Source organism: Beta vulgaris, chromosome 8 (genome assembly GCF_026745355.1).
Source record: "Beta vulgaris subsp. vulgaris cultivar EL10 chromosome 8, EL10.2, whole genome shotgun sequence".
In the NCBI taxonomy this organism is placed as follows: Eukaryota; Viridiplantae; Streptophyta; class Magnoliopsida; order Caryophyllales; family Amaranthaceae; genus Beta; species Beta vulgaris.
Window position 1 is genome coordinate 36,890,248 of NC_079209.1, and position 72,089 is coordinate 36,962,336.

The window sequence follows — 72,089 nt, forward strand, 5'->3', positions numbered from 1 at the left end:
GTTGGTCATATGGCAAGTGGCTTAGGGAAAAGAATAGGGAACGAAAACTCTACAACTATACTAAATACAATATGGGCTGGAGGGAGAAGTATACATTTCAAAGAGAACTCAATGTGCTCAACTATGACAAAGCCATTATGGGTTAGTGATCTAATATTGGAAAACCGCACATGGAATACGACCCTCTTAAGGAAGTAGTTTGAAGAGGAGGATGTAAGAACCATTAAAACAGTGCACCTCTTATCAATTGATAAGGAAGATGAATTTAGCTGGGAAAAATCAAGACAGGGGGAGTACCTAACCAAATCAGGTTACTGGTTAATCAAGGGAGAAGAAACTGCAATTGTTGAAATCTTAAAATTCTGGAAACAAATATTCTAGCCAAAATGGAAGATATTGTATTGAAAGCTAGCTAATGGTGCCCTAGCCACCGGAGTACACCTTAGAAGTAGGAAAATTCTAAGCGACATTCCTTGCCCTTTTGTGGGAAAGATGAGGAATCGGATACTCACTTATTTAAGAACTCCGAAGTAACTATGAGAATCTGGAAGAGCTCAAATCTAGGAATAAACTCGGAGACTCGAGTTAACTCCACCATCATGGTATGGTCAAGAAATTGGCTATGGTACCTAAGGCAGGATGAAGGAAATTTGGGGGGAAAAGCTCTAGACTTTTTAGGGATTTTATGGAGTATTTGGTTACTAAGGAACAAAATCATTTTCAATGCAAACTACCGCTTGAATCCCCTAGATACTTTTAAGATCTTCAATCTCTGGCAAAAGAGATGGTGGGAGTGCTTTAACATTAATTACAAGGAAGTGAGGCCAAAATAAAGCATAGCAGGAGATCTGCGAGGAAAACTCTCTTAGGAGAAAAACTGGAAAGTTATCATAACCCATAGTACTCTGATAATTGATGGAGCTTGGAAAGAAAACAAGAACAATAAACATGATCCGAGGGATGCTGCGTATGGATGGGTAATTATGGAAGAAAATATGGAAAAAGCAAAAGGAGGATGCTTAATAGAGGCAAATTCAGCAACACAAATTGAGGCTTATGCTCTCCTTTTTGGACTAAAGGAGTGTCGAAGTCGCAACGTAAGAAATGTGGAGATTTGCACTGACACTAAACAAGTGGTGGAAGGTATCCGGGACGGCACAAAGGCGATCTCTTCAATACGCAACATAATACTCCAGACGTTTTTATTGTTGAAAGAGTTTGACTCGGTTTGTTTAATCAAAGTAGAAAAAACAAAAGTGCAAAAAACTCACTTCCTGGCTAACAAAAAAGTAAGATGATATTGTTGACCATATTTCGGTTGCTGACCATCTGTTTTTAGCGTTAACCTTCTCGTCTTGTGCTTCATTTCTCTTCATTAATTTCCACCGAAATTCGCCAAACAATCACAATTTAATACTACCTCGTTTTTTTTTTTTTTTTTTGCAGATGCAACAATTTTCTTTTATGGTAAGTGGATTAAAATAATGAAATGGTGCATCTAAAAAAATAGAGATTGTATTATTTTTCTCAAAGGAGAACTTAATTTTGGGTGAAAATGGACGAAAAAGGAAAGAAAGGAAAAAGGTCAACATTGGAGAGATAGTCAACGGCCGAAATTCGGTCAAAGATAACTTCTTACAATATTGTTGTTTTGAAAGATACTTTTCTACAACCTTCTTTTATAAGATAGTTTAGTCAAAATAAAAATGTTTTTATAAGTTAGTTCCGGACATTTTGTTTTGTTTTTATCATTATAATACTCGATTGTATTATTGATTTTTTTTTCCAGATAATTTACTGAAAATCAAACTCTATTTTCTCTTAATAATTGTAAAGCTCTTATTCGTACCATAATTCATGTTTTTACTTCTGATTATATTAAATTCATACTATTCTTGCATTTTCTTTTTTGGTACATGATCCAACACACCAACTAAAAATAAATTTGTTTTTGTTTATAAGTTGTAAGCACTCTCATATGGTGTAAAAATCACCATTTCGAATTATGTAACATAAATTATACTTAATTTATATTTTATAATATTTTAAGGTTGTTAGTCCTTTTCATGAGAACTACTCTACAATTTCTTTTCCCTAAGCTCTCCAGCTTCATAACACCACATCACCTATTGCCAAAAAACTTGCAACTATTACTTTTCCAGAGAGAGCGATACCCCTGCGAAACCCTAGCGAAAATATTCATTGCCTCCACCGCGTTATATCCCCTCCCACTACTGGCTCGTCGACGGCCTGAGCATCTCCTGCTCTATACAGGTCGTCGGCGAGCCCAGTCTCTTTTCCCCCACAGTTGCCAGTTGATCGGTGCCGTCGAGTTTGCTTTCCGGAATCGCGAGGAACGCCACCACTGAAATCAGCCGCCACAGCACCGAAAACCAGTGGCTTCTCTTTTCTGGGTGCCGGCGAATCAACACCACCACCTCATGTTAGTAACAGCGTTCTTCTGCTACAGCTCTACCAACTACTGTGAGGTTATCACTAAGTTTTACTTTTTTCGTTGCTTAAATTTCACTAGGCAGTAGTTTCTCCAATTAGTTTAGGCTGTTGTTGGTGCCTGTTTATCTTCTAGTGGTTTTATCGTTGCAGTCTTTTAGTGTTATCTCGTTATCTTAGATTTCATGAACAGAATGGATGAGTTAAAGGGGGATTTGTGCCTTTATCACTTTGACGGACTTGATTATTCTTCATCTGATTGGGGTTAGAGGCTTGATTTTCTTATTAATCCGTTTGGTATCTTCGAGTATGCTCGAAGTTTGAAAGTTGAGGGTAATACCTTTTACAGAAACAATGATATTAAGTCAGCCATTGCACACTACATTCAAGCCATCAAGTTCTTGTTTTTTGCGGACATTACTAATGAGGAAGAAAAGTCTGTGTTTTTAAGTCTAGCTTTATCTATCAATTTGAATTTGGCTGCGTGTTTTACCAAGGAAAAGGATTTTCAGCAAGTGGATGAGTTATGCTCTCTTGTTTTAATGTATGACGCTACCAATGCCAAAGCTTATTTTAGGCGAGCTGTTGCAGCTTTGGAGCTTAGCCAATCTCACATAGCGTTACTAAATCTTGTTCAAGCCCTTAAACTTCACCCGAATAATGGAGAGTTTCAAAAAAAATTTTAATGAAGTATCGTCCATGTTAGGCCTGTCTTCAACTTGTGTTGATATTAATGCTCAAATAGTCCGTGAGGATGAAGTCTTGAGTACATCTTCACTCCTTGGGAAGGAGGAGAAAAGGAGAAAGGTAGGAGAAAGGAAATCCTACCAGGGTACCACCACTATCTCAGTGGAAAAGAATCAAACCTTCTCCGAGAAGGTGACCATGAATGTCGTTGGAACAGCTAACGACATTAAAGTTTCTACTTCAGTCCTCGAGTCTACTTCAGGAAAAAAACGAAATCTACAGGGTCCCAATTTCGATTTTCAAATCGGAAAGCGCAGGATACCTATTTGCATATCACCCCTTCAATGTACAGGGTGATGTCAGCGGGGAGAACCTTGCATTACCATTGCTCTTCCCAAAACCAAATCATCAGCATACGAACTTTAAATCCATCACAAGGGATGGATTGCAGCACGACTATAAATTACCATACACCTATGGAGACCAGACACTCCCATGTGGAAGGGTACGAGCAGTGTAAACAAACTCCAATTTTCGGCCCCGATGTAGCGGCTACAAGTATGGATTCCAAAAAGTCGTCTTGTGTCTCTTTGTTACTACCTCCAAGCTCCTCCTTTTGTTCGCCGACAAAGTCTACTTTACGGGTCAACAATCAGTCTACCAGCAAGATGAAAATCTCCTCTCGTTTGCACTCCAGTATCAAAAGCCAACAGAATACGGTAAAGCGTCGAGGTATCTCTTTCTCTAACCCTTTGTTTTGCAGGGTGCGCATTGGATCCAAGAGAAGTCCATCTTGCTTTACTGAGGACGTCTGCTATCCTTGTCGGAAGAAATGTTATGCCCCATCCCCCCTGTTTTAGTAACTAATTCTGTTCAAGATGATTTTCTTATGTTTGGTTAGTATGTTCCCTAGGTTGTAATTCAGTTTTTATTAAATGCAAGTTTATCTGATGTCAAAAAAAAAAAAAAAAAAGGCTCTCCAGCTTCATTTCTCCCATTGCATTTTATCACGAGTAAAGGGTCTAAACTCTAAATTGAGAATTTAAACAAGAGCTCCATAATGGTATCCCGCCCCTACACGTTGTAGATTTCATAACAAAAGTCTGTTAAAAGTCGAGCTACATTTAGAACTCTTAGTATAATGCGTGCATTGTGCTCCCATGAGCCCAATGAGAATTCTGCTCCCACATATAAAATAGAACATTTACGAATACGAAAACGAACATTTTACAGTAGAAAGTATAACATAATAATTCATTTACAAAATAGAACATTTTACTGTTGAAGTAGAACATTACCAGAATCCAATTACGAAAATGAACATCTAATTACTGAAGTGAAATATTACTAGAATTCAATTAGTTAAATAGGGATGTATGCTTATCAAATATAGAACAAATTTTCAATGGAAAATCTCTTCCTCCATTTCTTTTTAATTTATTTACTTCACTTTGAGGGAGAACCAAGGAAGAAGTACAAAAGTATGAGAGAGAAACTCAAAAAGCTCGGAGACAGACAAAAGGGTGGGTTAAATCTCTATTATATAAGGGAAGGAGGGAGCAACGGTGTTCTCTTTTGAAACGCCTATTTCGGCCCCCCTTCCTTTTCTAAATTACAAAAGCAATGTCAATATCAAAATTGGCACTCAAAGAAAACTACCAAAAATTAATTTACAACACTCACTCACAAATCACTCACAAATTACTTAAAAGAAGAAACTTTACAAATCGCTCATACAATTGAGAAAACCATTTTATAAAAATCACGCAAATCACTCAAATAATTAGGAAACTTTATTAAAACTTAAATTAGCATACAAACTAAAACTAATAACCTAGAACGTCAATACATACAAAAACATTTACAAAAATTTACTTACCAATCACTATTCTCAAGAACCATTCACAATTAATGGTGGGTCATGATAAAAAAAATAGAGGTGTATTTGTAGTGAAATCAGAATTTAGAAGTTAGACAAGGAAAAAAATTATTTACTTTTTTATAGTGTTTCCTATGTATAATGAAATTTTAACATATATTTGGACCTATCTTTTTATATTATATAATAGTAATTAATTAACAAGGTAAAAAGGTTTATGTAAACTATCATTCAAGAATTAAAGTACAACATATCTCTATTATATAAGGGAAGGGGGGAGCTATGGTGTCCCCGAATGAAGAGACTATGGTACCCCCTTCCCATTCTAAATTACAAATTCACGTACGAATCAAAGGGGACTTTAAACAAAAATACCAAAAATATAATTATAACAATCACTCACAAGTCAACTAAAATCATAAAATTGCATAATTTACGTTATGTAAATCACTAAAATGAGAACTTTACAAAAACTTAAAAATTCACTTACAAACTACAACCTATGAAAAAATTGACTTGAAATCAAAGTGTCCACTTTCTTTACAATTTATGAAGTATTGTACATAATTCAAAAATCAACTAAAAAATTATAATATTAGAAATCATAAATAAATCAATAAAATTTCAATTTTGTTCATAGAGTTTAACTTTGAAAAGTAAAAAAAAAAGAAACAAAAAGAATGGTGAGAGACTTAAGTGACATAAACTAAACCAATCAAATTTTGCAACTAAAAACAATTATATTTCGTATGTCTAATGTTCAAATCTTGACTCTTACGCCGAACAAAATCGAGTTTTTGTTTTGAAAAAAATTCACAAAAAATTCTAGTATTAAAAAGTGAATGACATGGATGGAAAAAGAGGAGAAAGTAAATGTAATATGTTACCAAAAATAGAAAAAACAACAATGTGTAGATTAAAAAGAAACAAACTAAAAAAGAAAGTGTATGGATCCATTACCCATTAAAAAGTGGGGAGTTCAAGCTACTGTTCCTTAGTAACAGTGCATTGCCATTTCTGCCCTTTACCCTCCCTTTGCCACGTGTTTTCTTTTCTTCCGGTTTTCCTCTGAACCCGCCATTCTCTCTCAATCTTCATTTCCTTTTCTCTCTCCTCTCTTCATTTCCTATCAGCGCCTCCTATATTGCGCTACAAAATCGCCAATTGCATTCACAAAACAAAAATTCCAATTCAATCTCATCTTGAAGGAGCTCAAATTAGTAGAGATTCAACTAGCTCTCCTTCTTCTACAGAAACTGCTGAAGAAACAGATGATATTCAAAAGCCCTTTTGAACATTTGCTACGCTTTTGATTCCCTTGAGTCCCAGCTCGCTTCTTTGCAGGTAATTCTACAATTTTTCACCCTTAATTTTCATTTTCTTGGTGTTTTGTCTTTTGGGTTTTCTAGGGTTTGGTGATTTTGTTTATGGATGGTTGTTATTTTTTAATAAAGTCTTAATTTTGGTGTAAATTATTTAGTTATTTGAAGAGTTGTTGCAGATTTATTTTTTTTAGTGTAGATTAATGTTTCTCTTAACGCACTTCTCCTTCTCTCTAACTCAGCGACTAAACAGTGGTTCTTCCTGAACTTTACTCTAAAATTCAATTGGGTATTTCAATTTTCAGTTTATTTTAATCAATTTTTAGAAAATTACCAGTGATTCGATATTTTCAATCATCCAAGTGTTCGTGGAATTCATTGGCTCAGGTATTACTCAAATTTATTCCCATTTTTTTTTCAATTTTGCTCTAATTTTTCCTTTTTTGCTGTTGTTTGCTATCTTGTGTTGTATGGCTATCTCATGTTTTTTTGATGTAAAAAAAATCTGCTTTAATTAAACTGATTTGTTTTGTATTGCTGTTTTGGTTTGCTATCTCATTCAATAAAAAAAATCTTATGATGTACAGCTGTTTGCTATCTCGTGTTGTATTGCTATCCAAGTGTTGTATCTCGTGTTTTGGTTGATGTCCATGTTTTGGTAAATTTGAACTCCCTTTATTAGGAATTACCCATGATGCTATAGGTAACTTTTAGTCTTTTTTTTGGATTTGTTATGATCTTAGATACACCTTGAATCGATTTAATTGAATCAGATTTTTTTTTTATGTCTATCATATTTTATAATTTGGGTGAAAATAGATAATCAAATCTTATAGTCAGTAAATGGTAAGCATAAACCATTAGGCTTGAAATGATCAATTTCCTCATTAACAATAGTATCATTATAGCTGTGCATCTCGAGAGAATCATCTTGTTGACTTTAAATTATCTATTCGATTTTAAGTTTGTAGAGCTGTAATATATCATTGATGTCCAAGTGTGTTAAGCATGAATCTTCTTGCTTAACATTGTTGGTTGGGCGTAAGATTAGCTACTTGAACTTTCGCCCTCGACAACTACTACATTATGGTAGAACTCGATTTCTTTGTCTTTAAAAAGTCTTTGACAGATGGATGATTGAATCCCAAGGAGGGACTTTTCGATAGGAGATTTCGATCGTGGAAAAATGTTACGGAAATCACCTAAAAGTTCCAACTACATGTTCATCATTGACATTCCCTTGATAATACGAGATGACACATGTTCATCAGTAACTTATATGTGATTTCTCCAAAAAGGAGTCAATAGATGAGGAGAGAAAATGGATGGAGTTTGCCAATTTGTTAGAGATGGGCAAAGAATATACGATTTCCACGACATGCTACGTCTACAGGAATGCCAAATTATGAATGAGGAAGTGGGTGGGATTCGCTAATTTGTTACAGGTTAGGAGAATTCGCTTCAAAATGGCATGACTAGGAGAATTGTGTGTTTGTTTTTCAGATCTTCTGATTCAATTTTTATGCCAATAAAGCATTTCTTGCCTGGATTTGAGTTGGGCCTTGAAGAAAGCACATGGCACACATATGTATTCACAACTATACTATGGGTAAGATTAGATTTTGTTCTGGTAATGTAAAGAGATTTTTTTCCCTAGGAAATAAGATGTTTTAATTTTAGTAAACATGATAAATGAGTTTTCTTTTTATATACTTCTAGAGTTTCTCTTCTGCATACTAAAAATGAAAGACATATTAGGTAACCTGCTATTTTAGGGTTTTCGTTGTTCCACTCTTGAGTTTTGAGGTTTCGATGTCATCAATTCGACTACGAATTTGTCGATCTTGTTATAGTCTTGGTTGATTTCGTCAATTGAACACTTTATTTCTTTAGTTAAAATTCAAGGTGGGATGCTAAACTCAGACAATCCCATGTCTCTTGTGGATCTGCTATTGTTTGTTCCCTTGATTTATGTCGCCTTCAACCTTTCTTGCTTTATCCTAACCAGATTCTTTTGTGTATGGCTTGTATGATCTCTTTACGCATTCATATCTGGGGTTGACAATGATGAGATGATGAAATTACCCCCGTTTCAAGATATTGTAGTTTTCTTATTGTGAAAACAATGATGTAGATTGTGATACATTAAGCTTATGACCTTTAGCTCTTTGGTTTGATCATCAATTAGAAGATAGAGCCTATACACTTAATAATGAAAAAAAAGTATGATTAAGGACCTTAGAGAATTGATTGCATGCTTTTTGCTCATAACTCTCACTAGAAAAGGAGGTTTTTGCTGTTTTAGCAACTAATGAACCAATAATTAGAAAGCAACAGAACCTGTTCTCGTTGAAGAGAAAGCATTATGTATCTGAACAAGAAAGAGAAGAAGTCGCCAAGAAACTAACAGTAACAGGGACCTTCTACCATTAACTATAACCATGCATTGAGTGATGTTTATGTTATTGCGGTGTCTCTAGAATTTTGCTTTATTATTCCCCTCAAATTTTGAATTGCCATCTTGTATCAGATCCGGAACCCAACAGGGACCTCGTAGCTTTGACTTTTGAAGTGAAACCAAGTTTAAAGCTTGGAGTGCTTCGGTTTATTTGAGCAAAAAAAGGTTTTCGTCTAGAAAATGAAGTAGGAATAATTTCTTAAAATGAAACAGAGTGCATAAATAAATCAACTCGAACACTATGTTTAAAAAATGAAGGTCAACATCCACTTTTTATGTTTGTACTGCATCGGTTATTTTCTGTGGAGGCATGGTGCTCAGATTCAAGACTCAAAAGACTGATTGTTGACATTGCAGGATAGAAAAACTTTAGATAGTTTCCCAACTGTATACATGATACATGATAACTAAGGGAGAACGTCTGCTACGTAATAGAAAGGGCTAATAGTAATGGAATGCTATTACATGTGGACTCCTTTTCTTACTGGAATCTTGTTCCACAATTGCTTTGCTTAATTTTATATCATTTTGTTTCTTAGCTGATTTATGCTATTAATTACTTTATGTATTTGGCTTCTAGGGTGAGCAACTGCAGTCCATAAAATGGCTGCCTTATCAGTCTGCCTTCTCGGACATGGTTCATCAGCCTCGACCTCGTAAATTGTTGGTTAGTCTTATAAGTAGTTTGTATTTTTGTAAGCCTTAAATTGTAAGCCTTAAATGTTCATTGGTTAGTCTTATAAGTACTTTACCCCTCCACGTTTCCACTGATAAGGCAGCCATAAAATGGCTGCCTTATCAGTCTGCCTTCTCGGACATGGTTCATCAGCCTCGACCTCGTAAATTGTTGGTTAGTCTTATAAGTAGTTTGTATTTTTGTAAGCCTTAAAATTGTAAGCCTTAAATGTTCATTGGTTAGTCTTATAAGTACTTTGCCCCTCCACGTTTCCACTGCTTCTTTTCTTTCTCTTTCCTTCCAGTTTCCTTTGAACCCTCCATCTTCATCCTCCTCCTTTCACTTTCTCTCTTACTAGGTGATATTATTCTATGGACAGAGAAAAATCCACACCAAATTTCCGCCGCAATACTTGTCTACCTCTTGATGTTATTCTCTCTTCCTAATTCTTTAATTACATGTGACTTAATTAATGGCTTTTGGGGTTTCATTTTCTGAGTTCACCTACCTAGGCTTCAAGTATCTAAATTTTCAGTTTCCGAATATTCAGTTTTGATAATTGGTGGCTGAATTTTTTTATTTCATAAATGTATTGGAATGTTCTTGCTTGAATTCATGTATACCATATATGTGTTCATGGATGTGTCCTGGAATTTATTTGTTTAGCTAATTTTGGTGGTTTAGTTGATATTATAGTGATTTATTGGTTGCTTTTCTTTCGAACTTTTGTAGGGTCATTTGTTGCTATTATTTTGGGATGGGTTTGGGTTGTGTGTTACTGTTGTAGTTTTTGTTGCAAATTTGATTATTGTTGATGTGTTGTTGTTGCTGCGTTTTTAACTATGTTGTTGATGGTTGATGTTTTTCATTGGTAAGTTGTCACTAAATACATTGAGAAATTTGATAATAGAACTCTTCCTAATTTTCTATGACAAGGATTACAATTCTCATAATCAGCCAAAATTGAAACAATATATGAATTCAGATTCAATTCAAATGAATCAAAGCTATACCTGGAACAAAGTTACCAAACTCCATAATCTAAGGCAAGAATTTTAATTTCCAGTTATTGTGATTAAAACTAGGCTATTCCATTTCTGGCTTGAATTAATTATTTTAGACCTTTTGTTATTGTTTTATGTACTATTAGTAGTAATCTTGTGGTGTTTTAAAATTGCTTTTTCGCCCTGGCTTTGTATGTGTTGCTTTATCTTCTAAAAATACAATTAATTCGTGACTTTTTTTTACAGACATAATTTACAGATTTTTCTCTTCACTTGGATGGAACCTCTTTAATTTTGTGAGAACAAGCTTCCAAGATATCTGATGGCGGACGATGAATACGACGCTTTGGAGATGGGGTAAGTTTTAATTTCGAATAATATGGAAGAAACTGATGTCCCTCTTTCCATAGATCTACAAGTGAGTCCTATCTGTAGATACTCGCTTCGTTCCGAATTAATTGTCACGTTGATAATGTAATTTGGACCCGATAACTTGACAACTAAATCCAAATCCATACCCATTAAAAAGTGAGGAATGCTTCTACTGTAGCTTTTATATAGCAGATCTTAATGTTTGATTTAGAGTGTCTAAAAGTCATACTTCCAACAGCTCATACATCACATGTTGCTTTGTCTTGTTGAGATAAGATTGGAATTTGGTTACATTTGAGGAATTAATTGAGGTGACGATAATATATAAGTCTCAATTAATGTAAAATTTGTTTTTGCAATGTGGTTGATAATATGAACCAAATTTTGTTCTTTTCCACTAATGTACTTGTATAGAGAATGTCAATATTAGGAATTGTGTAGTTGCATTCTTTTCCAGCCATGAAGTCATAACAACCACTATGTAAGAAAAATTACATGTTGTGACATTGATTAGCCAAAAATATGGCATTTGTGGCAGATTTCCCTTAAGTCTCATTGTTTGTTAAAGTAGCCCCCCTTAACTTTAAGGGTAGCAATTTGGTCCCATTAATTGTATCCATTGTAAAATTCACCACTAATTTGACAAATTTAGTCAAAATCTCACCCGTAGGCCGTGGATCATGACGTGACACATAAGATATTAGAAAAGAATATTTTTGTTCAAACATTTTCTATTAATTTAGTTTTTAATACTCCATACGTACAATGTAGTATACTATGCATTAATGTTATGGTAGAATATTAATGTGGTCAATGTTATAAGGAAACAAAAAAATTCTGTGTGTGCTGGGGTGAGAATAGGGGAGGCGGGGGGGGGGGGGGGGGTAAAATGATGGTTATTTGCAGGTAAAATGATGGCCTTTGTGAGCTTGTAGCTGTGCTCTCCAAGCTTGACCATAGTAGGAAAGGATCAGAAATGAACTTTTCATCAAATGCACGAGGAATTACGGGGTTTGTTGTAGGGAGAAGTCTAGACTAGCATTCAATTCTAGAATGCAGCCCACGCCTTTTCATTCAACCCAATACCAAGCTGGTGTTTGTTTGCTATAGAAGAGGTTGCGAATGTCACGGTGCAACTCATACCAGGACAGGGGCCCTCTTTAATTGTGTATCACCAATAACCCACAGTAATACCCTGCTCAAACCTTTTACTAGCATCATCATTTCCATTCCTCATCAATGAACTTGGAGATAATGAGCCACAAGACATGACTAGGCATACTGACTAAAGCAAGAACACACTATTTCAGCAACCTGGCGCAAAACAAAACTCTGGTAGTCTAATCTAAGCATCTCTCCGTAGTATAGCAAACATCAATTAAGATCCTGGAAGAGTAGATAAAAACAGCTGGTGGTCAGAGGTAAGGAAACAAGAAACATACCATATTGAAGCACATCAACAGTCAGCACAAGACCTATTTTAAAAGAATTTGAGCGATTGTATAATGGGTATGAATCAGAATTCAGAACACGATAACTTCTTACCTCATCATATACTAAGAGCAATCCAGCTTCATCACAAGCAGCACGCAGTGACTGCAGGAATTCCTTGGTGGCACTATATATGTCGGCTTCACCTTGAACAGGTTCAACAAAAACAGCAGCCACTTTACCACTCAGTTCAGTTCTCTGGCAGCTTACGAATTTCCATATTCAATAAAAGTAACTCCAGGCATGAGTGGCTCGAAAGGCGACCAAATTTTGTTCTTCTCCTTTCGTGTAGTTGGATTTTTTTTATGCAAGAGCAACCTTAAGAGAACACCTTTTCAAGTGACATGTGATCTTTAGGGGAAAGCATAATTCCGTGCTAAGCCAGCCGGCAGCCAGCATAATTGCACTCTCTTTATAAAAATTAAAGTCCTTGGCCATTTAGCCCTGAAAGGACATAATAGACGCCATTAATACACTACGTATACCATTATATGCTGTGTGCATTTTTCGTAAGCAGTTATTGACAAAGTTGACATGCATCTCTATTGTGAACTTGATTTGTGATCTAAACTGGATTTGGCACTATTGCAGGATTGATGAGAACATGGAGGATACTCTTGCAAATGTTGAAGGGGCGCAGAACCAGTTGACCAGGTATCTTAGCAGTATATCCTCAAACAGATGGCTGATGATCAAGATATTCTTTGTATTGATTGTATTTCAGATGTTCTTCCTATTTTTCGTTGCGTAAATGTCATTCAAGAACCTTTTTTTGCTATTGTATATACATTGAGAAAAAATTTATATGAAAAATAAAGTAAATTGCTATTGTAGATTCGGCTCAATCGAACTTCATTTTAGATTGCTTTTTTTTTTCATTTTTTTCCCCTGGTGGAAGAGGAGAGTGGCAGCTAAGTTTAAGTGTTGGATTGAAATAGGTTAATTTTTTTGGCAAAACAATATGTAATATCTCTTGATTGTTGTAAGCATTACTAGATGGTACTTCTAGATGACAGATTCTGTTAGCTCTTCTTTTCTCTTGGTTTTCGCCATCACGTTATTCATTATTTGATTTATGAGAATGTAAAATTGATTCAGTGGGTAATATACCTACAAGAATTAGAGAAAATATATTTTATTTATGAGCTCGATTTCATTATTTATTTGTATCTATTTCAAGTGGGTAGATCATCGATTATGTATGAAAAGCTTTTTTCAACATAGGGGGGTGAGATGGGATGGATTTTACCCCCTTGAGGGACCGCACTTATCACCGAAGATGTTATGAAGCCGAGCAATGATGCTACGAAGCCTAGCAATGATGCTACTACATCACCCAACCAAGAGACCCTTTGCTTATTATTTTGCTGTAAAGTCTAATGGTACATGTCAACAGTATGGCCCTTATAGTTAATCATCACATAATATGAACTAATCTCTTTTGCTAATAGGCGTAATTGAGTTTTTGCAACAGATATAACAATGACTCAAGGACATTTTAGATGATGCGAACAATCCTGCACGTGTTTTGTAACCAAAAAATAGCTTGCACTGACAAGAGTTATATGAATTTATGCTATGCTATCTAATTATTTATCTTCCGAATTACCAAGTCACATGCTTTGGTTTGCTTAAATCAATTTTGCTAATACTTGCATTTAGTTATTCACCACCATTTTTGCTACCTTAGGGGGTTGCACTAACAAGGCTTATATGCATATGTGCTATGCGCAATCGCTACATGTTGCAATTATTAAAGAACGAGGGAAATATTACATTAACTAATATAATTAAGATATTCTGTCCAAAATAATAACACTATACATTTTAGGGAATTCCCATTTGTAACCTTGTAGTTTTTCGGTTTTCCAATGGTGATCCTGTGATTTTCAGATTCCCAAAAATGACCTTGTACTCTTGTTGAATTCTCAATTATGACTTTTTCCGATAAATCTAACTGTTAAACCAATGCATGCAAATTGAGATATTTATTGGTTGCAAATTGAGGCGAATCTGATCATTTTTTTGCAAATCCCGACCTCAAATTTGACCCAAAAAGAGCTCAAATGACCCCCCTAAACCTTGACAGAGCCATTTTTTCAAAATAATTTGCGTTTCACAAATTTTTCGCTTTACGTGCATTATTTTGTGAGCAAAAAAAATAGCCCGATCAAGATTTGGGGGTCAATTTAGCCCTTTATGAGTCAAATTTGAGATCGAAATTTGCAAAAGAATTAGATGTCCCTCAATTTGAATTCCACAAACATTTCGATATGCGTTTATTGAATTAACGATTAGATATAACGGAAATTTAACGGAAAAGGTCACGTTTGGGAACTCAACAAGAATACAAAGTCATGTTTGGGAATTTGAAAACTACAGGGGTTATCATTGGGAAACCGAAAAATTATATTATAAAGTTACCAATTGAAATTTCCTTAAATTTTAATAATTAAATTTTGCTACCTTGGGGGACCGTGCGCGCTAGCGCACGGGACAACAACTAGTTAAAAGAAACGCAGGGAGTAAGTTTTAAAAGAATATTTTTTTTAAAAGAACAATTTTTTAAAAAGAACATTTTTTAAAAATAGAAAATTTGCTTATTGAAAATAGAACAATTTTCACAAAAATTAGAACATAATTTTTTGTTGAAAAATAAGATTAAAACGGACATTTGTTGAAATAGAACATTTACTTATTGAAAGTAGAACATTTTTTACAGCAAATAAAACACATTTTACTAAAAAATATTATCAAAATGAATATTTATTAAAATAGAACATTTACTACTCGAAAATGAAACAAATACAATGAGTGCATGGTATGCATTATGCTCCTAAGAGCACAATAAAATTTTCACTCTCATTACCCAGAAGATAGCTTTTGGTAATAAAACTTGATATTATTCCTCTACGCGTTCTCGTTCTCTGTCCTATTTTCTCTATCCTTATCTATTAACCATGTAACTCAAATTTCTCCTATTTTCTCTATCTTTTTTCACTTAAGAGTACTCTTCTATTGTTCCAGAGTTTCTTCCAAATTATTCTGATTTATCATGATATTTATCCTCCGTGTCAAAACAATTAAAGTCCTCAGCTAATCTGAAATTACTCTTATTTCATTTTTTGTTCCAATTTCCAATCATTTTAGCAGTTGAAGTCCTTTCTCTTTTTTTTTTTTCCACCGTAATCATTCTCACCCAAAATATATATAAAAAAACAAAACCAGTGATTAGTATTTAGTAATGTGACAGTTTTCTTAACAAGACAAATTTTAGGACCTATCTATTGAAAACAATCCTTTGTCTTCTTGGGGGTACTAAATCGGGAGATTGAATGCGCAATTTCTTCCAGCTGATTTTGCTTCCTCCTCTTGGTTGCATTCCTAAGAATGAAATAATTCATCTAGATAAAAGAGGGTAATTCTGTAGATGTAGGTACAGAGACAGAGTGCCAAATTAAGCAGAATCTATGAAGTTGCACCGATGAGTTCTTTGCCAATAGTTGCGCGAACGATCTTTTGGGGCTGCATTCAACACAAAATTAAAAAGTCAAATGCTGACAAATGACGATAACCAGAAACAGAAATCATAAATTCTCAGCCAAATCCAACCCTTGCCCTACCTCAAAGAGAGAGAAAAAGAGAAGGAAAGCAATGAAGACACAAATGAGTGAAGTTGGCGAGCAAGCTACTTGAGATAACTCTTCGTTTTAGGGTGAATAGGCTCAGGTTTCGTTAATCGTATCCCGAGCTCAAGCTCAATAAGTATCTAAGTGTATCAGGATCAAGATGGGGTAGTACTCAGAGCTTCAACAAGTCTGCAGACACGCAAAACAAGGAGGAAGAATTTGTGGATATTTATGGGATTTGGATAGAAAATGAGGATAAACAATCTTAGCTCAACAAATGAAAACTGGGCCTGCTTGATTTAATGAATCACAACTATTATTTCTCATTTATGACATTATGTTCTCTCCCTAAACTTACTGCCCCGCTTTTGCCATTACATATCTGGGAATCCTACAAGCTGCTCTACCCCGCGCAGAAGAAATACCTGGCAACGAATGGACAATTAAAAAGGGAATGTGCTCTCTCAAGTCTCAACCTGCCAAGTCAAATGAAGTTCTCGAGTAGGAAACCTCATAGCGAGGTAATGAACGAGTCGAAACAGATGGTGATCCTACATCAATTGCTAGCGTTATGGCTTAGCCAACCACTGCTTAGGTTGCTTTTACAGCAGAACTCTCCTCACGAGGAAACTAATTCTATTTTCATTTTCTTTCCTATATTTATTCCTTGTTCTACTTCTTCTTCCAAGTGCAGGATAACCCCAAGGGGTTATTCTACCAGCTGGGCTCCTCCCTTCAACCCCCCCCCCCCCCACACATGGCCCATGGGGATGGTCAGCCAACATTCCAAGTTCTAGTTTTCGTTCAGTCAACATTCAGATTAATTACTTCCAGGTCAAAGTCATCCGAAAAATGAATCTAAATGACTCACTAATGCGGATAGAGAAAACAAACATTAGAAATTCTTAACAGAGAACAGATCAAACAACTAGTGGGGTTTATTTGAAAGTCATACCTCTGCCAACTCTTGTTCATGCTTGGGAATGAAAGCAGTATCTACATTCCCATTTTTGAAGTCCTGTGGAAAAGTAAAGTAAGACAATTAAATAAAGTGAGACTATTAATATGTATACGTGTCTGATAAGAACTGAGAGTGGTGAGATAATATAAAGATTCACCTCAATATCAAGAATAAGTTTATGGTATTCAATAGTTGTGGGGACCCCTGCAGGATGAATTTGATTAGTTTTGATAGTGAATAAAGAATGAGACCACACAAATTTCAGGGATGAACAGGCTTGTAATAAAAAACTTTAAAAAAGAACGATGTGTTTCATTAAAGCACTAAGAAGAAAAGTAAGACAATGGCAATTTGTACTTCAATACAGCTAAAGATGCACAATAAACCACAACGAAAATGTTGTGACAATGCATCATCTACAGCGGAGTATACACACTTGCCTGTAATAATTGTATCATCAAGAGCCCTCTTCATACGAGCAATGGCTTTCTCTCGAGTTGGAGCCCAAACAATCAGCTACAGTAAGAGAGATCTTGTGTTAGTTAAACCACATATAATACTGACATGATTTTTTCAAGCAGCCAGAAGGCGGAAAGCACTTCAGCAATAGGGTAAGCATGCATGGATCATTAGAATTAACAATTTAATGACATGGAAGAAAAATGCAGTCACCCCACCCTCATCCCCATATACACAGAAAACTCCCTCACTATTAGTATTATACAAAGTCTTTTTCTTGCTTCTTTTTCGAACTTAAGTATCCAACATTGTAGAGTCATACTTCTATCTTTCCTCATAAATCAGGAACCCATGAAATTGTTTAATCAATGTTTGGATAGCAAGAATTCATTTCAAATTTTGGATTTGGATGATCTGTTGTTTGGATGGCATAAAATTTGAAATTATGGAATTTGTCCAAATTCTTATCAAAATTCTATTGTAGTAGAATTTGAAATTCAAGTTACTACCTTGTCATTTGAAATTTCTCACCTCATACATATCCCAACTCCATTAATGAGTCTATCTATATCCCAACTTCATCGATTTCAATTTAATACTAGTTATTAGGCCCGGGCTATGCCCCGGTAAGAAGAAATTTCATTTATTAAGATAATACTTTATGATAATAACACTAAATACAACTTAGTCTAGTGGTTAAGACTTTAGTATATGTACTTGCGATCAAACCCTATACTATACAAATTCTAATTTTTTTTATTATACAAGAATTACATGAACTAAAATTCCCTAGGGAGAGCGCCACATGGCACAGTTTCTTGTTTATGCACGCCTTTTAATATATTTATATAGATTATTACAAGACTTCATCATATTTTATTTGAAACATTAGACAACAAAGTCATTGTGTGTTGATGGTTAAGTGTTCGATACTTTACACTTACATATTTTTTTTGAAGTGAGGAGTACACATAGACATAAAACATTTGCATTAGAAATTTGAGCAGAGTGCCACGTGGCACATAGACTTTCCTTCGCACGCCTTTTGATATATTTGTATAGATTTCTTTCTCTCTAATTTACTAAACCCATACTTTTTCTCTCTCCTCCATCAAACCCCAATTTTCTCTCTCTTCCATCAAACCCCTTTTTCTCTCTCCTCCATCAAACCCCCTTTACTTTCAATTTTTAGCATCATATCAAAACAGTGATTAGGAACTGAAATTAAAACTTCAAATTTCAGATTTCAATTTCATTATATGAAATGAAATACAAGTTTCCAAACACTACCTAAAATAAATTCTTGAAAATAATTCTGAAACATTAACTTGAAGGGCAATCTTGTACTCTCAATGAGTGTTAATCCGACACCTTTATTTACCTCAAAAACAGGGTGTCGCGTCGTGCCCGACACGACACTTTACTTGGATACTTCATTTTTAACTAAAAACTTGACTTTTTTCTACAAAATAGTCGAGTCGGACACTTGGACACCTGTATCCGAGTAGACACTCAATCCGTGTCTAAGAAACATAGCTCTTAATGCTTAATAGAACATTGGTTATTTGGTTAATGCCATTAAAATGAATGATAATGAAGGCTTGTCATATCATCACTCGTTATTCAATTAGCTATAGTGGACAAATGAAGATTCAGTAACATTCTTACCATTAATGGAGGGAAAAGGATTGGTGAAAAGGAAAGATGATTATGAGTGCTGAGGCATGAGGTACATGGAAGGTTCTTAGACCACCAGGTAACATGTATGCAGAGGAAAGGGGGGGGGGAGAAGCAGCTTAAAAGAAAAGAAAGAGAAATGTCACTTTTGCAAGTTAGAACTAATTGTGCACCGGGTAATACAATAGGATAAAAAATATATACAGTCTGCGGTTGACATATGCACAAGTCATATTTTAATGGTAAGATCATGATATTACAAAGTAAGAAGTCACGGGTTCGAGACCTCTCATGCAAATTTTTGGATCATTTTCTAAGAGAATGCCATGTTAGCGTATGAATGTCATGTTGGGGACAAAGCGGTGCCATATGAGGTGGGATAACATATGGCAGCGTGCAATGCTTACCCAAGTGTTTTAATAATATATATAGAATATAGATATATAGATTGTAGATGGAAGTCCACATGTCTCCAAACCTCATATGCAAACAATATGCTTGTTCTCATCATCACTAGTCAAATTTGTCAATGATATCTCCATAGATTTAGCTATCAAAATAAGACAAAGCTTTAACTAATATCAAAACTAAAGACAAACAAGATGATAGTGAGAGAAAGTGAGGAAAAAAAGTCAAATCGGGGGAAGGAGAAAAAGTGATTTGAGAGAGAAAAAAACAAGGATGGTGGTGAGGTTAATTAATGCAATTGCAGTAGTCATTCCGTTGTCAGTGACTAATGGGCTTACAATTTTTATCCAATTCTTTCCAGCTTTGGGAATATTTAGTCAACTAAAGAAGCAACAAAGATTGATGCCTCCAATTTTCTTCCCTTCCATTCCTTAACCCAGCTTAATTACTATCCAAACGAGGAAAAATAAATTAGACTCCTGTCCTTCTCCATCTTCCTCATCCAAACACATTGTCAAAATTTTTGAGTCAGCTACAGAAGAAGTTATCTATTTTCTGTTGAAATTAATGACACGAAAGGTTTATGGAACAAGGAGTTCTGATCCCCACAAAGAGTCTGCACAACAGTTCCTCCTCTATCCTGCATACTTGCAAATTATTAATGCTCCATATCACAATCATGTTGCACTGATTGTATTAAGATATATCACAATCACAGCCTCTGTAAGAATTAGATGATTTTTTTTTTTTCCTTACAAGTCCAATAATGATGCAGGCATTCGAACCCTAATCAATTGGCCTAAACTACAAATTCAGATCAGACCAACATTGGTCGTACCAGAAAGTATTTTAGCCAAGTACTTTTTTTCTTTTTACGATCGAAATAAACCCTAAGTGCTTCAGTGAACCTTCAAGGTTTATTGTTAACTTTCACTTACTTGGTCGGTCACTCCTATCAAGGAAAAAACAGCTGAATCAAGGGGACTCTCAAGGGCGGAAAGCATTAGGATTCCTAATCACAATGCTTGCAAAGGATAACATCTAAGCTTAAACATCAGGAGTTAGGATATCAAGCCTCACCCAAGAACTTTCATATCGAAGGCCTCAGCGAATCAAGTGTGAGGCCTAGCCAGTGAGCTCTGAAGCTAAACTTTGATAAGCCGCTAATGAGGAATAAAGAAGGTCAATTATGTTTAATTAAGTGTGATGATGACGGACTAAAGAACAAGTAGTGATGAGTGATGATGACGGACTAAAGAAAAAGTAGCAAATGACAGTAACAGCAGCACGGTGGCAAGCTGCATGCGAAACTACAGCAGCTAGCTCACTCAGAACAACCTCCTCACATTTGTTCTTTACTTTTATACTGGTTGTAAGTTTAACTTAGACAAAATATGATCTGTTTCAGTTCATACTGTTTTAGCTTCGAGGCACTAAGACCAGCTCTATAAATAGAGCCTTGGTTACCATTTGTAATAACAACTACTTTTGTAATGAATGAATGTATAGGAGTTCCTTTTTAGATTTCTAAGCTCTAGGTTCAAGGAATAACCTAGAGTGTTAATGATATATTTTGCTTAATTGTGAATCAACTATGACTTCTAACATGACTAACCTGTTCTAAGCTTAGGCTTAGGGGAACTCAATAGTTTATATTAGTTACAGAACGCTTTTTGTAGGAGCTCAAAATTACTCAAGGAATAGATTCACTATAAGGGACTGAAGTGTTGCTTTCTTCCCCTTAGTGTTTTAAATCGTTATATAGGCATTTATTTCTGCTTGCTCTTGTTTCAGTTTTGAGTTAAGCCTGACTTCAATAAGGCAGGTTCTTTCTTTTCTCTCTGTTGTTGATTTAGTCAGTCAGTTTGTCTTTGAATTAATTAATTTTCATCCTGTTCATGCTTAATTAAGAGAAGGAAGTTTTGAGTCAAATTCTGACTCATACAATTGAACTATGCAAAGTTATTTCTAAACTCACGTCATCCTTGAAATTAGAATGAAACCTAATTTCAAGATCCAGTTGAGGTGATCTTTGGTAAGTTTAGAGACTGTCCAATCATGGTCAGGTTACTGATTCTTTTGCCTTATTATTGATAGATGTTTATTCAGCTTTAAGAAGCTTTTGCATCCTTGAGTTACTTTCGAAGAGCGCGGCTAGGTGAGGGATGCACAAAGGCCCAAAAGATTCACAATGAACTTACTAGGTGTAGCAACCTAGAACAGGCACCAGATGTATGCGCCTTTGGCAAGGCTCAACACACTGCTCTTTGGTTGCTTTCAGCAGAGGAATGGGAGACAGAGTACATCTCAATTGAACATTGAAATAAAACCATCCTTTCTTCATATAAAAACTTGCCTAGGTTTTAAATATTAATTTAAAGCAAAAGCCCTTTGTTAATTGCATTGAAATTTTGCCAATTTGAAGCCTAATTCAAAACCCAAATCTGGGAGAAAAAATATAAAGAAAAGTAACCTGATCATGATCTGGTAGCAGATGATGGCTGCCAACTCGCTGGCTATGACAGAGAATGCCAGCGAGATATACTAGGCACATGTGCACAACACATGTTACGAGAAGTGACAACCTTTAAAATATAAGAAAATTTTCATTTCTAGATTTAAAGAGAAGTGGATCAGATCCCCAACCAAGATTTAAGGGGGCCACAAAAATATTGGGTAAGCAATTAACCATAGAGAGAAAATCTGATCTAATAGACAAACCTTGCCAAGTAGAGAGTCATAACTCGGTGGAACAACATAGCCAGGATAAACATGGCTATCCATCCTCACAAATGGTCCTCCAGCAGGCAAGTAACTAGTAATTTTTCCTGAGAAAAAAAGATAAGTGTATATTTTAATTTTTTTTCAAAATCCAAACACTCACAGTCTCACACAATTCAAGAGATAGCTTGTGCTAGAAGAAACAAGAGATGCAATGAGATGAGAAAGGAACCAATATCAATTTGAACACCAGTTTCCACCTATGTGCAACTTTGCATGACAAACTGTCAGATGCAGCACAAAAAATTTCAACATCTTTCGGGATCAAAGGAACAGCCCTTTCAGAATTTATTTTGAAATGAAGGGAGTACACAGAAAGTGACAACTGACAAAAAGAAAGATAATTAAGAGTATGACACTTGGCCCTGAAAAACATCAAAATACTGTGAAAATATTAACTTCTCCTAATTGTTGTCATCATGCACATGGATTACGTTCAAACATAGTGCCAATGAGAAATGGCAACCTTAGTTAAGGAGCAGACAGAAAATAATACCTGCCCCAACTAGCTTGGACTTGGAGCAGGTAGCTAGTCTGAGATAGGGGGAGGCTCTATTTGAGCGAGATCAGATAATTCCAGAATAGTGGAATTCAAGTAATGAAAGAGAAAGTATAAGTTTATGGGGAACAACAGCATCCAACTATCACTCCAGGCAAGGTAACAAAAGATTCCATACCGGGCCCAGGACGGAATCCTTTGAATGCATCTTCTGCGTTGATCCGGCATTCAATTGAATGTCCTTTAAGCACTATATCTTCCTGCAAATTTAAAGTTAAGAATAAATCGAGCATCCCAGTAGCCATGCACTGATGTACTATAAGAAATAGAAAGACGCATACCTGTTTGTACCGGAGTTTCTCTCCCATAGCCACACGAATTTGTTCCTCAATCAAATCAACTGAGGATATCATTTCTGTAACTGGATGCTCAACCTTAGTAGAACAATGAAAACATCAATTAGTACACCAAGTAGCTCAACATCAATATTTCTATTGAACTTTTGTTTCATGAATTTGTGTACCTGGATCCTAGTGTTCATCTCCATGAAGTAGAAAGAACCTCTTTCATCTAAAAGAAACTCCACTGTTCCTACACCAATGTAACCTATAGATGCTGCTGCAGCTACAGCAGCATCACCCATGGCTTTCCTCAACTCTGGAGTCAATGCAGGAGAAGGTGCTTCTTCAAGCAGCTTCTGGTTCCTTCTCTGGAAAGAAAGATAGTCATATGGACATCAGCATTCCAGGAAAGCTGAAACAAAGACCTGAGGGGTGGGGGAAAGAGGATGAGAGAAAGGAGGCTGATTTTCATGGTTTTTCCAAAAATGAGATGACATCGAGGTTGGTAAGCCTTTAGACCCTGGGTCTAGGGGCTATCTGTTCGTAAGATCACCAATTTCACATACTATAATTTCTTCATGGATGAACTTTGAAAAATTTCCTCAGGTCTTAGCATTTTTTTCTGAAAAATCACAATACATGATCTAGGATTCATGAAATACCAAAGTGAAAAATAGACAGCAGTTGTCCCCGACAAGTGTGCAAACCAATAAATACTAAATCAAAACTCACGAGTGTGCAACCCAATGGAAGAAGAGAGATGAGGATCATGTTGACTGTCATAGTCATAGATCCCTAGGGTTAGAGGTGGAGGTGAGAGAGAAGGTGAAGAATTATGTATTCTCTTTGATTTCTATGTACCATGCGTTTGAAGGGGGTATTTAGGTCACTTCATATGGCTTATAATCCTACAACTGACACTAGGAAAATTATACTTAGGTTACATTAAGGGTTAATTGAAGATTGATGTCTTAAATCATTTTGGAAATACCAAGCACCCCACAGGTATTACAAGAAAAATGCTAAACCGGAGTGGCACATCAGGAATTCTGATGGATGCATTTAGGACATTTCACCTGGCTCATGATATGACAGCACTGATAAGATTAAACTTATGTTACGTTGAGAGTCAATTAGAGATTGATAACACCTCAAGGTTATTTTCAGAAATTACAGTTATATCCTTTTTTCTTAGGAAAAGTTGATCATAATAATCCCAACTATGAATTATTCCAATATAATCTCAACTATTAGGGACATCTTCCAAAAAAACTCCATTGTGACTATGCTACTGGTTCAACAAGCAATTAATTTTCTTTCTCTTCTTTCCCTCCCCTCCTCCTTACCCAGCCTCCATTACCTTCTTACTTCTATTGTCAACCAAAGGCAATCTATCCAAACCAAAACATTAGCTCCCCTGACTTCAAGCAAAATGCACATAAATTAAAACCTAGCCTAATAATCTAAATTGAAATATCTTTCATTTTTTTTTAAGAATACAGAAGATCTTTCTATACAAAAATTCTCTGTTTCGGATTCTTAAGAGCCACCAAAGGCTACATCTTTATCCACACTTGCTGTTGAAAAATCCCTATTAGAACCAGCGAAATGGAATTTTTGCCTTTTTTTTCCAGAAACAAACCCCGAAGTTGCAGACCCAAAATTCAGAGTTTCCTCTCGTTATTCACGCATCATTTTCTTTCCTCTGCTTGTGATACTCGAACCAGCAGCTGTGCAGTCCTTCCCTGCCGCAGCGCCGCGACTTCCACAAAATTCCGCCGCAACTCCTGCTACCTACCGAAGACTTTGCCATGTTGTTCTTTGCTTTACCCTCCTCTGTTCCTTTGTCTTTGTTGCCGCACGAGCCACAATACAACCATGCGGGATTGTTCTATGCTTTCTCTCTCTTGCTAGATGGGTAAGGGATGGGCTAATTTTTGGGAGAAGATGATCAAACATAGACTCATAGTTTAGGCGGGAAGGGAGGAAAAGATATTGAAAGCTAAAATCAACATAGAAAAGAAAAGCACTTCAAAAGTGACGTGTAGCATAATTTACCGATTAAATCGGTATAGTCAGGTCAGCGGATCCTTTTTAAAAGACATCCCTGATTTTTCCTTTTTCTTATGGCAATAATTTACGCTTGTTCCAAGAAATTTGCAAACCTGAGTGTCACATGAGAGAATTTCCCAAAATATTCTTGCATAAAGAATCGCCTTTGAAGATGATAATGATGGTGACATTAATGAGTGAGTTACCCCACAAATGTGACATTGATACTAGATTTCATCCTTACTTAACATCATAGCAACTGCATGTTTCCCTTATCCCAAGGAATTGATGAAACTGGAAGTTGGAATTCCTCGCAACAAAAATCGGGTGTTGACCTCTTAGGCTCTTACTCAAATGTATTAATGTCTACGACAATGTGTCTTCGGAAAGAAGAAAATTAATAGCACACTCCCTCAACTATCTTGTACATCCATAACAAAGATCGCCTAATATTAAGAGCCCATGCCACATGAGAGCACAGGAAGATAGATAGACTAAACAATCCCAAGAGAAATCTGACGATGATGTGTTCACGAGAGCACTTGTATTTTCACTTTTTTTGCTTTAAAACAAAAGTGCAGAACTTGTTGAGTTGACAAATCACTTAGTTGTATCATGACAATTACAACAACAAACACTTCCATTTTTCTTTCACCCCCAAAATCTCACAATTCAAGCGTTACTTTTTCAGCATAATTGATCAGAAAATTCTGGATAAGCATCTACAATTATTTCTGTATTTCTAATAAACAGCAGAATCTCTAGGTCCTTGTATTTATGCTAAAAAAAACATAGAGATACACCCCCGAAGAACCAAGCCTGGATTATTCCATTTGAGAAATCAGATATACTGTCCCAAAATTATGGAAAAAAAAAAAACTAGATAAAAAGGAATCAGCTAAACATTTGATAGCGCAAAGGAAGCATCCACAGAAAGAAATAACTTCTATAAATTGAGCTAATTGCATGAAGGAAGCTACTGAAGTAGAGGACATGCCTGAATACTGCAATCACGCTCTCCAAAGTGAATAACATTCCCATACTTATCTGCAAGAACCTGTCGAAGGTAGCAAACAATTAGCATAATATCTCACGTGACTAGGTAAAACAAAAGGCAAGTGGCAGCTCAGATCCAATTAAAGTTTAGAATTCCAGTATCAACCACCTATCCTGTATCAGTAGCTAGGGGTGTTCACCGGTCTAGGACTTGACCGGAACCGGCTGGACAAGTGGATCGGACTCCGAAATCTTTTGGACCGGGATCGGACCGGATCCGGTTTTGACTTGTTGGACCGGAATCTATATTTTTGTAAAAAAACATTTTTATTTGATTTAAACATATATATAAATTAGATTGTTAAAATTTAATAATTTTAATAACAATATTTCTAAAGTTAATAAATAGTAGGGTTTTAACTTTCTACCTTAAAAACTTTTTTTTACTAGAAAATCAGAAATTCCGGTCCACCGGTCTGGACCAGCATTTTCCGGGTTTGAACCGGACCGGATAGGAAACTCGGAATCGGAATTTTCACTGGACCAATGACCGGACCGGAATTTTCGGTCCGGCCCGGTCCGGACTGGTTCAAATTCTGGTCCAGATTCCGGTCCGACCATGGTCTTTGCACAGCCGTGGCTGTATGGGTATATTTCCCTAGAATGATACACACCCATTGGCCCCTTTAGGATTTATTACACTTCCATCTCTCAAGCATTCATCACACCATTTAAATTTCAATTTTTGTACCATCATAACCTACGTAACAGGTACTTAGAACCAATTTTACAATAACAAAGGTTGTTTCTTAATTGGAACTGAAGACAATAAGATGAATAAGCACAAATAAGAATAAAAGAGTTATACCATGCATTTTTTTCAAAGGGAAAGCCAAGATCCCTTCCAGGCTCCAGCACACACATAGTATAAATTAGTACAAAACAGGGGGAAAAGACAAGAACATACTCAAACAAAAGCCCCAGTATGGATAAGGAAAAATTTCGAATTAATACTGAAAAAGAATATGGCAATGTCAATCATCTAATGTTATTTCTTGTATGGTGGAAGCTGTAGACAGGAGCTTGCAATAGAGGGAAGCTACTATAAGCCTCTTGAAAGAGCAATTAGCTAAGGCTCAGAATAGGGTGACTCAATTGGCAAACACGCACAGCAGTGAGAGGGAATTTGCAGTAGGAGACTTGGTCTATCTCAAATTGCAAGCTTACAGACAGCAATCCCTAGCTGCCACGCACAACCATAAGCTTTCAGCTATATACTTTGGCCCATATGAACTCCTTAAAAAAGTAGGAAAAGTAGCCTACACCCTTCACTTACCACCACATTCCAAAATTCACCCTACCTTCCATGTATCCCTCCTTAAAAAATACCATGGCCCACCTCTGTCTACCCTTCCTACTACCCCACCTTTAACCCCTGAGCTTTTTCATTCCCCACCAGTCACCACCACAGAAAATCCCACTTGCTGTTTTAAACAAACGCCAGGTCAAGGTGCATAACCAAGCTCAAGTCCAGTGGCTCATTCATTGGAAGGATACTGCTGAAAAAGATGCTACTTGGGAGGTGGCAGCTGAGATTGAGAAAGCTTATCCTTCATTTGATCCTTGGGGTCAAGGATCTTCTTAAGGGGAGGCCATTGATACGGGCCTGACCTTACATTGGAATAGATGAGCTGGAATATGCCAAAGAAGAGGGAATAACGGCTGAAAAGGGAGAGTCTAAGTACAGTGCACCTCTATGAATAACAAACTAGTGAGGTGGCAATGTTTTTGTCTTATTATGGCATAACTAACCATCTGTTATCTTCCACTAGTAATTTAGTTAATTCCTTTTTATTTTATTTACCCACCTTAGATTTCATGTGATGTAAGAAGTCTATATATAGTGCACTGAAATCTCATTCAAGGGATATGATGAATGAAACTCTCTCCTATCTCTCCCTAATTCTTCTTAATCTCTCAAGTCTATTCTGGTATACACACAGCTAAGTTACTTCGAGAATTCCCTTCCTTCTTTTGTAACTCTCTGGTGTTAGCTAAATCAAGCACCATTCCTACATTGCTTAGGAATCTATTTGATGAGATATCAACTGGCTTAGCCAAGTTGTATCAATGTTAGTTAAGTAATTCTATTACGTCATCAGCATTATGGATGATCAACTTGGGCCATCCAATGAACAGATAATACGAACTTCAGGTTGTGTAAAGCTACTGACCTGCACCATCAATTTTGCTAGGCAGTTTGAAGTATGAGTAAATGTCAATTCTTGTAGTTGGATGCTCATGGAAGTCTCATGCAGATTTTTGAAGCTTCTTGAATATTTTCATGGAATTCTAGTTCTATTAGAACTCTTCATAGTTTCCTGCTTTTATTATGATTCTATTTGCATTAGAATTTATTAGTAATAGAAGTCTTTTTGTAATAAAAGTCTTGTAAGATTAGAAGTCTAACCTTGTTAGAAGTCTAATCTTATTAGAAGTCTAATAATGTTAGAACTCTAAAGTTGATAGAAGTCTAGTATAGTAGAAGTCTATTTGGCTTACAAGTTTTTACTATCCTACTCGAAATAGGTTTTTCGTGTTTTAAGCTCCTTATGACTCTTTTCTTGTTACTTATCTTTACTAGTTGTTATAAGTAGTTACCTAGTTCTTTTAATAGTTATAGTAGGAGAATGACTTAGGGACTTGTTCTAAGCATACCAGATTTAGCATTTACGGTTATAAATAGCTTAGTTTGTAGTCTTTCTATTCATTGATTAATATAGTGTGATTATTTTCGAGTACATTGAGTATTTTTTACAAATCTGAAAGTTGGTGAGTAATTCTTTAAGCTTTCACAAACCAATTTAGTTATGTTTAGTTGGTGATTTAATTGTTTATGCTAATCAAACAATCCGAAGCTTTTATTTTGTTCTTGGTGATTAAATTCTTTAGAGAATCCACATAAAAGCCTATTTTAACCCTTCGCTTGAGTTTCTTGGTGATAAATTCTGTATAGAAAATCAACCAAGTCCTATCTGTCCCTTATAATTCTCCACATTATTTGGTCTCCATAGATCAAATACATCACAATTCTTCTCGAGGCTCTCTTCCCCAACCCCCTACCCTCAGAAAAAAGAAAAGAAAACAAATAAAAAAAGAAAGACAGGCCAACCAGAAAAAACCAACATTTTCAAGTCCTGTCAAAGATACAAGTACACAATCATTAGCCCTAAGCATCCTGCAGTCATCCTCCCTCCCACTTCTCCCCTCCCCAGAAAATAGAAAGAGAAACAAAAAAAAAAAACAAAAGGAGTAGATTTTATGTTTCCTTTGACAGATTCATACCAACAAGAGAATATGCCATAGCTTGTCATATATGGTAAATCCACTGGTTTATATTTTCTAGCAAATATTGCTAACGCAAACACTACAGAGCAAATCTTTTCGCTACAACAGAGGCTTAAATATAGACCAGAACTCCAGATTATTAGCTAAATACCTGAAATTCAATATGCCTTGGATTTTGTACGTACTTCTCCAAATAAACTCCATCATTTCCAAAAGCAGCTGCAGCCTCACTCTTAGCTTGCTGGAAGGAATAGATAAGCAAATTAAAGAAAGGAAACACTTCAACTTATTGTTTTGACGTACATGCACCAATATTAAGACCTTATGCAGTAACAAAATTCTCATGCTTGAGCCACTCATATCAGGCCCCAAGGAGTAAAGGACAAACTTTCAAGCACTAATAAGAAACTTCACCAGACTAAACAGAAAGTAAAGAACTTACAAATGTATGTATCATTTCTGGATATATCAGACATGTACAATAAACTTGACAAAAGAAGCATTTCTGCAGTATAAAAGTATAAACAGCTGTAATAAGATGCGGTTTGATCATCACCTGCAGCAACTTCACGAATTCATCTGGCTCTTTCGCAAGACGCATCCCGCGGCCTCCACCCCCTGCAGTTGCCTTCCAACAAAATTTTATAACAATTGAAACTCTCCAGGCATTACCAAAATCAGTAGGCATTGCATGCCAGCCAACAAGTAATGAGTGGTACTTTTACCATATCATTATGCATACTCTTTATAAATAAATTCAAATCAAGTGCACTAGCTACAAACACAACTTAGACACTGAGGGTACAGTACATCTTCTTTAGTAATAAATGCAGCAATTTACAGTTGCTAAAGCAGCAAGGACCATTCACAAAAGAATACAATATCAGGTCAAGCTAATAACCTGTGACTTTCATAAGAGAGAGAGAAATCATTATGATATATGAAAGTTTTACTAGACAATACTGCAATCACCTATAAGCTATAATATTGATAACATACAAGTGGATCACAATATGGCAGGGATTTTGATCAAAAGGATTGATAAATCTTTTAAGTTGAACACTTGCTATAGTAAGAATCAGCTCGAGCATCATATAACACAAACTTGATGCATACATGTTCAAAACAAAGCACATTTATGATGAATATCTCAGAATGTGAAGAAAGATAACCCTTTTACATGTATGTATTCAAGCTAAATCATGATGTACGAATGCAATACTATCAAGCTGGTCTAAGCATAAACTTCACATATAAAGTCACTCTTAACAAAAAAAAAAAAAAAAAACCGTAAAGTATAAAATAGAGAAAACCATTGCCTGCATTTAGCATAATTAAACTAATTATTACTCTTGTCTCTCATAATCATCAAAATTCCTCTTAGTAAAGCAAGTGAACAAAAACAATAAACTCCATAAATCTCAAGTTGAGGAAAGTGAGACAACTTCAACCAATCAAATAGGCCTAATCATAAGTAAATTGAAAATAGCAGGAAAAAGTCTTTTAGATAATCTTTTTGATAATTTTAGGAGGCAAGGATGGAAGAGACAACTACATACTACAGAGTGCAGGTTCGTAAACAACTTTTAACACTTTAACAGAAAGAGCACTGAGACATATAAAATAGAAAGCTACCTTAATCATAACAGGGAAACCAATTTCATGAGCAAGCTTGATGGCTTCATCTGTGCTCTGCATATAGTTTCAGACGAGATAGCTGTATGTTAGAAAATAGAGCCTACGAGAAGAAGTCTAGTGCTAAAACTAAAGGAAATAGCAACTGTACAAATAAAGAAAATGGCGATCAGTTGTACCTGTAACAATCCATCACTTCCAGGAACAGTTGGAACACCAGCCTTCTTCATGGTCTCTCTAGCAGTAGCCTTGTCACCCATGATGCGGATGCTGTCTGGCTGCATATTCGCGAAAATGTTTTAGAACTTTTGGAAAACAATATCTCTTCTCTTCTTAGGTCGGGAGCAGGGTGTTAAAATGTGGAGATAGAGGATGATGTTTATAAGGTTTACATGAACAAGGGCATCACTAACTTAACAACTTAGGATAAACCAATTGAGAGATAGCATTTTACTGCACTTGAAGAGTATGATACAAGATTTCGCATGTCGCTGGTCTCAGAATTAGAAGTTTTCTTGGTCTCTCAATTTCTCCATTCCATTTCAAACTATTATTGTTCAGTCCTCCAGGGTAAGGATATACATATATGCAGAACAAGCAGAGGAAATGTAGGGCATGTAAGAGAAAATTGTGTGCGAAGAGGAAGAAGGAAACACCATAATTTTTCTCTTTAGAATCTTGACGAAATTCACATTTACATAGTTTTTTATTTCACTTATTTTAAAGTTTTACGTGTATTTGAGATTTGGACCGAGAACCCAACACCAACATGCACATACAATACGTAGAACAATATACCAACAGAAAAAAGGTTAGTATGATGGAACTACTTACATTTGGTCCAATAAAATTTATTCCATGTTCTCTACACATCTCAACAAAAACAGCATTCTCAGCAAGAAAACCATATCCAGGATGCAGCATACTGCATCTACGGCTTACAGCAGCTGATAGAACATTTTGGATCACCAAGTATCTGCATAAGATAAATCAGTATCAAAGCTGACGTGTGACAATGAAAAAAGTTATGAAACAAGATGGTTAGAAAATGTAATTCCTTTACAAGGCACTAACCCCAAAAAAAACCAATGTGATGAGAGTTCTGAATCCAAAATTCATATGTCCAGTGTATACTAATTATCAGATAAAAGCTTTTGAGTGTATTTTTATGAGCTACTACATGTCAGCAAACAAACTGATTGACAAGTGAATCTCTTCTGAAGGGATACATTCCCCACAGCAGCTGATGATAAATTAGCAGAGCCATACATAAGCAGTGCCAGACATCAGATCAGATGGGAAAAGTTCACACAGAAATAGAAGATATCATATACAGAAGATAGTAGTAATTCTTTCTGCTCTATTCATCTCACATTGGAAATTTTGTTGTTCAAACAACGCTGTTCAAAGTTTGCAAGTTCCCATAAATCATTAATTCCAGCGAAGATTAGTGCAGGAAAGTATAAAATGCCATGGATAAATCATGGCTTGTTAAAACTACCAGGGGAAAAGAAAGGAGATTCCCATATTACCATCAAGGCAGTAGTATATATGTGTGAGAAAGATTAATGACATTGCACCTCTTTGCCAGTTGCACTTATAGAATAGAATTATTAGGAACATAAGGCTGAAAATCATAGAGCATAATCAAACTGTAGCATCACCGACTTACGATTGATTACTCGGAGCTTCACCGATGCAAACCGATTCATCAGCAATTTTCACATGGAGAGCATCCTTGTCTATGGTTGAGTAGACTGCAACACATGGGATGCCCATCTCATGAGCAGTTCTAATCACACGGACCGCAATCTCACCTCTGTTTGCTACCAAAATTTTATCACTTTGACAAGTTGCAGCAAGAGCTCCGCCACACTTTCTAGTTTTACGGTTTATCCGTAGTACCTGAGCTGCCTGCCCAGGAAAATTAATCCGGCTCCCTACTACCAAGCTAGAGGGACCTCTCCTGTTTCCCTTGCTCTGGCTCATCCATAAGCCCTACAATTAGAAGGACATATACCAAAGATTATCACATGCAACGAATATATGACAAAGTTGAACATACAAATTGCTTTCTCAAAAAAATAAACCCATAATGCAATATCTTTCTCCAAGCTACTGACGAAATGATCGAGCCACAAGAAGGGTATTGCAAGCTCAAAGTTTACAGCCTTATCCCAGTCCCCTAATGAATCAAGACTAGTAGAAAGTCTGTTTCCAAAATTGATAACATTTTTTGGTCCATAATAATATTGTTCACGGTAAACTAACAACAATCAATGAATCAAAAGCTTGTTTTCCGACCTCACACGCATTCTTAATTTCACAAGTATCAAATGTGACACTAACTAATAGAACATTTCAAAGGTCCTCGAAATCCAGAAATTTTATCACTATACTCAAATTAAACAATTCAGGACAGGCCATTCCAATTCTACAGAACCTGCCATCTTGCAAAATAAAACTAACACAACAGCATAAATATAAAAACCCAACTCAAATTTTCGATAATACCAAAGCTGAAACTTTTTTTGAAAAAAACTGAAATTATACTTACAGGTGTAGTAGATGGCGCAGTAACAGATTTGCAAACCAAAAAAGCATCCATATTAAGTGATCAAATCCCTGAAAAAGCACTGTGTAATCAAAAAACAAAATATAGGCGCAATTTGGAATTGAAATTGAAGCAATGCGAGGGAAACTAATAAAATAATGTATTACCCCAAGTGAAAATCGCAATGCACGAATACAAATATAGAGATCTCCCGAAATGAAAATGAACTGTCTAATTTGAGCAGAGAAGTAGTTGAAGTTGCAGTTGCAGTTGCAGATTGGAAGAGAGAGTGAGAAGAGGAAGGTGAAGTAGTTAAGAAGTAGGGAGAAGTGAGTCAGAGAAGACGATATTAACGATGTGAATTGTGAAATGTGTAAAGTAAAAACAGTCTTTGGAATTGTAGAGCCCAGCCCACTAGGCACTACGTATGTAGTAACTAGTAACTAGTAAATAGTAAATAGTAATGCCATTTTTGTTGTTCAGGCCTTCTGGGTTTGGCCTGGGAGTTGGGACCGCCAACTAATTTTTTTTTTTTTTTTTTGGATCCATATGAACCACGAAGGCGGTAAAAAGTACAAAGATGGGAAGGGGTGATTCGAACGTGTCACCTATCGTTCACAACACCTCAATCTTAACTACTAGACCAAGACATCCTTGATTGGGACCGCCAACTAGTTAATGGCTCGTGCCATGCTTTTTTAAGATTGGTCATTGGGTTTTCGTTTCACCAAGGAAAAGTGAGTTAAGATGATTGATTCTGTCAAAAAAAAAAAAAAAGATTGGAGTCTTTTAGGAGCTGTTTGTTTCAGTGAATTATAATGGGATTTAGTAGGATCTCATACATATTTTCTTTTTTGTTTTTTTATATATAATGAAAAAAGTATTAGGTGACTCTTTGCTCAAGGAGAACTACTAATGCCTCGGTTACAAGGATACTAAAAAGAGCAGAAGCGTTACAAAGATCTATAGAAAAAGAAGAATCTACACGGTGCCCAACATTGGTGATCCACTCTGCTACCCCGTTTGCTTTCCGATAAACATGAGAGATTTGCCAAAAGTTAAGCTGCTAAAGGAGCAGTTGGATGTCTTAGATAATAACTTGAATTTGCCAAGGGGCTTGCCAAATATTTTTGACCGCATTGATAACGAGCAGGTTATCTCCTTCAATTTGGAGGTTGTTGATGTTATGTTTTGTTGCAAATAAAATGCCTTTATGAAGGGGTGAGGCTTTGGCCACAAAAGTCGGCGGTGAACCTAGGTTAAAAGTCATTACATGGAGAGCTTGACCTTTAGGATTTATGATGATGAACCCTGCTGCAGTCGACCCATTTTTAACCGACCCGTTGAAATTGAGCTTGAGGAAGTTGGGTGGTGGTGGGGGGGAGGGGGGGGGGGGGAAGAGATAAGGATGGAAGATGATTGGGGGAAGTAGGAAGGGGGTAATGCTCCCTTTAGCATCACCAGTGGCTTGGTTGGTTTTGGTTGGTCTTGGAGCTTTTTTCTTTCTCTCTCCTTCTCTCCTTCTCTCCTTCTTACATCTCACATCCCACTAAAACTACCACCAACTCATCTTACTTGGTTTTTGTATTTCTCTTTCCTACTTTTACCATACCCCACCATATACTCTCTCTCCTACTTTTACCAAACCCCACCATATACAATGTTTATTTTTTATATGAAATAGATGATTTAAACTAATGAAAGCTAATTATATTACGTTAAATTAATTACTAGCTAATTAGCTTACGTTAAATTGATTACATACGATAAATTAAAATTACGTTAGAAGCTAATTAGCTTGCGTTAAATTAAATTAGCGTTAACTTGAGATTATAGTAAATATGTGTTAATTAGCTTACTTTAAATTAAATTACGTTAACTTGACATTATAAATTAAAAAAAACACACACATTACATAAGATAGATAATTTAAAAACACACATACATGAAATTTGATACAAAGATAGATAATTTAAAACACAAATAATGATAGATTGATACATAAAGATAGATAATTTAAAACACACAAATACATGAAATTTGAAATTACTTAAACCATAATTAAAATTAATAAGTTAGTTAATCAACTTGACGATTAGGCCCAAACTTACGCCATATGTGTTCAACCAAGTTATTTTTTAGTGAGATGTGAGTTTCCCCATCTCGCATCTCAGATCTTCTCTCCATGTATGCACCTAAATTTCGCACATCGAGTCTTCCATTGTGCACAACGAATGAGTCTTCTCCGGCTTGGTTAGACGACCCCTTGTTATTTTGAGTTTGAAGTTGATCATATTCGTTTGGATCTCGGTAATTTTGATAAGTAATCACGCTCATCTTCAACAATCATATTGTGCGCATGATGATACACGCCATGATTATTTTCCACAATATGTCTTTATCCCACGCGAGAGCGGGTTTGCGAATGATTGCAAATCTAGCTTGCAATACTCAAATGCATGCTCTGACATCTTTTCTAACAGCTTCTTGATGTTGTGTGAATAGTGTCTTTGTTTGGGGGTTTGGGGGAGCTTTATTGCGGGGATGAATGTTGACCATCTCGGGTAGATGCCATCGTAAGATAGTAACCATGTTATAAGTTGTCCCGTTCACTGAGAAGTTGACCTCTGGAGCTCTTCCTTGTAGGACATCATCAAAGACGGGAGACCTCTGCAATACGTTTATATCATTGCATGAACCCGAGGTGCCAAAAAAAGCATGCCATATCCATAAGTTACTTGAAGCAACCGCTTCTAAGATTATGGTTGTTGTTTTGCTTCTTCCTTGATACATTTCTTTCCAGCCCCGAGGACAATTCTTCCAGTTCCATTGCATGCAATCGATGCTTCCCATCATACCTGGGAAGCCACGACGCTCGCCTTCATGTAGGAGACGCTCAATGTCATTTGCATTTGCCTTCCTCAAGTATTCAGGTCCAAATCTAGCAACCCCTTCGACAAAATGAAGAAGACATTCTCTAGCGGTACTTGAAGCAATTTTCAGGTACTCGTCAACAGCATAAGAGGATGAACCATATGCCAACATCCTGATAGCCGCTGTGCATTTTTGTAGTTCAGATGCACCCATCCTTCCAGTAGCATCTGGTTTTTGCTCAAAGAACTTATCATCTTGAATTGTTACACCTTCGACAATACGAAGGAAAACATGCTTATGCATACGAAATCTTCGACGAAAAATATTTTCATGTATAGAGGTTTGTTGCTGAAATAATCATGAAACAATCTTTCATAAGCTTCCTTAGGTTCCCTACACACAAATTTTCTAGTGCGGGGTACAATTTCTTCTTCATTTTGTTGCTCAGCATCAACGAACTGACTCCATTCTATGTAATCTTGAACCATGTAATTAAAAAATTCAGAACCTGAACTAGAAGAACTTGAATCATAGTTCATTTTGGAGTGGTGTTTTTCTAGAAAATAAGAGATTGAGAAGAAAAAGTGAATGGAGTTGTGATTTTATGGTTGAAGTTATGTTCTATTATATAGGGAAAATCCATCATATGTACATACCAATGTAATGTAGGAGTAGACAATTCAATGCAATGTAAGAGTAGACATATCAATGTAATGTAGGAGTAGACAATTCAATGCAATGTAGGAGTAGATAATTCAATGCAATGTAGGAGCAAACAATTCACTGCGACACTATTTGTCATACTATTCAATGTCAGGTGAGTAGAAAATTCAATAGTACTATTTGTGACATTATTCAATATCAGGTGATTAGACAATTCAATACAATAATAATAATAACAATAATAATAATAATAATAATAATAATAATAATAATAATAATAATAATAATAATAATAATAATAAATAGAATAATAATGATAATAATAAATAGAATAATAATGACAACGATGATGAGATAATAATAATTATAACAATAATGATAATGATACATTCATAATCTAAAGTTCCGACACATACATATTCATAATTAAAGTACGATACAACTAAATTGCAAAATAAAACAATTAAAAACTTGAACACTAACTAAACATATTTATCCTTAAATTGTAGCTTAAGTTTTTCATACATCTCTCTCTCATCCGGATCAAGGGAAGACTTAGCCATTAATATATTCCAAATTTTGAACTTTCTATCTTCCTCTTTCGTTGATTCTCTCAAGGCATCACGCTCCTTTTGATACTCAAGTAAGTCCTCTCCCACACTAATCCTCCTCGTAAATTCCAAAGAGGATGGAGATGTAGAACTGGATATTGGGGCCTTTCTCCTACTCTTAACTTTCTTGACGCCGTCAGGATGTTTTGAGCTCACACCTTCATCTGGACCAAACCGTTTTGAGCTTGCACCGCTCATTTGGGTGCCATCTGTCCATTTTTCGTAGTGTTTCAGAACATTCCATGCATGCTCCAATGTAAATCGGGGCCCATGGACTTCTATCCACATTTCACGGGCTTCAGTCAGGACGTCTTCAACATTGCAGCCGGACCCCTTCTTCCTTTTCGCCTCGGTATATATCCCGAACTAGAGGTGTCAATCTGGGTCACTGGCTGGGTTTGGGTTGACCTAAGCTGGGTCGAAATGATTTGGGTCGGAATAATCTGGGTGATAGTGTGTCATGGGTCGGAACTGGGTGGGTCGGGTGAAACTGGGTGAGGGGATCTCGGAACTGGGTCGAAACTGGGTCGGGTGAGACTGGGTCGGCCGTTATCTGGGTTGGGTAAATTTGGGTCGGAATGGAATAAGGTGAAGTCGGTCCAAATCGGCTTTCGGAATGATTTGGGTCGGAAGAAATCAGCTTTCGGAATGACTTGGGTCGGAAGAAATCGGATTTCGGAATGATTTGGGTCGGAAGAAATCGACTTTCGGATTACTTGGGTCGGAATAAATCGATATCGGAATAACTTGGGTCGGAATAAATCGGCTTCGGAATAACTTGGGTCGGAATAATTCGGCTTTGGGAATTACTTGGGTCGGAAGAAATCGGCTTTCGGGTTATTTGGGTCAGAAGTAATCAATATCGAAATAACTTGGGTCGGAATAGTTCGGCTTTCGGAATTACTTGGGTCGGAAGAAATCGATATCAGAATGAATTGGGTCATAATAAATCGACCTTCAAAATTAATTGAGTATTCAAGAAATCGACTCTCGGAATGACTTGGGTCAGAATAAATCGAATTTCAGAATGACTTGGGTCATAATAAATCGGATCTCGGTAGGACTTGGTGCTTGAAACAGCTGAACTATCAAATTGGCGGTGCCGCGGCGTATTGATTTTTCGGAATTGATCTCATCTTTTACTTTAGCTTTGAAGAATTTTCATTTTTTTTTATTGAGTAATAACTTAATCCTTGAATAAAATACGCTTTTTACCAATATCAATAAAAACTTCACCTTATTATTTTTGATTCCGAAAAAGAATTTAACATTTATTCATAATTTATGCCATGACAAAAATCTCATTTCTATTAATATAGATATCGGAAAAAGATCTTTTTTTTTGCAATTCCATTTCTATATATTTTTATATTAACATTAGCTATTTTTTTTCATCCCTCTTATTTCTTTTATTTAGGCTTAAAATTAAAAAGTAAAAGATTACTTCGTTCCTGATAGTCATTCACTTAATCGGTGGATAGGAGCATACTCTGGATCGGAATTTGTGGGAGTACTACTTGATCATTTCTACCAATTTAAAGCCTCAATTAGTATTTCTTTTATGTAAAAATATCTCTTCGGATAACTTACATAATCTCTATTACAAATTAAATCCTTTGTATACTTTGGTGTTCCTAATCATCCACTCATTTTTGTTCAATCTCTATGGTAATTAATGTCATGTATGGTAATACATATAAAAAAAAGATAGTCAAAACTCCATAGAATTGTTCTTTTCAACCCGCTTCAAGTTATGAGGACTAATTATCCAATCTTAGGGGAAACAAACAACCTTGACTCCTTATGTTTATTTTCGTTTAACCCTTGTACATAGGCAATGAGATTCTCTTTTTTACTGCGAATTTCGAAGCTGTTTTTTTTTCACTCATCTAACTATCTAGTTTAGTATATCAATCCGATCAGTGAATAAAAAAAAGATGCTATTCTATACATTTCATTTTTATTCTTAGAAACCTAAAAAGAAATGAAAAATATTCCTAATTCTCCCTTTGGGGCTTCATTTTTATTCTCCCATAATGATATCTATGCTACCTAGTATCGTCATAATATCAGCCAATTTCATTTTTTTAACTAATTGAGGAAGAATTTGCAAATTGATAAAACCCGGGGGGCAGATTTTCCATCTCCAAGGAAAAACGCTTTGATCTCCTATCAAAAATATTCCTAATTCTCCCTTTGGGGCTTCAGCTCTTACATAAAGTTCTTGTTTCGACAATTCAAAAGCCGGAGATAGCTTTTTACTAATGAATCGATATTCAAAATCATTCCATTCAGGATATTTTTTTCTATTAAAGCGTCGGATTTCTAAATTCTCATAGGGACTCCCTGGAATTCCTTCTAGAGCTTGTTGAATAATTTTTATGGATTCGGCCATTTCACCAATTCGTATTAAATAATGAGCTAATGAATCTCCTTCTTTTTGCCATTGGACCTCCCAATCAAAGTCGTCGTAACACTCATAATGATTAACTTTACGAAGATCCTATTCTATTCTCGAAGCTCGTAGCATTGGCTCTGATAAACCCCAATTTAGTGCTTCTTCTCCACCAATAATGCCTACGTTCTCAACTCGTTCTAAAAAAATAGGATTTCGCGTAATAAGTTTTTGGTATTCAGTAAGTCCTATTAAAAAATAATCACAAAAATCTGAACATTTATCTATCCATCCATAAGGTAGATCGGCAGCTACTCCTCCAATGCGAAAATAATTATGCATCATTCTCATACCGGTAGCAGCTTCGAATAAATCATATATCAATTCTCTTTCTCTGAAAATATAGAAGAAAGGGGTCTGCGCGCCAATATCCGCCATAAAAGGGCCGAGCCATAACAAATGAGAAGCTATACGACTTAATTCCAACATAATTACTCGGATATAGCTAGCTCTTTTAGGTACTTTATAACATGTGGTATTGTGATATTATGATATAGATTATACTTTATAGTGATATATTATAGTAATTATACTGATATTGTGAATTGTGATTGAGTCATTGAGAATTTTTTAATAATACATTGAATCATTAATAGTTTGATACTTATATTACTAATTTGAAATGTTACTAAAGTAAGACTTATAAGTACGTTATACTTATATTATTGGGCCATTCACCATTGGGCATTGGCTATTGGCCTATTGCCTAAGTATCACCTATCGGTTATTCACTTATTCTTATTCATGATTGCATAAGTATTTAAGTAACAACTAACAACCATTTTAAGTTGTTAAGGGCTTAAGGCATAAGTCCATACTCCATACAAGTTGTTATTAGACGAGATCAATGAAGTTGTATATGATTGTAAGTCGATAATCTAAGTCAATATAACAGTAGATTTAAGTTCACTTAAATAAATATAATAATACTGTTACTTAATTGAGTAATAGATTAATACTTGTATAAGCAACAATATGATGACTAATTAAAATTTTGAAACCCAATTCATAACTTTAATTAAATAATAATAATAATAATATTGGTTATATTATGCTAATTAATAAATGATAGTTATACGTAAATACTAATCATAATAATTTTAATAAATATAACCAAAATTTTAAATCATAATAAAATAATTGACTAATTATTAAAGTTAGTAAGTTACTAAACCAAAATAAGAATTAGTAAGATTATAAAAATTAAAATTACTCATTATACTAGGTCATCAATCCATGTACTAGATCATTCTCTTTTCCTATTGGTCAAAGAATAATATCATGGATCATGAATTAGAACCCTTGATTTGAGAAAGGATCAAAATCTAATCATCAATCTCTCAAACACATCTCCCATTTCCATCCTCTCTACAACCTAAGTTAATCGTCTCTATGTTAGATTCATATTGAAACTCAAAACATCTACTTAAACAGTACCCGAAGTTGATTTCATGATAATAATAGTACTCTACGTAAGTACTTAGATTACTTATTAAGTTACCAAATCGTAATTTATAACAATTCATGTCAAACTTATATTACCAATGCTAAAAGTAACTAAACTAAACTAAGACTTGACTTATATTATTGGCTAATCCATATATATTATTGTGATACTAACTTTTTGTTGCATATTAGTAGCGAGTGATAACATTAAAGTTCGAGGACGAACTTTCTTTTAAGGGGGAGTAGATGTAATATCCCAAATTTTTATAACTATTTTATAAAATTTATTTTGTTATAATAAGATTTTATTCTGAAAAATAAAGTAAAATCATAATAAATCAGATTTTTTTGAAACTGTTTTATTTATCAAATCAGATTTTTATGTTTTTTTAAAAATAAATAAATAAATAAATAAAAATATTTCGAAATCAGATTTTTTTTTTCGTTCAAAAAGAAAGATAGAGAGAAAAGAAAATTCTGAAATTTTTAAATACTTATCTTTTAGTGAAACCCTAAATTTACATACATATATATATATCCCCAAACACCCAAAAATTCTCACGTAATTCACTTTCTTCATCTCTTTGGTAAGTTCTAAATTTCAGATCTAGAATCACCATTGTTGTGTTTCGAAGGTTTCAACCAGAAAAAAAAAATTGTTTTAAAACCCGACACCGAGACTCCGACGACTTGACCGGAATCGGCACGGGTCTTCTTCTTTTTCTTCTTTCTTCTTCTTTCTCTTTCTTCTTTCTTCCTCTTTCTCTTTCTTCTTTCCTCTATTTCTCCTGCTTCCCGTCTTCTGGAGGTTTAGAGGTTTTTTTTTAGTCATTTTTTTCTAAGTTTTAAAAATAATACTAATATTTATAAAAAAAAAAAAAGAAAACTTGACATGTGCAGCAAAAGTCACGTGAGGCTGTGACTTTGCTGACACATACAAGTTCATTCTTCCACAAATTATTTTTTTTTGGTTTCCTTGCTAAAGTGACAGTCACGTTTTTTTTGTTTTTAGAAAATTAATAATCTTTCTCTTGTTTTTCGACTTTGGTTAGTATTAATCTAGTAAATTTTGATTAATTATTTGCGGGATATTATATCAAGTGACTAACTTTAGATAATATTATTTGTTGTAGACGGAAACTTCGTAGGAGGCGAATTTTAGTTGATATTGCTATACTTGAGACGCGTTTGAGGTAATTCACAATGTCCATCAACAACTAGAATTCCGTTAGGAATTGTATGTGCTATGTGTAATACATGTGGTTATGTGATTCTATGTTTATGTTAGATGTATATTATGTGACAGGATTAGTATAGTACTTTCTACGACTAAAATTATTATTATTACTATATATAGTACTATTATCCCTGCGTATAATATATATGTATCTACTAGTATTGTTGTTATGAAATTGGATTTTTTTTTAATGTACCTAATTATACCATTGTATTAAAATTATACTAATATTGATAATGTACTTAATGGGTATAACTAGTGTGTTAATGATGTAACGAACGGTATTATAAGTTGATATATATTGTGACTCTATGAGACTCTAATGATGGACGTACTGGTTACTATAAATTATGGACGTTCTTATTATTATAATTTTATTAAGTGGCTAAGTTGTGAAAATATTATTTGAACTAAAGACGTTCATGTTATTGTTAATGTGATATTTGATGTGCCATAACTATTAAAATATATTAATCACGTAAAGTAGAAATAATATTGAGGAAATTATCCCGTGGACTTGGATCCTCCATAGGTGATGAACAGTACTTGATTTTTATTCTGTTACAACTCTTTATTGTCTTCCTCCTAATACTATTGGTGCGCATTGCGGATACCCATTAGATTAGTGAGGGGTGTGCACACTAAGGACGTTCTGCAAAACGATATTGGCCATTGCTCTTAAATTATTGGGTGACGACCCATGTTGAAGTAGGTGGTTACTGGGATTAGTCCCGGCCTACTGACGTTCAATTCCCCTCTAATAATTAAATTTGATGTTGTGTGAATCATATAAACTTGGAGTATTCAAATTGATTAAGTGTGTTATATACTTGTTTGTATTACGTTATACATGTCTGTTTTATGTTATACTTGTCTACATTTTATTATATTTGTAAGTATGCTATAAAAATTATTTTAAAAATATAACTATTATTATTATTATTTTACGGGATGGAGTTGTAATTACTTAGCTTTCGCTAATTTTTGTGTTTTTGTTTTTCTTTGTTCTGTTCCATATTTATATTGTGCAGGTTGGTGAAAGGGACTACGTTGCAGGAATGAGTGAATTTATAGTTTTTAAGTTCACCTAGTTTAATAAACATTACAGTACTGTCATTTGAGATTGTTTAGTTTGGTTGTAGACAACTTAGTTTATATTTTGATACTTTGGTTTGTGAGTTAAATTTTTTATTTTAATTAGCCTTGCATTTATTTTTAACAATAGATGCGGCGGTAATACCCTAAAGGTTTGGTCAGATATCTTAATGAAAAGTGAATGTTTTATAAAGTTTTAGAACCAAAGTTTTGGGGTGTTACAATTATTGACTAATTAAGGTTAAACTCAATTAACATGTCAAAACTTGCATTAATACATATATTGATATACATTAAAGATTTAAACTTTAAAGTGATTAATCATCAATGAATATGATCAATGACTAATTTATCAAATTCGGATTATAGTTTTGACTTTGGAGGTTGGACATTCGATAATCAAGATAAAATACTTTTGTTCTTCACTTCTTTGTGAACACAAACTACCTAACAATTAACAATCAAGATAAACTATTCGAGCTCGACTCAAGACCATAACGAGCCGAGCCTAAGCTTCCTGAAGTTCGGCTCGAGAGTTCGTGAGCAAGCTCGGAAATATTTTAGATAGTCTTTATGTAAAAAAGTAATGTCCCACACCGATAAAAAAAGTAAACACCAACCTTGTATTTCCTATATAATCTTATTACCCTTTAAGTGTTTAGCTATAATTATTGTTTGATTTGTCTTAATTTATGATATTGGACAATCATCAAATATGCAAGATCCAAAAACTTAAAATTAGTATAAAATTAATTATTCTATTATATTCCATCATTTTAATTGTTTGTGTGAAGATCTTGGAAAACACATGTAGAACACATGCATGCATGATGGCGTAGAACACATGCATTATATTTATGGCACACTACTACAAAATGGTTCATTTACGACCAAAAATTACGACCACATGCGTTTCTGGTCGTAAATAATAAGTAATTACGACCAGATATTCTAAATGGTCATTATTTACAACCACAATGATTTCTCGTTGTAAATAACGAGCATTTACGACCAGATCCAGTAAACTGTCGTAAATATCAGAAGTGTTTTGCGATGAGACGGAAATCTGGTCGTAAATATCAAGATCTTAAAATTTGGCCAAAATAAAAGCGAAATTCTTTCCCCAAATTTTTTTCCCCAAAATTTGAAAACCCGCGCTCCTTCATTTTTCCCGAAATTTTGAAGACCCCATTTATATCTCCCCATTTTCAATCAGTCTTTTAAAATTAGTGTAAAATATTTTCCCCACCCATTTTGTCCTTTTTCAATGTCCTCCACTAGCAAACACAACCACCATCATCCACTTTCTCTCTCTTCGATCTCCTCTACCACAACAATCTCCATCCTCCACTTTCTCTCTCTTTGATCTCTTCCACCATAGCAACCACAACACAACCACCACTCCGATCTATTCTCTCTTCGATCTCTACTTCTATGGTAGATCTCTACCACCGCGACACTGCTACAACTATTCTTCGCCGCTGTTGCTGCCGCTGTTCTTCGCTGCCGTTGGTATTTTTCCTCACTTTTTTCTTTAAATTTTTTTGGGGTTTTTCGAATTCATTTCATGTTTGTATGTGTAGATTTTTGTGAAAATTTTGGGGCGTTTTTTGTTGAATTTTTCGAATTATTCACTCGAAATTTGATGGTGATTTGGTGTTAGATTCTTTTGGGGAAATTCGAGTATTTAGGGTTCCTATTATGTCGAATTGTTTGGGGGTCGATTCACTTCGAATTTCAGGGGTTTCGTGGTTGAATTTTTGGGGGTTTAGGATAATTTTGCTGGGTAATTTATGGGGGTTTTGGGTAATTTACGAATTTCCTTTTTATGTTTTTAGATCTTGGTTTGATGGGATTCCAATTTAGGGTTGAATTTGTGGTTGAATTTCTGGGATATTTAGGGTTGAATTTCTGGTCGAATCTGGGTTCGAATAGGGGCCAAATCTGGGTTCGAATTCGGGAAAGTTTGTGCTTGAATATTACGGAAATTTTGGGTTCGATTTTGGGGAGTATCTTGGTTCGATTTTGGGCAAATTTGGGTTCAATTTTTGGGGTAAAGTTGGGGTTCGTTTTTGGGGCAAAATTTGGTTCGAATTTTTGGGAAAATTGGTTCGAATTTCTGCATAAAATTTGTTGGAATTTCTAAGTTTAATTCGTTGGAATTTCTGGGTTCAAAATATGTGTTTTTTGGCTAAATTTTAAAATTCAGATCTGGATTATTTGTTTTGATTTAATTCGTTCGATTTTTTCTTGTTTTTGGTTGCAGACTGTTTGAAGATTTGTTGATATGATCATGAAGATTTGTTGATGAAGAAGATAAAGATATGTTTCAATCCAAGTGATGATGATGAATGATTAACGATGATGAATTAGTTTTTGTATAAATTTAAGTTTTTATATTTAAGTTTTCTTGTACCAAATTCAATATAATTCTTTGAAACATATTGCTGTAGTAATCAACAATTTTGGTGATTATGAATGATGAATTAATTTTTGTATAAATTTATGTTGTTATGATATTAAATTGTAAATACTTGAAATTAGCAACTATGTTTAGTTGCTAATTTCTTTTTTTTAAAAATTTTTTTTACTCATATTTGCGATTAGAAAAATGGTCGCAGACGACAACTAATTGTGACGAGAACTAAATCTGGTCGCAAAAGAACAATTACGACAAGAAAGTGAAACTGGTAGTACTGTTATTTATGACCAAGCCTTTTACGACCACACGCGTTTCTGGTCGTAAAAGGCTTTTTACGACCAGATTTGAGCTTTTTGCGACCAGACTTCTGGTCGTAAATGGCGGTTTTTCTTATAGTGAGTTTTGGTTTTTTATTTACAGTTTATTTCAGTTTCAGTTAATCATTTTTCAGTTGATTTTTAGTTACATTTACTCCCAATTTAGTTTAATTCAGTTCACTTGGGTCGGAATGGTGTTGGGTCGGGTTTACTTGGGTTGGGTGGCAACTGGGTTGGGTCGAAATTGGGTTGGGTCATAACTGGGTTGAGTCAAAACTGGATCGGTGATAGCTGGGTTGGGTCACAACTGGGTTGGGTAATAATTGGGTGGGTTTAATTGGGTCATTCGCGGGTGAAGTTGGGTGCGAGTTATTTTGGGTTGGAAACAGGTTGGGTCTAGGTCGTTATTCACGGGTGCGACTGGGTACGGGTCAAACTGGGTCGGCCCAACTCCGGTTGGTTTACCAATTCCACGGGTTAAACTGGGCACGGGTGAACGCTGGGTCGGAATGGGTCGGCTTTCCAACCGACAACTCTCGGCTCGGAACAAGTTGGGTCTGGATCGCATGTGGGTTCACCCGTGGGTCGGCCCAGTTTTTGACACCCCTATCCCGAACCATGCATTCACATCTCAGTTGATTTTTTTCCAACGACTAGTGAGAGCTTTGAATGTCCTTGGGCGTAAAGTTGGATTGAGTCGTCGTGACTCTTCAACTCTCTCAGATACCGAACCCCAAAAACCGTCACCATTTTGGTCAGTTCCCTTTAACACTTCTCCTCCGCACTCTAGATATGCCGAAATGAGGGCATGATCTTCATCTACACTCCATTGAAACTTTGATGTTGTGGCTTTTTTTGAAGAAGGGGTGTTTTCAATTTCCTGTGATTGGATTTCAACTACATCGTCGTTTTCGTTAGGTTGTTCATGTTGTTGTGAAATATGTTGGGATATAGGAAAAGATGGTTGAACTTATTGTTGGGATAGATGATTAGAACTTTATGGAGATTGTTGTGTAGCTTGTTGAGAATTTTGGTAATTCGATTGGCTTTGGAAAAACATAAACATTCTTTGAAATTCCGGATTTTGTAGCACACTTGGATCAATTTGGAAATTATTTTGGGGATTTTGTTGGTGGTTTGGATTATTTTGGGAGTAACTAGGATTATTTGAATCCATAATATTGACTTAGTTTATAGATAAAATATTATATAGAAGACAAGTAGGTAGGAGAGAGTAATTAGAAAAAAAAATATTAGGAAGTGGTGTGGTAAAATATATGGTAATTTGGGCCCATTTTATAGATAAAACAATTTTATAGCCGTTATTGTAATTTTTTTTATTTTAAGCTGGTCTTTTTTATATTAACTTTAAAAAATTTTGTAACGTTAATAAAATAACCGTTGCATAAAATTACCGTTGAAAGAGAGGAAGAAATTAAAAATCAGCTCCTTATCCCACGCGTGGCAGCAGCTGATTTGCTGCTCAGTGGGGTCTGACGCGCGTCAGACCCACTGACAGCAAAGCAGTTGCTGTCTCATTCAATCAACAACGTTTCCCTTTAATCAACACCGCGTGGCGTCATCTCAACCTTTCCTTTCTGAAGCTACCGCGTGGCATCATCTCACGCCTCCCCCTTTAATCCAACTCAAAGTTTTCTTTTTTTTTTTTTAAACAAATTGGGCCTAGGTTTTTTGCCACTTGTCATCTTCTCCCTCACCCCAATTACGCCATCCGATGTGCTGTTGGTCTGGAATTCTAGACCAACCAGCTCCAAGGACCAACTTCCCCAATGGTAAAGCCAATTAAAACTAGTTTTACTATTTGCTAGGCTAATTAAAACTCACCCGTTGTAGATGCTAAGGGAGAGTCTTGAGAATGAAGTTTATTAATAGTGGACTTGGTGGTGCATTCAAGGTGATGGAATTTTCCTATATGTAAGACTCTTTAAAAGCACCAAGATTCAATAGAAAAAATAACAGCATTTCATTCTTTCCATAAACTCCATAAATAATTTTCAGAAGACTTTTGTTGGTTTGAGACGTTGGAGTAGGGGCATGAATGAAGTGGAGGCAAAGGGAAAATTGTATTGTAACCATTCTTTGGTCTGAGGGGAGAACCATAGCATAGTTGATTTAGGGCAGTTAAGGAACATATGGTCAAGCTAGTGTTTCACTATGCTGATTATGGAGCACATGTCTAACGCTAAGACTATTATGGCAGATTTGCCATAAGAAAATTTTGATCTTGGGTCGAATATCAAGCTTCCAAATCCATTTGAAAGGCCATGGGGGCGAATCTGGGATCTTGTGAGCTAACCAGTTTTGTGGATTTAACTGAGAAATTTTCCGAGGGAGCAAGAACCCATATCAGCGTATCCTCTATATTGTTAGAAGGCAGAGGGATACCTTTAATTTTAGAAATGATATTCTCTGGAAGGTATTGACGAAAAAGATCAATATTCCAGGTATGGTCTGACTTAACAAAGTCGGATACTTTAAAATTAAGGTCCAAATGATTTTTATTTAGCTTTAAAAACTTAGCTAAATTATCATCAATAGCCCAATTGTCTATCCAAAAAAAGGTGGACTTCTCGTTACCAATTCTCCATCTAATTCATTTTCTGAGAACGTGGCGTTGTGCTAATATTTTCCTCCAAATGAAGGAATCATTGCTTTTTGGGAGCTTTTAAATATTTTTCTTTCATTATATTAGTCCATAAACTATTATGATTTGAGAATTGTAGCCAAGCTAGTTTACCACGGAATGCTTGATTCAACGAATAAGTCTTTCGGAGGCCAAGACCTCCTTAACTCTTTGGTTGGCAAACTTTATTCCATCTTATATATTAAGGGGGTGCTATTTTTTTCTTTATTTTGTCTCTAAAAGAATTGCCTATGAGACGTATCAATTCTTTTACTAATCTTCATAGGAAGGAAGGAGGAAGAACAGGAGTAGGTTGGAAGAGATTCAAGATTGGCTAGAATTAAGGTGAATCTTCCTACTATCGGGGAGAAATGCGACTTCCCATTGCTTTATGCGATCTTGGGGTTTTTTTCTAATAAAATTTTAAAATCTCTACGTATCGGATGAAAGATGAGAAGTTTACTCCTAGGTGTCGACCAAACTTGCCATTTATGGTCATATTAAAATGACTTGCCAAAGCTTCTTTTCTAGAGTTTGGAAATGTTGCGAGAGAGGATTAAAGCTGATTTATGGAAATTCACGAGCTGGTCTGACAAAGCGCATAAGTCACCTAGAATGGATTTAAGCTTGTGGCATGCTGTAGATGTTGCTTTTATGAATGACAAGAATGTCATCCGCAAACATTAGACAAGGGATTTGAGTGCCTCTGGGATAAAGCTTGGCGTAACACCCCAATAATTCTCTCTTTTCCAAAATACTTATCAATTATAAAACTTAGAGAATCATCAAAGCATTATCGCCTGTGTGATAACGTATCGGCTTATTATTTAGAATTTTGTAGCGGAGAACATATAACTAGATTTAGAATGGAAATTTAATAAATAACAAAGTCAATTTTAAAACCAACCAACAACGTTGACGTTAACTTCAACCAAACTAAATATAAAATGTATCAATTAAAGTACGATAAATTATCAACAAGCTACACAAGCTACACAAGCTCTCCATTCCCGAACCCCCATGATGCATCATCTTTACACCTGTAAATGACAATACACTAGAGAATCTGCTCACCACGAATGGATCATCACCGGATCAATAAGGCAAAGCCATGATCAACACACACAAACAAAGCACGTAACGTCGAAATCAGCAAAGCTGAGTACTACATAATAAATAAATAAACAATCCTACCATGATACTAATAGATAGTAAGCAGAGATAAATAACAACATAATAACTTGCAGTTAACTTTTATTGAACTAAACTTTAACAACATTTTTATTATTTTAAATGGAATAGTCACTTAACTGAGTTGTCTAACTAAAAACCAGCCTTCCTTTTGGAAGACGAAATACGTGTAGCACCTCAATAATTCTCTCCTTTACAAAATACCTTTTCAATATAAAACTTTGAGAATTATCAAATAAAACATTATCGCCTGTGTGATAACGTATCGGCTTATTCAGAATTTTCCAGCGGAAAACATATAACTAAACTTTTAATTTGAAATATAATAAATAATCAAAGTAACTTTAAAACCAAACACACACTACTATTATCAACTTCAAACCAAACTTAATATAATGTATCAACTAAAGCAATAATAGATAAATCAATCTGCTACATAAGCTCTCTAGTCCCAGATCCCCATGATGCAACATCTGCAAATCTGTAGATGTCAATGCACTAAACAATCTACCCACAAGAATGGATCATCAACGATCAATAAGGCAAAGTCATGATCAACACACACAAACAAAGCACGTAATCAGCAAAGCTGAGTACTACATAATAATAAATAAACATTCCCAACATGATACTAATAAATAATAAGCAGGGATAAATAATAACATAACCATCTAACATTCTGCAGATAACTTTTACTGAACTAACTTTAACAATCATTTTATTACTTTAATAGAATAGTTATTGGATCGAGTTGTCTAAACAAAAACCATCATTCACCTAAGAAGACGAAATACGGGCGCGACTCCGTATTCCATAATGACCTGCGATATCGATGAACCTTTGAATGAAAATAGGAGCGGTGATCAATCCAATTCCCAGAAAAAGTCATGGCACGTTCACCATGTACCCCAACTCCTGATTGTCCAACTTCAGACGTGCACCAGTCTAAAGTTTATTACTATCCACGTTACACTTTACATGATTTACCGATTATTACTTGTTATGACACACAAGCAATACAAACACATATAATCAAACATTCACAACTTAATTCCTTTTTATCTTAGGATTAAATAAGTGATCATACAACTTACAATCCAAGATTAATTCCTTCTTATTTCAATCTTTCTTATTTGTTGAACCTAGCAAACAACCAACTTACCTTTCAAAAGCATAAATTATCAACTTACTAAATAAGACCCACCATCCCTCATAGAGTAGTGAAAAAAATAATATAAGGGAACACATGATTCAAACATGATCCAATTCAATAAATATATTAATTTCCCCATGTGAATTAATAAATAAAGTTCCCAACTAACATGCTTGCATCAATATTCCATACAAACAGTTTGATATTCAACTCATAGTTAAATCTTATAATCAACATGTTCGCACACAAGCATAGAACATGTAAAATTCAATCATAATAGAAATCACATATGAGCTTACCAAGTTTTTATACATGATGCTACAAAATTTCCTTCATAAATCATGATACTACATCACATAACACTTAGGTATGTATGTACCTTGTGTAGACAAATCGGTAAGCCAACTTTAATCACCTTAAAAATCACTTACAGAATAATCTCCGCCTAAAACAACCAATATAATTCAAAATCAATACTCCAAATAAATTTCAGCAACTTTAAAATACTTTAAATCCCCTTTAAAATATCTAAAAGTTATTTTTATAATTAAAACCTCAATGACTTATATTGCCTAGCATAGTACTACTATACTAGTCATTAAAATACATAAAACTCTATTAATAACAACCTTTCTAAAATTCCAGCAACTTATAAATTATTAAAAATCTCTTTAAACATACTTAAACATGCTTAAATTCATAAGTTAAATCAATTTCATAGTTTATAACATGCTACTATGATTTTTCAATCTTTAACACCCTAAAAATTCATGCTTTGATGATTAAAAACTCAATCTAAATATAATACTCAAATCTAAAATTTTATTTTTTCAATACATAATTTATAGAATCATAGATTCATCATTAAAACAGTAAATTAAAGTTACTAATCATAATTAGTACTAAAACAAAACATAAAAACATAATCTTTAATCAAAACTTGAGGAGGAAGAAAAGAATTAAACCAATAACAAAATCAAAAGGAACAAGGAAGGAGGAGGCACCGGCCTAGGCAACAACAACAAAATAGTTGGCGGCGGTGGTGGTGATTTCAGTGTTGTGACGTTTCTTGGTGGAGAAAAGTGTTTTTTGAAGAAGAAGAAAGAAAAGAGGAGAAGAAAAGAAAAACGTGGAAGAGAAGAGAGAGAGAGATGACCGCCAGTTGTAGGTGAGGGAGGAGCTAGATAATTTTGTGTGGGTAAAATAATTGGGTTCAAGGTATTTATATATAGGCTTTCCTTTTGGGCTTAGGAAAAGACAATTTGAGTTTCAATAAGGTTTTATGATGAATAGGATTGATGATTTAAAACTCCTAACATCAATAGAAATCTTTTTCCTAATTCACTTAGAATTTGGGTTCAATTTTACAAATCCAATTAGTATTTCAAATATTTTTCAAAGCATTGCCTTAACAAAAATATTTTAACTTCCTTAAATCCTTAAATTAATCCCTTTGACTTTCAAAATAGTCAATGTTCTTTAAAGAAATAAATCATTTTGAACTAAATTATGTTTAAATATAAATATATACATACTAAAATATATTTATAAAATCCATAAATTTACGGGAGATTACATTACCTTTCTAACAGGTTAGGCACTTAGACACATATTCACCTACCCCACACTTCATGTTTGGCCACCAATAGATATCCTTAAGGTCTCTATACAACTTGTCACCCCCAGGGTGCACTTAATATGGAGTGTTATGCCCCTCATCCATAAGATGTCTCTTGAGGTCATTACATTTTTGTGGTACACACCACCTTCCCTTAAACCTCAAACTTCCATCATCACGGATCTTAAAGTCTAGTTCCTTACCTTGCTTCAATTTCTCCTTAATCTTATCTAGGTGCTCATCCCCAACATGACCCCTTTGATCTCGTCGAAAACTGACAACCCCAAAAATAAAGCGCTCAATCCTGCCTCACTTTCCCCAAGATTTAAAATTTCTAGGCTCAACCTTTGCATATCTCGACACAACTCCTCAGGGACTATCAAGGCACTCACGCTATGAATCGACTTTCTACTCAAGGCATCGGCAACCACATTTGCTTTTCCCTCATGATACTGGATGTCTAGGTCATAATCCTTAATCAAACTCCTACTAGAGATGGCAGTGGGTATAGGACCCGACCCGGATCCAGATCCAGATCTGGGCCCTAAAAATTAGGACCCGACAGATCCGGGTAGGATTCGGGTCCTGTCTGTAAAAAAAGGGATCCGGGTCAGGTCTTACATGAAGACTCGGATCCGTTTACCCCTTTTCTATATTTATATATATATATATATATATATATATATATATATATATATATATACTATATTATTAATTCCTAAATACTAATTGGATAAATACCTGATATTGTTGTCTGTAAAATAAAATATCCACAATCGACTTCTCTCTCATCCCATTTTCTAACCCTAAAAGTTGTGCCAGTCTACCTTACACCGCTGTTGCTCTTCAGTCTTCTCGCCGGCTCTTATGTCAATCATCACGCTTCTGTCAATCGTCGCTCTTCTCATCGGCGCCTCTCTTATCAGCCATTGAAGTCTTTCAAGCTTCATCTCATTATTCCGTAAGTCGATGTAATTTCTTCCAATAATCAGTTTGTCAATTTTTTTCTACACTTTTAATTCTGTTGGAATTATGTTCTTGTTATGCTCCAATTTATGAAGTAATTATACTCCAATTTATGAAGTTATTATGCTCGAATTTATGAAGTAATTATACTCCAATTTATGAAGTTATTATGCTCGAATTTTCTGTAGAAATTCATCAAGTAATGTTATGTTTTGGGTCATCATAGGATCAATAAGGCAAAGCCATGATCAACAATCACAAACAAAGCACATAATCAGCAAAGTTGAGTACTACATACTAATACATAAGCATTCCTAACATGATACTAATAAATAACATGCAGGGATAAATAATAGTATAACAATATAACATTCTGCAGACAACTTCTACTGAACTAAACTTTAAACATCTTTTTATTACTTTAATGGAATAGTTATTGGACTTGGTTGTCTTATTTACTAATGCCTTCACCTACGAAGACGAAATACGGGAACTACCACGCATTTCAGAATGACCTGCGATATCGAGGAACATTTGCTAACTGTAATAGGGATGGTGATCAATCCATCTCCCGTAAAAAGCCATTGTCGGCTCACCATGTACCCCAACTCCTAATGTCCAACTCTAGACGTGCACCAGTCTAAAGTCTATAACTATCCTCGTTACACTTTACGTTATTTACAAATTATTACTTGTTATTGTAACACCCCCAAATTCCTCTCTTTTTGAAAATATATTTTAATATAAAACACTTGAGAAACTTGAGAGTATCACCGCCACGTGATAACGTTAAAGGCTAAAACTACTAACTACTAATTTAACAATGCAGCAGAATTAATAAAAATAACTTCTCTATATTGATATATAAAAAAAATTATTGTTTCAACTATGACAAAGGAAAATATAAAAATAATAACTACTAAACTAAGCTATGTATTACTTCTCACAAGCTCCCCCAAATGAAGTATGCATCAATCAACCTGTAAAATCTGCTCACCAAAAGGGTCATCACAGAGATAAAGACATAAAACAAACAAACAAAATGCGTGTCAGTAAAAATACTGAGTACATGTATATGCGGAAATTTAAATACTTTATTAAACATTCAAAATACTCATATAAACCTTCCTTGGATACTTGAAATAACTTGTATAATATAAAGTATATAACTTTAATAAAACTCCTTTTTTCTTGCCTAGGTACCTTTCCTAAAGTGTGCACACCCCCCAAGTTTAGTATTCCGTAATGAGTCTATTACGAGGGGAAACTACCTTGTCCACCTGACTTATACAAAAAGTACATGGGTAAATAATATAATAGCTACCGTTCTTGTTAATAAATAACAACCCGTGGCCTCTTTATAATTGTGATCATAAAAGATCATATAACTAATAAAAATCTTTCGGAAATAATCTTCCTTTATAAAGAATAATATGTAATATAAACTTAGCCATATAAAGGCATGAAATTAATAACTTGTTAATATTTGAAAACATACTAACAAGGATAGTAATAATACTAAGAATAATGATAATATTAATATTGAAACTCTCATCATTGATAAAATATAATGACAATATAGTAATTAGATGTATTACACGCCTACAGAATTAAAAAGGAAAGACTAACTTTAGACTAAATACATGTTCATAGTTACTTGTCATATTATCAACTTTGTACACGCAAAACTCATCAGGTGCACGATCGAACTCATATAAAACAACTATAGTAATTCAAAATTATAACCTTAGAAACATGATACTACGTATGCAGAACAATATTTAAAGACCTACATATACACGCACCTTGAATAATAATAACTAGTAGGGAGAAGAGAAAAGGTAGGCTAAGAGGGACAAAGAGTTTAAACTTGAGAAAAGAGATCTATTTCTCAAATTTGGTGTGAAGAATATGATGGGTGGAGACCCCTATTTATACTAGTTGGATAAATAGGATAAGAATAGGAATAGGAACTAAAAGATAGATTTTTGAGAAAAGATAATTACTTTAGCTAGGATAAACTATCTTTTATGATAATATAGCTAGAATAGAGGAATATTCCATAAGATAAATAGTCTAGATGCTAATTAACCAAAAGATAAAACAAACAAATTAACAAATTAACCAAAAAGATAAAATCACCAAATTAACCAAAAGATAAAATAATGAAAAACAAAGTTACCAACTTGGAACAAATTAAACTCACTGGCGTGAGTTCCTTCACGGTTTTAAAATTTCTTTTTTTTTTAATTTTCTTTTATATATAAATCCTTTGTAAATCTTTTTCTAATTTTCTTTTAAGAAATTTTAACTACTAAACTAACTACTTGGATTATAAGTTGTAAACTTAGGCCCAACATATAATTTGGGCTAGAATTTATTTGAAAAACTCATAATTTAATATAAAAGCCTATTTAAAACCTTTATAAGTAATAAAAAGCCTTTTTAGTATATAAAACCTTTTAAAAAATTTCTAACTAATAACTTACTAAAAATACAGGATATTACAGACTACCCCCCTTAAAAGAAGTTTCGTCCTCAAAAATTAAAGCAAGCAATGCAAGAGACAAAACAAGTAAGACATATATACCACCAACTTCCTATAAAAATAAGTTGGCTCACATAATAACTCATAAAATATGTCAAAAATAGGTAAAAAGTAGGGTTCTAAGTCAAACGCGCGAAACTCTATCGCATTCTACCCCTCTTAAAAGGAGTTACGCCCCCGTAACTCTACTACTAACCTTCTACAAATAACTCTGGATATTTCTTTCGCATCTCAACCTCTGCTTCCCATGTTGCTTCTTCAGACTTCTGATTAGACCAGAGCACCTTAACAATTTTAACATCCTTATTCCGGGTACTTCAACCTTACTGTCTAAAATCTTAATAGGCTTTTCTTCATAGACAAGTTCTCATCAATTTGAACTGTTTCAGGTTGCAACACATGCGATTTATCTGGGATATACCGTCTCAACTGAGATATATGGAACACATTATGAACACGGCTTAATTCAGTGCGTAGGGGTAGTCTATAGGCCACTTTTCCAACTCTATCCAATATTTCATATGGGCCTATAAACTTAGGTGAGCTTCCCTTTCTTTCCAAACCTCATCACACCCTTCATTGGTGATACTTTCAAAAGCACTTTTTCGCCCATTCATATTCTTCTTCCCTACGCTTCAGATCAGCATAGCTTTTCTGACGATCTTGGGCTGCCTTAATTTCTTTCCTTGGATCATCTTAACTTGTTGCACGGTCTCTTCAATCAATTGAGGCCCAAGTACAACTGTTTCACTTATATCGTTCCAACATAATGGGCTTTTACATTTCCTACCATACAAAGCCTCGAATGGTGCCATGCCTATACTTGAATGATAACTGTTGTTGTAGGAGAACTCTATCAAATCGAGATGATCTTCCCATGAACCCTGATATTCCATGACACAAGCTCTTAACATATCTTCTAAGGTTTGTATGGTCCTTTCAGTCTGACCATCAGTGGCTGGGTGAAACACAGTACTCACCAATAGCTTCGAACCAAAGGCTTGCTGTAGCTTCTGCCAGAAGTTAGAAATAGATCTAGAATATCGATCAGACACAATATCTTTTGGTACTCCATGTAGTCTCAATACATGCTTGATGTAGGCCTTAGCTAGTTGGTCCATCGACCATGTTGCCTTCATAGGTATGAACACTGCAGACTTGGTCAACCTATCGACAATTACCCATATCGTATCATTCCCAGATTTACCCTTAGGTAAAGCAACAACGAAATCCATCGAAATAGAATCCCACTTCCATCCTGGCACATCTAAAGGTTGGACTTTCCCTTGGGGTCTTTTATGTTCACCTTCACCTTTTGACATGTTAAGCATTTGGAAACAAATTCAGCTATGTCCAACTTCATACGAGCCCACCAGAAATTCTTCTTTAAATCCTTATACAACTTATCACCCCCTGGGTGCATCGAATATGGAGAATTATGGCCTTCTTCCATGATTTTCAATTTCAAATCTTCACAAGCTTCGGGTATACACCACCTTCCTTCCATTCTTAAACTTCCATCTTCATGAATTTCGAAGTCTCTAGCATGACCCTCCTTCACCTTTTCCTTTTATCTTTTCCATCTTTTCATATTTTAATTGAGCTTCCCTAATTTGATCAAACATCGAGGGTTGGATGGTCAATGCACTAAACATTTTCTCTACTTCTCCATATTGCATAACTTCAAGATTCATCTTCTAAAGTCTAAACACATTGATCTGCCACCACCATAGTGCTTAAGGTATGACTTGTCTTCCTACTTAAGGCATCTGCCACTACATTGGCTTTCCCTTCATGGTATTGGATATCCAAATCGTAGTCTTTTATGAATTCTAACCATCTCCTTTGCCTCATATTCAAATCCTTTTGGGTGAAAATGTATTTCAAACTCTTGTGATCTGTGTATATCTTACATGTCACCCATACAAATAATGACGCCAAATCTTTAAAGCAAAACTATTGCGGCAACTCTAGTCATTAGTAGGGTAGTTGACTTCGTATGACTTCAGTTGCCTTGATGCATAAGCAATGACTCTTCTATTTTGCATTAAAACACACCTAGACCATGTTTAGATGCATCACTATATACTTCATAAGTATCACTCCCATCAGGCAAGGATAACACAGGGGTTGTGGTTAGTCTTTCCTTTAGGATGGTGAAGGCTTGCTCACATTCTGGGCTCCAAATAAACTTGGACTCTTTCTTCATAAGGTTGGTCATTGGTCGGGCTATTTTCGAGAAATCCTTAACAAAACGTCTGTAATAACCTGCCAGACCTAGAAAACTTCTTATATCAGTCACATTCTTTGGAGTAGGCCATTCACTAACGGCTTCAATCTTTGCTGGATCAACGGCAACACCCTCCTTAGAAATGACGTGGCCTAGAAATGCCACTTTTTCCAACCAAAACTCACACTTCGAAAACTTGGCATACAATTGCTTCTGTTGGAGGGTTGACAAAATTATCCGGAGGTGTTTTTCATGCTCTTCTTTATTCTTAGAGTAAACCAATATATCATCTATAAATACTACCACAAATTGGTCTAAGTATGGCTTGAAAATTCGTGCATGAGATCCATAAATACTGCTGGCGCATTAGTCATTCAAAAGGCATTACTGTAAACTCATAATGGCCATAACGTGTCCTAAAAGCGGTCTTAGCAATGTCCTTATCAGCAATTCTTAACTGATGATACCCTGACCTTAAGTCAATCTTAGAGAAAATTCCAGCTCCTTTCAGTTGGTCAAACAAATCATCGATCCTTGGGAGAGGATACTTATTCTTGATGGTCACTTGGTTCAACTCACGGTAGTCAATGCACAACCTTAGACTACCATCCTTCTTTACAAACAAAACAGGCGCACCCCATGGGGATACACTAGGCCTTACGTAGCCCTTTTCTAATAACTCTTCTAATTGGGTTTTAAGCTCATTCATTTCAGCTGGAGCCATACGATATGGTGCTTTAGATATTGGCCAGTTCCAGGCATTAGGTCTATGGTGAACTCCACTTCCCTTATTGGAGGCATTCCAGGGATTTCTTCGGAAAGACATCCTGAAATTCATTAACTACAGGAATATTCTCCACTCTCTTCTTCTACTCCAACTTTTGTATACTACACAAATATAATGGATACCCCTTTCTTATACAGTTCTTGAGTTGCATAGCAGAAATCATTCTTGGACTGGGCTTCTGACTGATTTTCTATAGGTTACTTTGACTCCTTTTGGGCCTTTCAAGGTCACTTTTTGGGCTCTGCAGTCTATTTGGGCTTTGAATTTTCCCAACCAATCCATTCCCATAACAACATCTAGGTCATCTAATTCGAATTCAATTAAGTCTGAAGGAAATTCTACCCCTACAATAGTCACTAAGACATCTCTATATAACTTAGAAATGTTAATGACATCTCCAGAAGGTATGACAATATCCATGCTTATAAGTTCGGGTTTTCCCAACTTAGGTTTCTCCACTAAGGTTTTGGAAATAAAAGAGTGAGAAGCTCCTGAATCAAATAGAATCTTAACTGGAATAGAAGAGATGAAGAAAGTACCAGTCACTACGCCTGCAGTCGTTTCAGCCCTCACGATTGCTCATGACAAACACTCGACCTTGATTATTTGCCTTAGCCTGATTGTCTCCTCCGTTCCCATTCTTAGGAGGAACACGATTATGGGTCACCGATTGCTGTTGGAGTCCTTTGCTCCCAATACCTCCCTGATTCTGGGTCGGCTTAGGATTTGCTGATGTTGAGTCTTTCTGGAAGCACTCATATTTTCTATGGCCCAACTTGCTACAGATTCTACAAGTTACAGATTTCCTTCACAGTCCTTCCTGGGTGGTTTCTTGGATATCTTTTGCAGTAGTAGACTCTCTTGGACTTTCCATTTTCAGATTGACTACGATTGTTGTTATTCCCATTTCTTTCATCATCCTTTCCTTGCTTGAATCCCTCATTAGTCTTTTGACGCTTATCTACACCTTGAAATCCATTACTAGACCCCTTCCTTTTATCTCCAGGATTCACTTCCAGCTCTCTTCCCTTGATCCCGAATAGATAGGCAGCTCTCCCATACACTTCATCAAGGCTATTAAAGTTAGCCCCTCCCAATTTCCCTTGAATGGACAAGGTCAACCCTTGCTCAAATCTTGAGCCTTCAAAACTTCAGTTGGAACCATTTCAGGTGCAAACCTCATTAACTCTATGAACTTAGAGTAGTATTCATTGACAGTCATGGTCCCCATCCTTAGGTTGGTAAACTCTAGGCACTTCTTTTTCCTTAAGTGAGGTGGGTAAAACTTGGTTCTCAAAGCTTCCTTAAATTGCTCCCACCCAAAATCCTCTTGAGTCGTCAAAGACTCCATCCTTTGGGACCACCACAAATCAGCTTCCTCTCTTAGGTAGTATGTAGCATTGTTGATTTTTAACTCATCATCACACCTAACAGCAGTAAACAGTTTATCAAACTCCCTAATCCAGTTCTCAAGACTGGCTGGGTCCTCTTTTCCATCATAGACAAGTGGATTCCTAGAGGCAACTTTCTTAAACATGTAACAACCCGTATTTTTAAGCTTGTTTTAAATTAAGTAATTGTGTTTATTAATTTAACTAAGCCTTATATCAATAAGAGATCATTTGAAAATTATATTATGATATTCTTATTTGTGTTGTGGAAATTTTTGAAATTAGAAATGGTTTGGAAATTTGATAATCAAATTCCGGATTTTTTTTTAAAAGAAAAGAAAAGAAATTCTTTTCGTGGCATATGTGGGAAAGTGCCACATTTCTTCAATGTTGTCAAACTCTCAATTCCCTTCAACAGAATAAAAGAAATCCCAAAACCCAATTCATTTTCTCTCTCTCACTCACTGTCCTCCTTCTTCCTCTGTTCTGTCCGTCGAATTCATAAAAGATGCACTCATTTTTTAGTCTTTGTTCCTTCATTAAAGTTGTAGATCTCTTCGAGATATTGAATTTAGGCTCAAAAATTTCTTTAATCGGAGTTCGGAGCTAAGCGTTATGCTCTCTGGAAGTTGTGGTTGTTGCTGCCATTGTTGCAGCGTTTTTCTCTCTCCTCTTCTTCGTGGATGTTGCTGCCACGAATTTTGGCTGGTGGTGCTGCTGGTTGTCAGTAGGATCATGGTTGTTAATATGAAGTTGTTCATCCCGTTTGCAAGATGTTGATTTTTATTTTAAAAGCAAACCAAGTTTTGGTTTAAGGAGGTATAAATTAACTCTCATCTCTCCTTCTATGTTTTTGTTCCAAGAATTCATGTTGTGGTGTAAATTGGTTTATTTTGTGATAATGTTTTAGTAATTAGTTCAATTCTGAATTTTTGTCTTTGGTTAGCAAAATCAAGTTCTAAAGATAAAAATTGAATCTTTACTCACCGGTTAGTACATTGAGATGTGTTTTACAGCTTTAAAATCAAAATCTAGATTTTTGGTTTAGTTAGTTTACAAAAACAGATTTTAAGAGGAAGTCATGTTCCTAGGAATTGAGTTAGTTAGAGCTATTATATAAGATAGATGATGTGAATTAGATTTGTGGCATGGGTTGTATATATGGGTTATAGTAGTTCAGGGAAGAGTTTTTTTAAAAAAATAATATGAGTGATTGAGTTTGTTGTTGATATGAATTGTTGTGAGAATGGTTAATGATTGTAATTGTTGTTTTGAGGTCGGTCGTGAAATATGGCTATGGAAATAATTTGCGGAGTTTGAGCTATGGTTGGTGATGAATTGTCGAAATATTGGAGGTTTGTCAATAGAGGATTGGATCGGTTTGAGGTAACCTTTGTGTTCAGCAAACTGAATTTACATGCCCATGTTATATTGTATTTTCGATATCATACATTGTTTATAGTCATGGCCATGGTTATAGATGCATCTTCGTGTATGGATTTGTGAAATATATATGACTTTGTTATATTATTGGAATTGTTCGGAAACTATAAAGTATTCTAGAAATGTGATTTGAGTATGATAATGAGGAAACGTTTTCGAAATGGTTTTAGCTGGCTTAGTTTATGAACTGAGATGAATAGTGGGCAAGGTACAGGTGGAGTAAAATAATTCGTATATGAGTTAAGACCAGATAAGGTCGAATAATAAGTTAAGTTATATATGTTATAAGCTTGTACTTGCCAGCGATTTATGTAATGTGATTAAGCTATGCCAGCGATATAATTAAAAGATGAATTATTTCCGAACAATTACCAAGTTGTTTCTGATATGAAAAATGTTTACGAACCAAAATCGTTTTGACGGGCTGAAGTAAAGTTACTGAGTTTTTCGCTCATTTTAGTTTTGTTTTTGTTTTGTATTTTTCTCTATAATTTGCAGGTGTATGTTTGGATTTTTGGATGAATCAAGAGGAAGAGTTTTTAGTTAAGAGATGGAAATTAAATTAGAGATTCGAAGTTATATTTAGAATATAATTGTTGAATATTAAGTTCTCATTTGATATTAAGTATTGTATTGTTTTGGGATTTCGAGTAAAGTATTATGTAATCAGGTATTGGTTTTGGAATTATTATGTTGTGGGCCATGACCCACAGGTCCAGGATTGAGTAAAAAGGTTTTGTTTCCGCTGCGAGTAAATAGTTAATTCGAGGTTATTAAGTGTTGATTGTAATCAGTGAATCTTAAGTATGATTAGCTAGCAGCTCGGAAGTGCGGGCTGTTACAAAACACCTCGCCAGCTAGGTCAGGTTCTTGTTGAAGGTTAAGTTGAGAAGTCATTGCCTTAGCTAAATTCTTGGTCAGAGAGGTCAACTCCTTAAGAGTTGCTCGAGTTTTGGATCTACTTCCAGGTCTACTAGCCATTTCTTCCTGGGTAAGAAACAACTACTTATTAAGTTATCCTACTAAATTTGTAATTCATACAACAATCATGATTCATAATATGATTGACAAATTGCACATAACATAAAAAGAACAAACTAGAATTTTATTTATTAATCCTTGAAAAGTAATGCTAACATTTATAAGGAGTAGTAGTCTAATTACAGAACTACTAATTATTAAAGCTACTAAAAACTGCTAATCTAACATTTTCTTAAAAAAATAAATTAATTTTCTAGTAAATAGAATCAGATGGATCTTGATCTTTGTTCTCATTGGCTTGGTGTCTAAACCATTCATCATACATAGGGTGATATTCTGGAGGTGATGAACGACTACCCTCTGTGCTTGGCAGGTTGATTTGAATATTGGAGGGTTCAGGACTAGTAGTAGGTTCATGGTCAATATGGCTTGGAGTTTGATATGCATTCATCATCTTGCTTCTTGTTGCTCTTTCCATAATTCTGCATATCGGAGGTCAAATGTGAAATAAGGTACAGTAGCTAGCCAGATTCCTTCTTGTTAATGATCCCTCATGTTGGGCATCCCATCTAATAAAGTCATCACATTGTAATACTTATTGTATAGCCAATGATAAGGTTCAATGTAGGGTAAGTGTTCTAGAAACAGAGCAATCGTTGGCCTATGATGACGAAACTGTTGGTATCCTTGTTCTATTAAAAAGTTAGCATACTTCAGAATAGCACGCACATAATCAGTCACAGTTTGTGCATCTCTTTTTACTAGATATGTACGAAAAATGGACTATGACTTGCCATAATAAATCTGTGTAAAAAAAATACAAATAATAAGTACTATACGTATATTGTCATGAAGACAACTAAATCTCCTTCCTTATGAAAATTAATAATATTTTCATTTTTTGCTAGACAGAATGTCATACAATTATTCGTAAGAATAATCATCTGATTGTAAATAAGGAAACCAAGAATATAAATTTCAAACTATTTGTGTTTTCGAAAAAATTAAGTATATATATGTATAATAAGTTTTTATTTTCGAATATAGGTTTTTCGTGTATGGAAAAATTAATCGAGGGAGTTCCAGGAAAGAGAGGTGCGGCACAAACGGCCAACTTAAGTACCAAGTCTTTCCTTAGCCAGAACTTTCCTCAAAAAATAAAGCCACACACTTATTCCTTTCTTCAAAATAATATAATTGGAAAATATTTATACTTTGGAAATATAACTTTTTAAGCAAGATAGAAAAAAAATTATGCAAATAAAATGCAAAAAAAATTTATGCACTAAAATGCGAAACTCTAACTTATATGCCCTTCCTAAATCTACCCAAACTCTCATTAATAAACCTAAAGGCTCTGATACCACTTTGTAACACCCCCAAATTTCTCTCTTTTTGAAAATATATTTTAATATAAAATACTTGAGAAACTTGAGAGTATCACCGCCATGTGATAACGTTAAAGGCTAAAACTACTAACTACTAATTAACAATGCAGCGGAATTAATAAAAATAACTTCTCTTTATGATATATAAAAAAAATTTATTTTTCAACTATGACAAAGGAAATATAAAAATAATAACTACAAACTAAGCTATGTATTACTCCTCACTAGCTCCCATAGAGTATGCATCAATCAACCTGAAAAATCTGCTCACCAAAAGGATCATCACAGGGACAAAGCCATAAAACAAAAAAACAAAATGCGTGTCAGTAAAAATACTGAGTACATGTATATGCGGAAATTTAAATACTTTATTAAACATTAAAATACTCATATAAACCTTCCTTGGATACTTGAAATAACTTGTATAATATAAAATAATATAACTTTAATGAAACTCCTTTTCCTTGCCTAGGCACCTTTCCTAAAGTGTGCACACCCCCCAAGTTTAGTATTCCTTAATGAGTCTATTACGAGGGGAACTACCTTGTCCACATGACTTATACAAAAAGTACATGGGTAAATAATATAATAGCTACCGTTCTTGTTATAAATAACAAGCCGTGGCCTCTTTATAATTGTGATCATAAAAGATCATATAACTAATAAAAATCTTTCGGAAATAATCTTCCTTTATAAAGAATAATATGTAATATAAACTTAGCCATATAAAGGCATGAAATTAATAACTTGTTAATATTTGAAAACATACTAACAAGGATAGTAATAATACTAAGAATAATGATAATATTAATATTGAAACTCTCATCATTGATAAAATATAATGACAATATAGTAATTAGATGTATTACACGCCTAAAAAATTAAAAAGGGAAGACTAACTTTAGACTAAATACATGTTCATAGTTACTTGTCATATCATCAACTTTGTACACGCAAAACTCATCAGGTGCACGACCGAACTCATATAAAACAAGTATAGTATTTCAAAATTATAACCTTAGAAACATGATACTACGTATGCAAAACAATACTTAAAGATCTACATATACACGCACCTTGAATAATAATAACTACTAGGGAGAAGACAAAAGGTAGGGTAAGAGGGAGAGAGAGTTTAAACTTGAGAAAAGAGATTTATTTCTCAAATTTGGTGTGAAGAATATGATGGGTGGAGACCCCTATTTATACTAGTTGGATAAATAGGATAAGAATAAGAATAGGAACTAAAAGATAGATTTTTGAGAAAAGATAATTTAGCTAGGATAAACTATCTTTTATGATAATATAGCTAGAATAGAGGAATATTCCATAAGATAAATAGTCTAGATGCTAATTAACCAAAAGATAAAACAAACAAATTAACAAATTAACCAAAAGATAAAATCACAAATTAACCAAATAAAATAATGAAAAACAGAGTTACCAACTTGGAACAAATTAAACTCACTGGCGTGAGTTCCTTCACGGTTTTAAAATTTCTTTTTTTTTTAATTTTATTTTTTATATAAATCCTTTGTAAATCTTTTTCTAATTTTCTTTTAAGAAATTTCAACTACTAAACTAACTACTTGGATTATAAGTTGTAAACTTAGGCCAACATATAATTTGGGCTAGAATTTATTTGAAAAACTCATAATTTAATATAAAAGCCTATTTAAAACCTTTATAAGTAATAAAAAGCCTTTTTAATATATAAAACCTTTTAAAAAAATTTTAACTAATAACTTACTAAAAATACGGAGTATTACAGTTAGGACACACATACAAGCAACACAGGAAATACAAATCAAACATTCATAATTGAGCTTCTTTTATCTTAGGATTTAATAAGTGATGACAACTTACAACCCAAGATACTTTCTTTTAATTCCAATCTTTCTTATTTTGTTGAACCTAGCCAACCATCAATCTTACCTTTCAAAGGCATAACTTGTCAACTTACCAGATAAGACCCACAATCCTTATAAAGTAGTGAAAATAATACTTGTAAGGGAACACATGAATAAACATGTTTCAATCTCAATAATATATTAATTCCCCCATGTGAATTAATAAATAAAGTTCTCATCCACATGCTTGCATTAATAATTCCATACAAACATAACAATCTTTAACTCATAATAAATCTCATAATTAACATGCTTGCACACAGGCATAAAACATGTGAAATCCAATCATACTAGAAATCACATATGAACTTATAAAGTTCATATACATGATACTACAACTTTTACTTCTTAAATCATGATACTAAATCACATATCACACAGGTTTGTACGTACCTTGTGTAAACTAGTTGATAGACCACCTTTAACTCCTTAAAAGTCACCTACTGAGTATTCTCCGCCTAAAATAATCAATATAAACTAAGATCAATACTCTTAAATAAAATAAGCAACTTTAAAATATTTAAATCCCCTTTAAACATATTCAAAAGTTGTTTTTATTTTAAAACTTCAATTACTTTTAGTTCCTAGTATAGTACTACCATACTAGTAATTAAAACTCTTAAAACTCCATTATTAAAACCTTTTTTTTAAAATTCCAGCAACTTATAAAATCATAAAATCCTCTTTAAATATATGTAAACATGCTTAAATTCATAATTTAAAACAATCTCATAGTGTACAACATACTACTATGGTTTTCTAATAATTAATACCCAAAAAATCCATGCTTTGATGATTAAAAATTCAATCTAAAAATAATAAACAGATCTGAAATTTTATTCTTTTAATATATAATATACATGAATCAAGATTATTTATTAAAATAGTAAATTAAAATCAATAATCATGATTAGCAGTAAAATAAAGCATAAAAACATATTCTTTAATGAAAACTTGAGGAAGAAGAAAAGAAATTAACCAACAATTAAAGAACCAAGAAGAAGAGTGAAAGGCGCCGGAAATCAGGAAGGACATGGCAAGCAGCTAGAGGTGGGCATGGGCCGGGCCGGCACGCGGGCCGACCCAGCCCGACACGAGCCCGCTCGAGGCTCGACCCGACCCGTTGTCCGCTACGTGGGGCGCGGGCTTGTCACGGTCAAGAAATTTTACTCCTTTTCTTTGTTTTTTAGCCTAAAAATGTCAAAAATACAAAAAAAAAAAACATAAAAATATGGGCCAGGCCCGCATGAAGCACGAGGCCGGCCCGTGGGCCTGGGCCGGGTCGTGGACCAATTTTTAAAATTTCAAGCCCGGCCCACCACTCATGGGCCTAGGTCCGGCCCGCCATTTACAGCCTGCGGGCCAAGCCTGTGAACAGGCCTGGTCCATGCCCACCTCTAGCAGCAGCAGCGACGCCCAGATTAATGGGTGTGAAGGTTTTGTGACATTTCTTGTTGAATAAGAAACATTACTTGCAGAAGAAGAAAACTTGAGAGAAGGAGAAATAAAGAAAATTGTGACGAGAGAGAAGAGATAAGGGCTGGCCGAAAACTTTGAGAGAGGAGAGAGAAAATAATCTTTGTGTGGGGTAAAATAATTGGGTATTAAGATATTTAAAGGAGGCTTCCTTTTGGGCTTAGGAAAAGGAGATTGGGATCAATTAAATTTGATGATGAATATGATAAATAAATTAGAACTCCTAACATCAAGATAACTCCTTTTTCCTAATCTACTTAGGTTTTGTTTGGTTGGAAGCTACTATCCTTGGAAATACAAATTCCTAGGAATTACATTATGAGTGTTGTGCTTGGTTGGAGGGAAATGGGAGACGCATAGGAAATACAAATTCCAAGAAAAATAGAATTTCTCATGAAACATGGGAAATCACTCACCAAGCCCTCCCTTGGTGAGTAATTTCCTAAGAAATGCAATTTCTTATGGTGTCAACCAAACAATTTTGTCTAATTTCTAGGAAATTAACAAGGGAAAGAATTTCCCATGAAATGTAAATTTCCATGGGAAATTACTTCCCATGTGAACCAAACGAGGCCTTAGAATTTTGGGTTCCTCAAGTCCATTTAGACTTCTTTTCGAAATCAAATTAGTATTTCAAATCTTTTTCAAAGCATACCTAAATAAAATATTTTTAACTTCCTTAAATTCTTAAAATAATTTCTTTTGACTTTTAAAATAGTCAACCTTCTTTAAATAAATAAATAAATTAAAACTAAATTATATTTAAATATAAATATATAAATACTTAAATATATTTTATAAAATCCTTTTAAATTATGTTTAATGCAAACACTATGGCAGCTAACTCTAGATCGTGGGTAGGGTAATTAGCCTCATAAGGTTTCAACTGACGCGACGCATACGCATTTACCTTCTCATTCTGTTATAACATACATCCCAAACCATTATTCGAAGCATCACTATACACCTCAAATCCCTCATTCCCATCAGGCAGGGTCAAAACATGCGCGGAGGTTAAACGTTCTTTCAAAATCTAAGGCTTCTTCACACTTTTCACTCCACTCAAATTTTGACTCTTTCTTCATCAAGTTAGTCATGGGTCATGCTATCTTTGGGAAATCTCTCATAAATCTCCTATAATAGCCAGCAAGACCTAGAAAACTTCTAATGTCTAACACATTCTTTGGAGTTGGCCACTCGCTCACAGCTTGAATCTTAGCATGATCTACAGAGACTCCTTTCTTAGACACATATTGGCCCTAAAACGCTACTTTCTCCAAACAAAACTCACACTTAGAGAACTTGACGGTCCTTCCTAAGCGCCTCTAAAATAATCCTCAAGTGCTCATCATCACTAGTGGAAAAAAACGGAAGGGCTGCGGTTAAAACAGCCCTAAGGCTATGTTTTTGGCCAGCAGCCCTTTCTGCGTTTTTAAACTGCAACCCTTCACAATGAAGGGTTGCGGTTGAGGCCCGAAAACGCAGCCCTTCCATATTGGAAGGGCTGCGTTTTGTGCCTAAAACGCAACCCTTCTTTGTACAAAGGGCTGCATTTTTGGCACAAAAATGCAGCCCTTTCGACCCATAAAATAATAAAAAAATATATTTTTTTTTTGACATTTTTTTACTCTTAAATATATCAAGAAATTTACAACAGAGAAAATCAACAAGAACAATCGAAATTTATAGATCTGAAAATGAAAAAAAAATAACGAAAATGAAAAACGGGAACGGAAATGAAAAAAAATAACGAAAATGAAAAAATGAACCAACATGGAAAAAAACGGAACAGAAAATGAAAAAATAGGGAACAAAAATGAAAAAAAAATCAAACACAAAAATTCAGAATGACAGAAATACATAATACTCAAACAAAAATGAGAATTAAACTCAAAAATTACAAACACACAAATTTAGAATGACAGAAAATGAAAAAAAAGAACAAAAACGAAAATGAAAACTAAACAAAACTCAAACTCAAACATAGATCTGAAAAAAACTCACAAATTACAATCAAGTGTTTTCTCAACCATGATTTTTTCAACGTCTGCTTTCTTGTGCATGGTGCGGCGGATGGCGGGGCGGTTCCGACATTAATCCCGAGGAAAGTACTTGATGTCGAAGACGGTGTCGGCGGAAGGAATGATGGCTTCGTGAGTGATTGTGGCGGCGCAGAAAGGGCGATACTCCGGCTCCCTAGGAACAGAGGACTTGTACTCGGGGGATGCGCAAGGCCCTGTGATCTTTCATGGCGCTTTCACGTATCGCGTCAGGGATTTCAGCCATGATTTCGGTGCGTTTGTTGATGACATCGTTCGCTGTCGATGGTGTGGTGTTGTTGGTGGTACGTGAAAACAGTGTGGGGTTGACTGAAGAAGATGAGAGGAGAGGGAGGAGAGAGGCGTGAAATGAGGAGAGAAACCTGAAATGAGGAGAGAGGAGACAGACCAATCTCAAATAACAAACCCTAAAGCCTTGCAATTTCTTTAAAATTAAAATCATTTTTTAAAAAAAAAAAGCCCATAAAGGGCTGCGTTTTTTTTTTAAAAAATGCAGCCCTTTATTACTTAAAGGGATGCGTTTTTAAAAAACCGCAGCCCTTTATTACTTAAAGGGCTGCGGTTTTCGGCTAACCGCAACCCTTCGTTTACGAAGGACTGTGGATTTTGGGCTAACCGCAACCCTTCACTATTAAGGGTTGCATTTTTAGAAAAACGCAGCCCTTGCACAGCAGCCCTTCTGTTTTTTTTCCCCTAGTGCATGTTCTACCTCGTTCCTCGAATATATTAGTATGTCATCAATGAAAACTTATCCAGAAGCTCATGGAAAATCCTATTCATCAATTCCATAAATATAGCAGGAGCATTGGTTAACCCAAATGGCATTACAGTGAACTCATAGTGACCATAACGCGTTCTAAAGGCAGTCTTAGGTACATCCTCATCAGCTACCCTCAATTGGTGATACTCCAAACACAAATCAATCTTCGAGAACATACTCGCTCCATTTAACTGATCGAATAGGTCATCTATTCTAGGCAAAGGATACTTGTTCTTGATGGTTACATTGTTCGGTTCCCTATAGTCAATACACAACCTCATACTTCCATTCCCTTTCTTCACAAATAATACAGGAGCTCCCCAAGGTGATGCACTAGGCCTCGTATAGCCCTTATCCAGTAATTCTTGCAATTACATCTTCAGTTCCCTATAGCCATTCTATAAGGTGCCTTAGATATAGGTGCAGTTCCAGGTGCAGTTCCAGGAACTAAGTCTATGGTGAACTCCACAGCTCTCGCAGGTGGCATACCTGAAATCTTACTCGGAAATACATCCATAAACTCATTCACAATTGGAACATCCTCAATATTCACTCCAACTTCCTTACTCACATCCTGCACACTATAGAAAAATAATTCACACCCCTTTTTCATCAACTTCCTCACTTGTACCGCAGAAATAACCCTAAAGTTTTTAGGCTTTTCAAAACGTTTATAGGAGGTCAATTTTCCCAAAGGGTTTCTCAACACTACTTTCTGAACTTCACAGTCTATATTGTCCTTG

The 72,089-nt window shown here is 35.0% G+C and overlaps 2 protein-coding genes, 3 long non-coding RNA genes and 1 pseudogene across 7 annotated transcripts; 3 read left to right on the forward strand and 3 right to left on the reverse strand.

Moving 5' to 3' along the window:
* Positions 1-5,225: 5,225 nt before the first annotated feature.
* LOC104890651 (uncharacterized) lies at positions 5,226-9,461 on the forward strand. Its single transcript, XR_008967273.1, has 3 exons — positions 5,226-7,784; positions 7,874-7,948; positions 9,378-9,461. It is a non-coding gene; the product is annotated as an uncharacterized LOC104890651 (long non-coding RNA).
* Positions 9,462-9,576: 115 nt separating this feature from the next.
* On the forward strand, positions 9,577-13,849 carry LOC130589370 (uncharacterized). Its single transcript, XR_007269211.2, has 3 exons — positions 9,577-9,647; positions 10,724-10,834; positions 12,932-13,849. It is a non-coding gene; the product is annotated as an uncharacterized LOC130589370 (long non-coding RNA).
* A 1,580-nt stretch (positions 13,850-15,429) lies between these two features.
* LOC104901389 (biotin carboxylase 2, chloroplastic) lies at positions 15,430-34,064 on the reverse strand. Of its 2 annotated transcripts, none has more exons than XM_048634509.2 (17): positions 33,848-34,064; positions 33,684-33,762; positions 32,799-33,124; positions 31,961-32,102; positions 31,306-31,404; positions 31,127-31,183; positions 30,048-30,119; positions 29,643-29,732; positions 26,145-26,204; positions 23,278-23,463; positions 23,096-23,188; positions 22,933-23,014; positions 22,196-22,302; positions 17,371-17,446; positions 17,088-17,134; positions 16,925-16,987; positions 15,430-15,865 (listed from the first exon to the last, which is right to left on the reverse strand). In XM_048634509.2, exons 2-17 carry the CDS (start codon positions 33,732-33,734, stop codon positions 15,809-15,811), a joined length of 1,608 nt encoding a protein of 535 aa, XP_048490466.1. In that variant the 5' UTR covers positions 33,735-33,762; positions 33,848-34,064; the 3' UTR covers positions 15,430-15,808. The 2 variants fall into 2 exon arrangements, with proteins under 2 accessions (XP_048490466.1, XP_010687258.1); XM_010688956.3 differs by having other exon boundaries at positions 33,684-33,751; positions 33,848-34,063.
* A 2,067-nt stretch (positions 34,065-36,131) lies between these two features.
* On the reverse strand, positions 36,132-36,857 carry LOC104901490 (uncharacterized). Its single transcript, XM_019251310.2, has one exon. It carries the CDS (start codon positions 36,855-36,857, stop codon positions 36,132-36,134), a length of 726 nt encoding a protein of 241 aa, XP_019106855.2.
* A 2,994-nt stretch (positions 36,858-39,851) lies between these two features.
* Positions 39,852-40,971, reverse strand: LOC125492790 (NAD(P)H-quinone oxidoreductase subunit H, chloroplastic-like; annotated as a pseudogene).
* Positions 40,972-61,479: 20,508 nt separating this feature from the next.
* Positions 61,480-63,433, forward strand: LOC125492542 (uncharacterized). Of its 2 annotated transcripts, XR_007269156.2 has the most exons (3): positions 61,480-62,147; positions 62,605-62,714; positions 63,270-63,433. It is a non-coding gene; the product is annotated as an uncharacterized LOC125492542 (long non-coding RNA). The 2 variants fall into 2 exon arrangements; XR_007269155.2 differs by having other exon boundaries at positions 61,480-62,714.
* The last annotated feature ends 8,656 nt before the right edge of the window (positions 63,434-72,089 follow it).

Excerpts from the sequence above, each read along its gene's own strand:
- LOC104901389 (XM_048634509.2), bottom strand. The coding sequence starts at position 33,734 with ATGGATGCTTTTTTGGTTTGCAAATCTGTTACTGCGCCATCTACTACA. Across the intron at positions 23,189-23,277 it reads AGATGAACACTAGGATCCAG|GTTGAGCATCCAGTTACAGA; the intron begins GTACACAAATTC and ends TGTTCTACTAAG. Across the intron at positions 17,447-22,195 it reads ATGACTCTCTACTTGGCAAG|CTGATTGTTTGGGCTCCAAC; the intron begins GTTTGTCTATTA and ends CTCTTACTGTAG.
- LOC104901490 (XM_019251310.2), bottom strand. The coding sequence starts at position 36,857 with ATGCATAAGCATGTTTTCCTTCGTATTGTCGAAGGTGTAACAATTCAA.